The sequence below is a fragment of the Lygodium microphyllum genome, chromosome 12 (assembly GCF_053477565.2).
Source record: "Lygodium microphyllum isolate KBCC chromosome 12, Lygodium_microphyllum_v1.1.10, whole genome shotgun sequence".
Lineage (NCBI taxonomy): Eukaryota > Viridiplantae > Streptophyta > Polypodiopsida > Schizaeales > Lygodiaceae > Lygodium > Lygodium microphyllum.
The window spans coordinates 31022-103110 of NC_141146.1; positions in this window are offsets into that span (position 1 = coordinate 31022).

Sequence of the window (72089 nt, forward strand, 5' to 3'; positions counted from 1 at the left end):
TTCGTTGCATAGGTGTAGAGGTTCATTTTGTCATGTTTTGATGTATAAAAAGCAGTAAATCACAAACTTTGACAAGAAGATAGGGCAAAGCGAGGCTAAACCTCATGCTTTGCCACTACCACATATCCACAAAAAATCATTATATTTTTGCTTATTTTTTCCAAGATGTATTTCTATTTTTTTCCTTATTTTTCCAATTTTCTTGATTTATTTGGCAATAAAATATGCTATTTTCTGGGTTTTCTTATTCCAATCACTTCAGCATACAAACATTCAATTTATCTTCCATTTTTCCCCCATGGGAATACCTTTCACCCACCTGAAATGGAAAAACTACCATTTTGCCACTTAAAAACCGCATTTTGGGTTTACGGGAATTAAATAGAGCATGTAAATCATTGAAAAATCAAAAATTTATGATACATAGCAATTAATCATGATGCAAACATCACACAAACAAATTTTCATCCAATAAGAACATAGTTATCATCATAAACTATCATAAATCCTTCATTTTCTTTATAAAAATGGTCATACCGTGTTTTTACGTAACCCGAGACACCTTGAATGACTGCATAACCAACAGACGCAGCCTCCATTGCTCTCAATCCAATGCTGCACATCAATCTTCAGCATCTCCATCATCATTTCCTTCATTCTCCTTCTCGATTCCTCCTTCAAGATGGTACACATGAACAACCCATAGAGGGGAGAGAGAGGGAGGAGAGAGAAAGACTAGATTATGATCTCTTCATCCAGATAGCCATATCTTGTGCGAAGACCAGCAATATGATCAGCCAAGAGGGAGAAGTTGCCGGGTATTGTTGGTTCTATGGCTTCTTTGCAGCGTGACATCATGATCATGAGGGGGGAGGGTGCATTTTTCGCCACCCTGTTCACGTCATGTCCTCCATGTTTCTTCACGTTTTTTGCATAAAATTTGAGGGCGGAGGGGGGGGGGGGGGGGGGTGGTTTAAAATCCAAAAGGGCACCCCCCCCTTTGGTCCTCTCAATGTCCGCCTTTTCAAATCTTGGCCAAGTTTTGGCCTCTTCCTCGTCTGGGCTCCGTTTCAGCTCTAAAAAGTCCTGCGCGTCCGTCTTGACATCCCGCACTGATTGGCAGCTCCCAACATCCCGCATGGTAGTCGAAAAAATTATCAAAAATCCACAAGTGTCTGTCGAGCGTCTTTTAAAAGCCGTATTTCACTTCGTGCTTAAAATCGTCCTAGCTGTAGCCGCCGCCTTCGATGTTAAATATTTTTTCCCTAAATTCTGGATTTTTTGGCAAACTTTAGGCACTTTCCGGGCTCAAAACTCCGCTCTCACCTAAGCTTCCTATGACCTATCGATTCCTGAAAATCCATGACTCCAATCCATACTATTACTCAGTTCCCGTAGCTGAATGTAACACAATCTTATTCTCCCCAAATTAATGTATCAGCTTGCCCTACCTTCCCAAATAAATGTACTCGAAAGGGCTATGCCCATATGAATGAAATAGACTTTTTATCAATGATTGTCTTGGCTATGAGTATTGGTAAAGATGTTAAGTGATTAGGTCACTTGGCCAAAAGTTGAACTGGGCATGTTAATGTATTATGAGGAACGTCTAGCAAGTTTTTAACGTAAATAATTTTAAATGCCTAGGCACAACCTCAAGTGCAGATTCCTAGTCTGACCCCTACACCAAGTACGGCTGTAATTCAGGAGAAGAAGTTTCTTCTCAAACAAATCAAGCCACCAGAATTCAATGGTAAGGGAAGGACCATCCAAACTGATGTCGAGATCTGGATCAAATCCATGGAGGATTATTTCGAAGCAGCAGGTACTGCATCCGTTAACCAAGCGATGCTCGCCAAACTGAAGCTTACCGGCGAAGCAAGACTTTGGTGGAAGCAATGGTACAGAGACCAAGGGATCTCGGAAGGGTCAGTTACTTGGGAGAAGCTAAAAAGAGTTATGCGAGGAAGATATCTACCACCTACCTATCGCACGCAGAAGATGAATAAGTCCTATGAGCTGAAGCAACTTGGTCTATCTCTTGATGCATACTATTCAATGTTTGTCTCTCTTTTGAAGTACGCGCCACAAATGGACATGACACAACAGGTGTCAAAGTTTTGTGCTGGATTAAACCCACCTATAAACACCCGCCTCGAATCAATGCGCCCGACAGATCTTCAGGACGCACTCATTCAAGCTGCACCCATAATACAGGAGGTGTAGATTAGGCCAAGAAATAACAAGACTTGGTCTTACAAGGATCAGAACAAGGAAGTGTATAGGTCTTAGGCTAAGAGAGCGCAGGGCCAAAATCAGGCACAAAGGAAGAAAGCCAAGACCAACACTATAAATAATTTCGTTCCTACCCAAGGTAATGGCCGCAATCTCCGTTGCTTCCATTGCAACGAGCCCGGTCATATTAAAAGGCAGTGTCCCAAGCTTAACAGAGGACAACATCAAGGGCCATCCCAAGGAACCATCTGTGGCCAAGGAGCTGCCGTCAGGGCGAGAGGGAGAACCTCTAGTGTTGCCAACAAGGAGCTGTATGATGAAGAAGACCCATCCATGGAAGCAGACATTGAGAGGGCAACGGTTCATGCCACTCTTCACAAGAAAGGCCCGAATCGCCAATTCTTGGTGATTCAAACACCATTGGATTATCAAGGTAAAAGCTTCAAAACCTTGATTGATTGTGGCAGTACACATTCTTTCATTTTTCGCTAGTTTGTGTAAGAAGATTAGGAATAGCCACAAAAGATGCAACTACCTTACTTGTGGAATTAGCAAATGGTCACGAGGTCACTTGTACCAGGCAAACTACTAAGGTGAAATTCCTACTGGATGGCAAGTCGACTTCGGTCTGATTCAGGGTTATGAGCCTAGGTGTCCACGAGTGTTTGCTCGGAATGGATTGGCTTAAACCTAATGATGCCCACATTCACTATGGAAAGGGCCAAGTCTCCTTTCGAAATTCTGAAGGGGAATTGGTCACAACTCAAGGAGAGGTTGGTATGCCAAAAATTCAACTGACCAAAGCATCTCGGATAATAAAGGGAGTTATAAAGGGGATACTTGTCTATTTGATTAAGCTAAATAAGCTAGATCAGAATCAAGAGTCTAGGGAAGAACCTTCATGGCTAAAGAAATACACAAACGTATTTCCTAAAGAGCTGACAGAACTTCCTCCTCAAAGGGAAGTCAATCATGAAATCAAGCTAGCGCCAGGAGCTGCACCAATTGCAAAGAGGCCATATAGAATGTCCATCTTGGAAGCAATTGAGCTAAAGGAGCAACTCAAGCAACTGTTAGACCAAGGCTACATCCGTCCTAGTAGTTCACAATGGGAAGCTCCTGTGCTGTTCCAGAAGAAGAAGGATGGAACGCTTCGGTTATGCATTGACTACAGAGGGTTGAATCAATCAACCATTAAGAACAAATACCCCATTCCAAGAATAGATGAACTTTTTGACCGTCTTCAAGGTGCAAATATCTTCTCCAAGATTGATCTCTGGTATGGATATTATTAGATAAGGATCAAGGAAGAAGATATCCCAAAGACGGCATTCAGCACAAGATATGGACACTTTGAGTTCTTGGTCATGTCATTTGGGCTAACAAATGCACCTGCTACCTTCAACAGGTTAATGCAGGATATATTTAGGCCCTATCTTGATGACTTCGTACTCGTCTTCTTTGACGATACCCTAGTTTACTTCAAGCAGGAAGAAGATCATGAACCCCGGCTTCGCATTGTCCTTGAAACAATGAGGGCACACACGCTTTATGCCAAAAAGAAGAAGTATGCATTTTTCAAGCGACAGATTGAATATCTGGGATTCATTGTATCAGGGAAAGGAATTTCAGTAGATCTATCCAAGGTCAGAGACGTTTTGGAGCGGTCAACACCAACAACTATCAAAGAAATACGAAGTTTTCTTAGATTGACAGGATGGTACATGGTCTTTATCAAAAACTATGCTTTGATTACAGCACCGATGATTGATCTATTGAAGAAACAAGCATCAATTGAATGGTCACCTGCTGAACAGTCCAGCTTTGACAAACTAAAGCAAAGCTTGGTATCAGCACCTATCCTGAAACTTCCAGATCTTAGTAAGGAGTTTGAAGTGATAATTGATGCTAGCATACTTGCCTTAGGATGTGTGCTTATGCAAGAAGGTCATCCTGTAGCATACTATTCAAGGAAACTGAAGAGCCATCAGAAGAATTATGCTACCCACGATCTGGAGCTGTTGGCTGTCATCCATGCTCTCAAGCTTTGGAGACACTACTTGCTGGGTAACAAGTTTACCCTAGTGATAGATCATAAAAGTCTTAAATGGATTTTTACCCAGATTGAGCTCAATATGAGGCAACGTCGATAGATTGAAGTGCTGGAGGAATATGATTTTGAAATCAAATACCAGCCTAGAAAGGAGAATTTAGTTGTCGATGTACTTAGTCGCAAGGCATTTTTGAATTCTCTAATTTTGCAAAATCCATCAACAGCTAGATCTCTAGACACAAAGGTATCCATGCCAAACAACCCAATTCTCGAGCTAGCTAAAGAAGAGGCATGCCATGACCCAACCTATCAAAAATTGCTAAGGGAGATTCCCATCAAGGATCAAGACCCAAAGCTACGGGAAAACTATCAAGAATTCTCTATCAATAGTGGACTTGTCTACTATAGAACAAGATTATGTATACCAAGAAGCCAGTCACTCAAGCAAAAGATACTTTGGGAAGCTCATGACTCCCCTTTCTTAGGACATCCTGGCTATGCCAAGACACTCAATACAGTCAGAAAGGGCTATTATTGGGAGAGGCTCAAAGGTGACATTCTCAAATATGTCACTGAATGTTTGTCTTGTCAACCCATTAAGGCCGAACATGTCAAAATGCCAAGGAAATTGCAACCACTTGACATTTCCCAAATGAAATGGGAATTCATTAGTATGGATTTTGTTGTTGACCTACCCCAAGTTTAGGGAGGATACATGATGGGACCTGAAATGGGCCGACAATGGCTATGGCACTAGCCGGACCTCATGCTCATGACACACAAACACCCTCACGGCCTCGCGGACTAGGAGCGTTAATCTAATGCTAAAGGACAAACTGCCCTAAAGCTTAATTCATGCGTTTATAGTTTATAGTCCAACGTTTCCCTTAAACTCCTCAAAGGAAGAACCCAAAGTACATAGGCATAACGCCTCCTCACACACACATAGGAGGCACTCCATTGACTAATAGTCGGAGCCCCACTGCAGCTCTCCTACATCGCAGGGATTGGCCCTTTGATGCGCTGCTAGACATATAACACAAACGAGCACAAACTTCTCTCAAGGTACCAATATTTTACGTTCCAGGATGTACCATTCCTCACTATAATTTCCCCTTAGGACCCAACGACTAACCTACAGCTTAGGACATCCTCTCACGCTCATCGTTGGTCACAACCTAAGGAAGACAGGTGCCATGCATCCAGGAGGTTTTTCTGATGTCTTTTAATTATTATGCTTAATGCAAATCATGTATGGCTATGTGCTCAGATAAAAGAAAGATCAGCATCGTGCATGGTGCATAAAGCATTATTTCCATGAATTTTACTAATGCGTGCTACGTTGAAAGGAGGCATCGAGCCATATGCCCATGCTACCATCCTCTTTATTTAAACCATTTCCTATATTCCAAGTGCAATGCATAAATAAAATATTTTCTTTATCTTTCAGTGTTTTAGCCCCTTTTCATCTAACTCTTAGCATTTTCCATCATTGATCGGTTAGATATGGTTTCTATGCATGTCTCCCTTTTAAAAGAATGATAAATACGCACAAAACATAGAAACGGGGACAAACTGAGGCCAACCTCGTGCTTTGCCATCGTTATACATTGCACAAACATAGATATAATTTTCCCTAATTTTTCTCAGCCCGTTTTCTATGTTTCCATAATTTTAAACCAATTTTTTCCATTTTTGGATAACTTTCTCTATTTTTCTTTAAAAAATAATGACTAAAAATGAAGGTTGATTGTGGGCTATGGCCCTTAGGTTCATTGACAGCAAAAACTTAGATTTAGTTGGTGTGACATATCATATTTCTCATTTATATAGCAAAAAATCCAATTTTACCCTTAAAACGCGTGTTTTTCATGTATTTTGACATTAATTCCAGCCATGTAACCTTATATTTTCTGATTTTCAGGTTGCAAAAAATTGAAACTCATGGCAAACAATATCATAATGAACTTTCATCCCATATGAACAAGATTTCATAAAGCAAATAGCATAAAAGATCATTTTTCTTCATAAAAATAGCATTACCGCTTATTTTCAGGTCTCGGTTTCTTGGTCTTGATTACGGGACTAATTTCTAGCATGCATTTAATGCTCAGCATCTTCAAGAACAGCACTCTTCATGTCTTCATCCATCCGGAAGCAATCCGGTCTCATCCGGATAAGCTTTCCTCCACCATTCTTCATTGTCTTCTTCCACACAAGAACTGCCCCTTAAGGGAGAGAGAGGGAGGAGAGAGAAAGACTAAAATCAGAGATCTTCATCCAGGCCATCATTGCACGAGCAAAGGGCGGTGATAGCATCAGCATACAAGAGGGAATCAAGCTCCAATGTCAATCAGGGGGGTTACTTGCAGGCTGCCATCATGATCCTCATGGATCATGGCGCAAATTTCGGCGCCATCAAACACCATCTCCACGCTTCCCCTACTCACGTTTTTTCATTCTTGCCTCATAAAATTTTTGGGGGGGTCCAATGCTCCCAAAAGGCACCACTCATTTGGCTAAAAATAAGTTCACCTTTTTGTATCTTGACACGTTCCTTGGCCATTTCCCCGTCCGTTGTCCAAATCGAGTGCTGTAAATTTTTGCCGTCCGGCTTGACATCTCGCATTGGCCGAAAACTTCTGACAATCCACACGGTAGTCTGAAAAATTATCAAAAATCAACAAGTGTCGCTCATGCGCCTTTAAAGCACTTGACGCTTAAAATCGTCCTAACTGGAGCCATCGCCTTCGACATTGAATCTTTTTCCCTTGATATTCGTAATTTTTAGCTATTTTTAAGCACTTCTTGGCATCAAAACTCCGCTCTCATTGGCGACCACGGGATAGGGCGACTCAGCCAGTCGAATCTCACAGTAGATCGGCACAAAACAACCAAAGGAAGCATCAAGCTGATACAAAATAGATACACTAAAACATAGCACAATGCTCACCGTACCCCCTGACAAAACCAAGGCATGACATCCACAAGGAGTAGGCCTAGCATAAGCTGATAGAAGGTCCAAAGCTAGTCACTAACCGACTGCTTCAACACGGCCAAACTAAAAAGAACTATCAAAGAGGTTTCCCTAACTGGTGGTCTGAACTACCTACCTAACTAAGGACAACACAACCAGGAACTCCTACTAGGCGAGGACTCCTATAGCCTGATCACGAAGTATTTTCTTTAAGCACATTTCTTCTTTTAAGTTTTTATTGTCCATACTCGGGCATGTAAAAAGGAGGGAGCTGAGCATAGAGACCCAAGGAGAACAGGGCATCGGCCTCAGGTCCTGTCTCGGTACCCAAGAACCTACCAAGCCCTCGCAAGGCGACACTTAATCCTTTTCTAACGCTCAATTTTATTTTCGATCCAACCTTCCTGACTTTCTTCTTTTCCAGCAAGATGCCACCCCTAGGAAGACAAGGCATCGGCCCCCCCAGGGCTAACTCGTCCCTAGGAACCTACCAAGCCGTCACAAGGTGATGATCAACTACTTATAAATTTTCCTTTCTTTTCTTTTCCATTTTTATAGGGGGTTATAACCACTTTTTACACACCTCTGTATATATTGATTGCCTTTAAGATATTCAGGGTTTCTTTCCTTCTATCATCATTAGTTTTCTTCTACAGGCTTCTCTAACTGCCTCATAACTAACAAGAACTCCGAGAACGGCTGCCTAACAAGCTAGCAGAACAAGGTCACTAGGACTACCTTCTAAAACAGGTCTTTCGATGCCTGACAATGTCTTTACGGGAGGCAATGACTACTCAGACCTCCCTCAGCCATACCTAACCTAAACTTGGGACTTCATGCCTTGGACGCCGGTCCCCAATAAGAAAAGAAAATCCCCTACAAGCACACTGACACATATAGCATAAAATACGGTACTCATAAAGGAGAAATATCACCTAGATAGGGCCATAAGAAGCTTCCGTGCAACAAAAGGCTCCTTCCAAGCTCTTCGTTGAATTTGTCTAGCACAAAACTGAAACAAGAAACCATTAACCGCACTTGCACTAAACAAACAACTGGCCCTCTTGGCCTAATGAAATAAAGCACTTCACTACAAAACTTAATAGACCCTCTTGGCCTAATGAAATAAAATAGTAACACCTCGCAAAACTGGCCCTCTTGGCCTAACGAGATCAAACAGAATAGCACCTACACATCCCTCCGTGAAAGAGCACATATATACAATAATAAGCTCCTTTCCAAGGAGAAAAAACATGCTCGCGGCCCTAAACTAAATGCTTAAGGTTATGACCCATCTCTCCTGCATATATAGCAAGAGGCGTACACATAACATGTTATCTAATCAGCCTATGGGTCCAAGATAATAACGATAGATTGGTCTCGGCTACTCTTTGCATCACACATATCAACCATCGTCTGCCATATATTGCATGCTCTGATAATATTCCCCACAAGCGATGTATACATACAGAGAATGGGATTCCGCACTGTGTATGTCCCATCTAACTGATTCAGGATCAACTGGGAATCCCCTTTTACTAACAACCGACGAATACCACCTTGTTTGGCAATATGCAGTCCCATAATCAAGGCTTTATACTCCGCCATATTGTTAGTGAATCCTGCCCTGAGATAAGCAGCTAACTTCATCGTAACTCTACATCGAGGATCTCGGATTACTACTCCAACAAAATATAATGTGTACGCCCACAATGGGTTTACACAGCCTACCATCACGAACCCCTCTACTCGTAATTAAGGTAATCAAAATTTAGCATGTTGAGAGGATGAAGTGATGGCTCCATCCCACCTTCTTCATTGAACTCAACAGGGATACTTGTCAACAATCGTAAGCAGTGATGGCAGAAGACTTCTCCCACACAAAGGTCCCGTCTTCTTGCTCAATCACTTTGTATCCTTTGCTCCACCAGATGAGTTTTCCCTAATGATATTTCTGCTTCAGATATGGGTGCTCCAAATAAGGGATTAACCGCCCCATCAACCGGCTTTTAGCGCTTTTGCAGGCTCAAATCATCCCCAGCATGGACCTGTAATGCATTTTCTTTGTATTAGCATACTTAGAAATAATAAGGTCTAATCTTATTAAGATTAACCTTACCTCTTTTGCCATCACAATAAGATAACTGGCCTTTCTTAAACTCTACTCCCTGTAGATCAGCCAATAGGGCTGTAGACCTATCTTTCCCTAATCTCACAATCTTGTAGGGGCCATCCCATTTAGGTTCCAGCTTCCCTAGAAACAACTCCCTACGCGCATTGTAGTACAACACTAATTGCCCTTTTTTAAAGGTATATTTCTTCACTCTAAGGTCACGCAACTGCTTCATCCGACGCTTAACTACCTCCTGGTGTAATAAGCTCTGCAACTTTAGCTCATTCAGGTGGGCTATGGTTGTGAAACGTTCAAAGAGTGAATCCTCATCTCCCAAAGAGTGGTTAATTGCAAACCTTATGGTTGGCAGTTCAATCTCAAGGGGTAACACACACTCTTCCCCATAAACCAATTTAAATGGAGTATGGCCGGTAGCTCGCTTGAACGTTGTATTGTATGCCCATACCGCCACATACAACTTCCTGTCCCAGTCTCATTTCTTCTCAGAGACTATTTTAGACAAGATATCCACAAGCTGCTTATTAGTACTTTCGACTCGCCCATTTGCTTGCGGATTATAGGAGGTTGTTTTATTATGCTTGATTTGCCAAGCTTCAGTCAAACTTTTGATCACCTTGTTCAAAAAATGGGTTCCACAGTTTGACACTAATTCTTTCAGTGGATCAAAATGGCAGATAATCTGCTCTAAAAGGAAACTTGCAGTCTCTTTAGCATTGTCATGCCGTGTCGCCCGCGCTTCTGACCATTTTAGTCGCCCGCGCTTCTGACCATTTTGTAAAATAATTAGTGGCTACTATAATATACCTCTTCTGAGTAGTAGACGATGGGGTAATATGACACACAAAATCAATGCCCCACTTCTCAAATGGAAGGATAGCCATGAAAGACGTAAGTGGGCGTTTCCTATTCTCTCTAGTGTCATGCCTTTGACAAGTATCACGTCTCTTTACATACTCAAAGGAATCTTGAAAGATGGATGGCCACCAATATCCAGCTCGTAAAGCTTTCTACGCCGTCAACCGTCCAGTGAAGTGCCCTCCACATGCAGAGTCATGGCACTCTTCCAAGATGGAAGGAACCTTGTCAGGCATCACACATCGGCAGTAGATATCATCAACACCTTGCCGATATAGTGTCCCTGCGATCAAGGAAAACTTCAAAACCTGTTGTTTGATTTTTATCTTTTCAGACTTTGACAAACCAGCTCCCATCTCCCCTATTGATAGATAATGCGTAATAGCAACATACCAAGATGGATCGGAAGCTGTATCAATTTTAAACATTTCTTCAATATCACTTCCTTTAGCCAAAGTCTCTTTCGGATCCCCGAAATCCACAAGGCATTCCACAATACCCTGCAGCCTTGGTGGCTTACTCTTAATCTCATAATCGAACTCCTGCAAAGTGATTAACCACTTTGCCAAATGATCAGGCGGTTGTAGCTTGTTCATAAGTAATCTAAGCCCTTCCGCTTTTGTATAGAACACTACCTTTTCATAGAGGATGTAGTGCCTGAATTTCTTAGTCCCAAAGACCATTGCAAGACACAACTTCTCCATGTAGGTATAATTGATCTCTGAAATGCCCAATTTTCGACTAGCAAAAGCTATTGGATGATACCACTTTTCCTCCTAGATTTGGGCTAAACAACAGCTTATACTATGCATGGTTACTGCTGAAAATATATAGAACACCTCGCCTCTTTTAGGTGCTTTTAAAATGGGTGCTTTTGCTAGCTCCTGTTTCATATCCTCAAAAGCTACCTTACAAGGGTCGCTCCATTCAAATGAACAGCTAAAGGATAATAAATTCGTTAATGACAACCTTCTTTCTGCCAAGGCATTTATAAACCTTCGATAGTACCCTATCGACGACAGAAAGTTATGAACCTCTTTCGGAGTGCGTGGTGGTCTCATAGCAACTATAACCTTGATCTTTTCAGGGTCAATTGCTATCCCTACTGAACTGACCACATGGCCCAGCAATAACCCATAAGGTACTCCAAAGACACACTTCCGTGGGTTAAGAGCGATACAAAATTGTCTGCAGCACTCAAAGCATTTTCTTAAGATAATCAACATCCTTTCCCTTATAGTGGATGCCTCCAGGTCATCGATAAACACCTTCAACTCATTTGGGGAGATGTCACCAAAGGTCTTGTCTGCTGTTCGTTGCCATGATCCAGGTGCATTGCACAAACCAAAGGCCATCACATGGTACACAAAAGTACCAAAGACAATAATGAAAGTTGTTTTCAACTTGTCCTCTTCTGCAATTGCCATCTGGTTACATCCTGCAAAGCAATCCATGAATGAATACCCGCTAATTGATCCAAAATCTGGTCAATAAATGGCAATGGGTAGTAATCCTTAACTGTCTACTTATTCAGCTCTCTAAAATCTACACATAATCGGATCTGGTTATTTTTCTTCTTCCTGATAACAACTGGTAAACACCATTCTGTATGTTGTACATGGAAGATTAATCCAGCTTTTCTTAGCTTCTGAAACTCCTCAAACAACCCGTCCCTCAGTTCAAAAGGCATACGCCTTACTTTCTGACGCACAGGACGACTGCCTTCTTTTACAGGAATAGTATGAATAGCCAGGCTGGGAGGAATGCCTCTCAGCTCATCATAACTTCAAGAAAAGATGTCGCGGAATTCTTGAATCAAGGACACATAGTCCTCCCTTTTTGCTAAACTGAGCATGGAACCTAATTTAATTGGCCGCGCATCATTTGGCGTGCCAAGGTTCAACTCAATCACATCCGCGTCTTTTATCCTATCTTGCAGCTCTATCGGCTCATTTAGAGTTACCTGGTAAATATCCTCTGTAGTGGACCCCTCTTTAGATTCATCGCTGGATGATACCTGTAACGTGTCCACTAGAATCATCTAGGACACGTCTTAGTAGTCCATCGGGAAGAATGTCTAGAAAACTCCGCCCGGCACTCCCTTGGAATGTTACGGGTTTTGCAATCTAGGTCTTCCCGCGTCTACCACGTAGCGGAAGTATCCTGGCCGTTTCCCACTTAGGATCGACCCGAATTAGGGTTTCCCTGTTTGGTCATTAGCAACTAGCGTCAGACCCGAGCGAACTACTTTAGGCAGGAACACCAGGTCTGAAGCGGATTCACGCTGCACTTGGTTCAAGGAGAATGGGAAACGAGAGGGATGCAAGGCTCAACCTCTCTGCCATAAGGCATAGTCCCATTCCGTTCCCCTAAAACAGTGTAAATCAGGTAGGATGTACCTCTAGGTCATCGTTTTGTTATGATCATCTGGTTGTTTTTCAAGATTTTTGAGAAAAGTTCCCGGCTAACCGGGACCACCCGTCCATAGGACGGACCCATGGTCCATCCTCCACACTTTCCTCGGTTTGTTTTAATTATGTAATTACCTAACACATTAATTTAACATATAACAAACAGCTTCCTTGATTAATCCCGTTAAGCACTGGTTCCTTAAAGTAATCTTATCACGTGACATAGAAAAACAATATCAAACAACTTCTTTATTATCATATCATCATTTTATCTTTGAAATACAGAGGTTCCGCCCGTAGGCTTGTTCATAATCCGCCCGAAGGCTATCCAGTAATCCGCTAGGGATCACTATTCCAAGTTTCTGCCCGTAGACTAGTATGCGGGCCTCGAGATCCAATCCCGAGTCACGTCAGCCTCTTGTGCAGGACCCGGAAGGCGAGGGATTTACGGCCAGAGCCCCCCCTGGCACCCAAGCATCCTCCTGCTCCAAGTAGAGCTCAACGGAAAGACCTCACGCGGCGGGTTCGGTCCACGTTCCCGGCGCGGTCAACAACCCCCTTGGTTAGGGTCAGGCAGGCAGTCGGGGGTAACTGAGCTGCCACTCCCTTCAGGCCTTCAACCTGAAGCATTTATATATCTTTCATCCTTTAGTTCCTTGAACAAACAATGCAAACAATGCTTTCTAAACTATTACAAGCACAATCAATTCCAGTGGTCATTTAGTTGGCAAACTGTTAAGGAGTGAATCCTTCTCTCCGAATGCATCCAGCATTCGATCCGGAATCAGGTGCAACTTGGCAAGATTCCTATTGTCCTTGGGTTAGGGTCATACCCTGTTAACCCAACTTAACCAATGCTTTAGGTTTTGTTAATAGTAAATCCTGGCGGCCATGTCGCTTTAATTTATTGATTAATCATTTGCGTCCAAGCAAATACCTAACTTTCCTTAACTTGGCAAATTTTCCCTAATGAGGACGAAGTAACAGGATGCCTACCCATCCCCCTTGCAAGTTAAACTTGCGCAAGAACCTGCCAACCTCATTCCAAGGAATGGCAAAACTTTCTTGCGATCAAACCACAAGGCTATGCGACGTTGCAACTTGTTGCACAAGTGTCGCCTCCATTCCAAGAGATCATTTCACCTATTGAATGGCGTTTTCTGGTCACGGAATTATCTTCAGACGAGAAGCAGGGTTTAGGGTGTCTTTTTTTACCCAACCCATCCCTAATTTCACTAGATCGACAACGTTTAGTCCTAGGGTTCCAACTCAATTCGAGTTTCATCATTTTGAACGATTGGTCCTTAGGGTAGGAACCCTAGATTATTGTTTGCATGAGCACCCAATTGACTCAACATTTCGGGAATGTGGTTAGGGCCATTGGGCATGAAGGTTTCGACTTAGCGACAATTGGAAAACTTGGCCGAATCCTTAACGTGCTAATACCTAGTTAGTGTTTGGGGTATCTATCGTATTGACTGAACCATGCCCATACGAATCCCTTGCGGCCTAGGTGATTTGGGTAATCCACTATGCTTGTCTCGCGACAAGGATGAATCCTTCCCTAGAGATAATAAACCAGATCTAAAGAAGAAAAATAGTTTCGATTACCACAATACATGTAAACATGCGACTCACTCTATCTTCCATTGGTAAAGTAAAAATACATGATAAGCTGGATACCAACTTTCTTAGGACCTACTAGGACTTACTTCAAATAATCATGACTACTACCTTGTTATCTACACTTTAGAATCTCATGCTTTGTTTAAATTCTGCAACCTTTCCCAAATGCAACACTTGATGAATCAATTTTATGCACGATGAAAGTGCAACATGCAACCCTTTCATAACTACAACGTAGTTAAATGAGGTTATTGTAGAGTTAGTGTTGGTATATTCTTTCTTGCAAGCACACGCCACATGCCAATCCATAGATTCATTTTTTGATACACCACCATTACTTTTCGGATAACCTTCTACGGTGTTAACAACTTTTCCCCATGAACCATTACAATAAAGATTTTTCCTAAATTGCGACATATGCTTATTCTTTCCATGACTAGTCAAAAATACACTTAATAACTTCAACCATAGAATGATAGGCGGTAGGTGTTCTAGGCTTGCTAATTTGAAATGCATGATAAGGCAGCATAATACTAGGGTCGTAAGATGGATAGACAACTCACGTTCTTCATATTGAAAATGTTAATAACTCCATTTCATGTCATGAGCTAATTCTAGTAATCGATCAAATAGACAAATTTTCCCCAATTGCCTTTTAATTTGGCTTGGTAAATTTGAACATGCCTAGGTGCTTTCTATTCCGTGAGAGTTATTATACCTAATGCATTACTTTTGCGTAGAATCAAAAATCATAAAAAAAACCTGGGTCTGTGGGCTCGGGGAGATGTCCACTTGAATACTAGGAGATGAACCTCCCGCAGGTGCGCCTTGCGTCTTCTTGGGAGCCATTGTAGACGTGAATACGGACTCCGCAAATTCCCTCTAGCCTTTACTCTTGCTCTTCGAGACGGCTAGGAGGTCGATACCTTCTCCTCGCGTAGGAATAGGAGTTTCCCGATCCCGGTTTTAAAACTGAGAAGCCCGCATAGGATCAAGGCCTATGGCCTTATCCTTAGAAGCTTCTTAAAGAAGCTTCTAAGAAGCTTCTGGGCAACAGCAGCAACGTCGGGGGGTCCCAATGATTGGGAAGGAGGTCGTGGTCAAGAAGAGGATGGGCGGCGGCCTGGGCCTTTCAGCAAGGCGGCGGCGTTCCTGGTCGCGGCAGCAGACGGTGGTCACGGCAGCCTCCTCCTCCTTCGAACCTCCCTCACGCAGCCTTCAGACTAGCATTCCCCTCTTCAGCACGGCGACGTGTATCCCCCCTTCCCCTCTTCAGCACGTAGGGGATGATTTTATAGGCATGGGGGGGAGAAGGGCTCCACCACGTAGCCCTTGCATGGGTTCCCCCCCTCCCATGCAGGCCCACGACTCATCCTTGACCCATTCCCCCACACTCCCTTTTCTCCAGCCGTGCATTGGCTGGGGAAAAAGGGATAAAAATAAAAAAATTTGCCTTGAATATTCAAATTGCCCCTTCCAAGAGGGTGTTTATGTGAGACTTACGGTTTCGAACTTTCGGGTTTGATTTACCAATGCGGAGAACCCCATTTCTCGCGTGCGGGTCACATATTCCACCGCCAATAATTTCAATACGAGAGATAACCTTTGCACAAGGTTTACGTCGTGTGCGGGAAGTCAATATTCACGGGTGGGAATATTACATTCTCTCCCCCTTAGAAGAATCGAGATGTCCTCATCTCGAGATAAATTAGGGATATTGAAGGTTGAGAGAGCTTTCATCCATCCAGGTAGCATCCTCTTCGGGATAATCCTTCCACTGGACGAGGCATTCCTTCAAGGTTCTAGATCTCAACTGTCTCTCCCTAACATCTAAAATCTTTTCCGGTCTTAGTTCAAGGACTCCTTGACTGGGCATTACAATTTGTTGGTCATCAAGTACATGATTAGGGTTGGGTATATATTTTTTTAAGAGACTAATATGGAATACATTGTGAACTTTTAGGTTATCCGGAAGCTGCAATTTATAAGCATTGGGTCCCAGGCATTTGAGGATTTTATACGGCCCACAATACCTTGGACTTAGCTTCTTGCATTGTCCTAGAGATAGAGAACTCCTTTTTGGGCGTACATGAATGAAGACCATGTCTCCTTCTCCGAAGATCCTCTCTTGGCGCTTCAAATCCGCATATGCCTTTTGTCTATCTTTGGCTGCTTGTATGTCTTGTCTTATTGACCTTATTTGGTCATCCATGTCTTCCAACATTTGTCTTGAAGCCTCAACTCTTAGGGTTGGATCAGAAAAGTTTAGGGGACTTCGACAATCATGACCATACAATGCCTGGAAAGGGGTCATTTGAATGCTCTGCTGGTAAGAAGCATTGTAGGCAAATTCCACTAACGGCAAGTACTGAATCCACCTCTTCGGCTCCCGACAGCAGTATGCCCTAAGCATATCCTCAATGATTTGGTTTACTCGCTCTGTTTGTCCATCCGTTTGGGGATGGTAGGCGGTGCTAAAACAGAGTTGAGTTCCAATAGCTTCAAAGATAGCTCTCCAGAAGTGTGAAGTGAAGAGAGAATCTCGATCGCTAATGATCCTTCTAGGTAACCCATGTAACTTGAATATCTCCTTGATAAACACTCTTGCAATGTCGGAGGCTTTATAGTTTGTCTTTACTGGAATCAGGTGTGCAACCTTAGTAAGCATGTCAACTACAACCATAATGGAGTTGTATCCTCCTTGGACTTGGGGTAAGCCCACCACAAAATCCATACTGATGAATTCCCATTTCATTTGGGGAATGTCAAGTGGTTGCAATTTTCCTGGCATCATGACATGTTCAGCCTTGATACGTTGGCAAGACAAGCATTCAGTGACATATTTGAGAACGTCACCTTTGAGCCTCTCCCAATGGTAGCTCTTCCTAACTGCATTAAGAGTTTTTGCATAGCCAGGATGTCCTGCGAAGGGGGAATCATGAGCTTCCCATAATATCTTCTGCTTAAGTGACTGGCTTGTTGGTATACATAGCCTTGTTCTGTAGTAGACAAGTCCATTATCAATGGAAAATTCCCGATACTTAGCTTGTGACTTCAGATTTTGCTCCTTGGTAGATATTTCTTTTATCATGGTTTGATAGGCCAAATCATGGCATGCTTCCTCTCTAGCTAGTTCGAGTATAGGGTTGCTTGGCATAGATACCTTTGTAGCCAGAGATCTGGCCGTTGATGGATTCTGCAAGATTAGGGAATTTAGGAATGCCTTGCGACTGAGTGCATCGGCAACTACATTCTCTTTCCCTAGTCGATACTTGATTTCAAAATCATACTCCTCCAATACTTCAATCCATCGACGTTGCCTCATGTTGAGCTCGTTCTGGGTAAAAATCCATTTGAGGCTCTTATGATCGGTTACTAGAGTAAACCTGTTACCCAAGAGGTAATGTCTCCAAAGCTTTAGAGCATGGATGACAGCTAATAACTCCAGATCATGCGTGGCATAATTCTTTTCATGACTCTTCAATTTCCCTGAAGAATATGCTACTGGATGACCTTCCTGCATAAGTACACACCCCAAGGCAAGAATGCTGGCATCAGTTATTACCTCGAACTCCCTATTGAGGTCAGGAAGTTTCAGAATAGGTGCTGATATCAAACGTTGCTTCAATTGGTCGAAGCTATTTTGTTCGGGAGTTGACCATGTAATAGAAGACTGCTTCTTTAGTAAGTCGGTAAGAGGTGCTGCAATCAAAGCATAGTTTTTGATAAAGACCCTATACCATCCTGTCAAGCCAAGAAAACTGCGTATTTCTTTGACGGATACTGGTATTGGCCATTCAAGCACATCTCTGACTTTGGCTGGGTCTACTGATATCCCTTCTGATGATACTATGAATCCTAGATATTCAATCTGACGTTTGAAGAATGCACACTTCTTCATTTTTGCATACAGCTTATGAGACCTCATTGTTTCAAGGACAATCCGAAGTTGAGGTTCATGATCTTCTTCCTGTTTAGAATAGACCAACGTATCATCGAAGAAGACAAGCACGAAATCATCAAGATATGGTCTAAAAATATCCTGCATTAATCTATTGAAGGTGGCAGGTGCATTTGTAAGCCCGAATGACATAACCAAGAACTCAAAGTGCCCATATCTTGTATTGAAGGCCGTTTTTGGAATATCTTTATCCTTGATCCTGATTTGATAGTAACCTGACCTGAGATCAATTTTGGAGAAGATCTTTGCACCTTGAAGGCGATCAAGAAGCTCATCTATTCTAGGAATAGGATACTTGTTCTTGACTGTTGATTGATTCAACCCACGGTAATCAATACATAGTCAAAGTGTCCCATCTTTCTTTTTCTGGAATAGTACTGGAGCTCCCCATGGAGAGTTGCTAGGCCGGATGTAACCCTGATCTAACAGTTGCTTGAGTTGTTCCTTCAACTCAATAGCTTCCGGAATGGACATTCCATAAGGTCTCTTTGCAATTGGCGCAGCTCCAGGCATTAACCTTATTTCATGATCAACTTCCCTTGGAGGTGGAAGTTCAGTTAATTCCTCAGGGAATACGTTAGCGTATTCCTTTAGCCAAGAGGGTCCCTCATGAGACTTTTGGCTTTGATCTAATTTGTTGAGTTAGATCAGGTACACAGGTAATCCTTTTCTAAGCCCTTTTATGATCCGAGATACTTTGGCTAACTGGATTCTTGGCACTCCTGCCTCACCTTGAGTTGTAACAAACTCTCTTTCAGAGTTTCGGAAGGAGACTTGACCCTTTCCACAGTGGATGTGAGCGTCATTAGGCTTAAGCCAATCCATCCCGAGTAGACACTCATGGATACCTAAATTCATGACTCTGAATTTGACTGAGGTTTTCTTTCCTCCCAGATAGAACTCCTCCTTAGCAGTTTGCCTGGTACAAGTTACCTCACGACCGTTTGCCAATTCCACAAGTAGGGTAGGAGCTTCTACTGTGGCTATCCCTAATCTTTTAGCACACGCTGGTGAGATAAAGGAATGTGTACTGCCACAATCAATCAAGGTTTTGAAACCTTTACCTTGATAGTCCGACGGTGTTTGAATCATCGAGAACTGGCGATTCGGCCCCTTCTTGTGTAAAGCGGCATGGACTGTCGCTCTTTCGAATTCCGCTTCCATAGTCGGATCTTCCTCTCCTTCTGCATCACATCTTTGCCTATTGGTAATGCAGGCAGTTCTCCCTCTTCCACGGGTGGTGGCTCCTTGACCGCGGCCTGCACCTTGACGGTGTCCCTCGCTGAGCTTGGGACATTGCCTTTTGAAGTGACCGAGTTCGTTGCAGTGGAAACATCGGAGGTTTCGGCCATTACTGTGAGTAGGAACAAAGTTATTGACGTTATTTGTCCTTGCTTTCTTCCTTTGTCCCTGATTGTGGCCTTGAACTCTCTTAACTTGGGGTCTGAATGCCCCTCTGTTCGGGTCGCTATAAGACCAATTTTTGTTACCCCTCGGTCTAGCTTGCACTTCCTGAATTATAGGTGCCGCTCGAATGAGTGCATCCTGAAGATCTGATGGACGCATAGATTCGAGACGAGTATTTACAGGTGGATTTAAGCCCGCGCAAAATTTGGACACCTGCTGTGTTGTGTCCATTTGTGGCGCATACTTTAAGAGAGAGACAAATTTAGAGTAGTATGCGTCAAGGGTGAGTCCTAACTGTTTTGGCTCATAGAACTCATTCATTTTCTGTGTACGATATGCAGGTGGCAAATATCTCCCCTGCACGGCTTGCTTTAACTTCTCCCAGGTAACGGACCCCTCTGAAGTCCCTTGATCCCTGCACCATTGTTTCCACCATAATCTAGCTTCATCGGTGAGTTTTAATTTGGCGAGCATGGCCTGATTGGTAGGTGCAGTACCAGCTGCTTCGAAGTAATCCTCCATAGATTCAATCCAAATTTCAGCATCAGACTGGACGAATCTGCCTTTCCCGTCAAACTCGGGTGGCTTTATCTGCTTGAGGAGGAACTTCTTCTCTTGGATCACATCCGTACTTGATGTAGGGGGCGAATTTGAAACCTGTACCTGGGGTTGTGCCTGGGTAAAAGTTTTCTTAATGTTATTATATGATAGTTGGCTTTAGCTTATCTTTAGTTCAGCTATCTCATAAATCATGAAGCTACTTAACTTTTCGCAACAACCCTGATGCACAATCGGATATTGATAAAAGAAGTCCTTATTTATATTTACATGGGCGTAGCCTTATACAACATCTCATGTGATGATAATCCAATCATTACATTCAGTTAGGGGAGAACAACGTTGTATTGCATTTGTCTACAGGAACTGTGTAATAGTAGGGTTTTGGGTCATGGATCTTTAGGAATTGATAATTCATCGGAAGTTCAGGATATCCTTTCCGCTGGAATCCATACTTCCCATGGCGGCCCAATACCTTAATCCTGTCCGCTGGGATTACACGGGTTACTTCCTCATATACATATGAGTTCAATTCAACCCTCCGACCCTGAATATGCAAAGTCAAATTTACGTGAGCTTCCACAAAAATGAACAGCTTCACGACTTTCAAATCTTCCAACCACTTGATCCTCTTTAGGTTGGTTTGTAGATAAGCGAACCGGTGGGCAGCTATGTAGTAGATTCCTGAAGACCCAGTCCATCTTCGTTCTATATATAAAGGTGATGGATTATAAATCTGCTCCAGGATGTTCATCATTTCAATTCTCTGCCTATAATGCGGAGAATGCATTGTAGTCATAAACATGATCCGGAACACCAAAAACTTGTTCCACGCTTCATAGTTCTGCAAGACAGTATTGTAGATGAGGAAATGTTTGGACAGCAACAATTTCTTTACTTCATTTTATTGAGATCTCACGAAAACAATTCCGTTGTTGGTCGGCTCTGATACCAACTGTAACGTGTCCACTAGAATCATCTAGGACACGTCTTAGTAGTCCATCGGGAAGAATGTCTAGAAAACTCTGCCCGGCACTCCCTTGGAATGTTACGGGTTTTGCAATCTAGGTCTTCCCGCGTCTACCACGTAGCGGAAGTATCCTGGCCGTTTCCCACTTAGGATCGACCGGAATTAGGGTTTCCCTGTTTGGTCATTAGCAACTAGCGTCAGACCCGAGCGAACTACTTTACGCAGGAACACCAGGTCTGAAGCGGATTCACGCTGCACTTGGTTCAAGGAGAATGGGAAACGAGAGGGATGCAAGGCTCAACCTCTCTGCCATAAGGCATAGTCCCATTCCGTTCCCCTAAAACAGCGTAAATCAGGTAGGATGTACCTCTAGGTCATCGTTTCGTTATGATCATCTGGTTGTTTTTCAAGATTTTTGAGAAAAGTTCCCGGCTAACCGGGACCACCCGTCCATAGGACGGACCCATGGTCCATCCTCCGCACTTTCCTCGGTTTGTTTTAATTATGTAATTACCTAACAAATTAATTTAACATGCTCCACCACGTGGCCCTTGCATGGGTTCCCCCCCTCCCATGCAGGCCCACGACTCATCCTTGACCCATTCCCCCACACTCCCTTTTCTCCAGCCGTGCATTGGCTGGGGAAAAAGGGATAAAAATAAAAAAATTTGCCTTGAATATTCAAATTGCCCCTTCCAAGAGGGTGTTTATGTGAGACTTGCGGTTTCGAACTTTCGGGTTTGATTTACCAATGCGGAGAACCCCATTTCTCGCGTGCGGTTCACACATTCCACCGCCAATAATTTCAATACGAGAGATAACCTTTGCACAAGGTTTACGTCGTGTGTGGGAAGTCAATATTCACGGGTGGGAATATTACAATACCTCACTACCAGATGGATCGTATGTTGTCTCTACTTCAGTAGAAGATAAAGGAGCTCTCTCAATCTGAGGAGACTCAGGGTAAGCATCAACTATTACTCGATTAGCACCTCTACCTAGAACCACTCGACGGGCGGGTATATCAACTTGACAGTCCGTTCGTAAGATCCAAGGCCTACCTAGCAAGACTCGATAGCTAGGACGTCCTGCAAATCTTATCACCCTAAAGTCCAAGAAGCATTATACACTCGCAATTGTAACATGGACTCTAGTAACGCAACCTTTTGGTTGTCTTAGACTATCATCAGCCATTCTCAGAAGGGTGGAAATGTCTTTCTGGATGCCTAGACCCAACCTCTCCATCAATTCTCAACTCATGATATTGACGGAGGATCCAGTGTCTACAATAGCATGTTTCACCAATATTCCATCCACATAAGCTGGAACCCTAGGGCAATTATTTTCAGCATGGTCAAACCAATCTTCCCCTACTCACGCTATGCCCAAAGGTTCTACAATATACCCAATACGCAGGATCTTCTTAAATTATTTGCATACTCCTGGAGATAATTTAATCAATTGCAAGAGGTTCACATATGGTTTAACTTCACAAAGAGAACTTGTTAAATCAAAGTCATGATAAGTAGCCAAAGCTCTCTTTTCTTGCCAAACCATCCTCTCTTTTGGTCTTTGGACCGGTTTTGGTGCTTCTTTCTTAGCTCTTGCCTCCTTTCTTGGCACTTCCTCATCTTTTTTAGGGTCGCCTTTTCTGTCAACTGGCTTTAGCGGTCCCCCTTTGTTAACCCTCAAACGAACGAAGTTGGAAAATCCGGAAAACCTAAAGCAGAAGACAAAGACAAAGGCCAAGGCAAAGAGAAACAGAAGACGCACAAGGAGAAGAGTCCTAAATAAGGGAGAAAGGCGCACAAGGAAAAGCGCAAGTCAAAACTTTTGTAAAAGAGCGCAAGCGCATCATGGTTTAATTCAAGGAGCGCCGGGCTCTCACTCGTGCAATTTGTAAATGTAGATGGGCGGTGGAAAGAAAGCTAGGAAGATAGAAGGACATTGGGAAAAAGGGCCTAGGCTACGGCCGGCCATGTAAAAAGGGGAAAAGGAGATGACCGCCCAAAAGGGATTTAGGGTTTTGTATATAAAGTTGAAAAGTGAATGAGAAGCTCATTCTTGTGTGTGGCAAAAAGTGGCTCTCCTCTTCTTCTTCTTCTTCTTCTTCTTGCTTGCTTGAGCTTGTGCTTGAGAGAGGGAGTGTGAGAGCGTGAGGGAGTGAGTGTGTGAGGGTGAGGGACCGAGGAGGAGAAGCTCTCCATTTTCTCCTCTCTTCTTCTCTTCTCTTCTCTTCTCTTGTCTTGCTCACGGCAATGGAGCTTGGAGCGTGGAGCTTGAGGATGGAGCTTGCTTGAAGCTTGCACTTGGATCGTGGAGCTACCGGAGTGCGCAGGAGAGGAGGTAACTCGAACAGCACGGAGGTAAGCTCACTACACCCGTAGATATGGGTGGTGCATCAGTTATGTGAGAGGTAGCCATTAGTGCTCTGCTTGGAACGCTTGAAACAATAAGCGGTCCGTGGGTCTTGGCAGTTGAGCGAAAGCTCCCACATTTTGGTTCCATTGCCGGGACCGATAGATTCAAGCCTTGAGCGCTTGCGCACTTCGAATCGAGCATCGAAGTAAGGGCTTTTTCCGAACTGGTGCTTGAGATAGGTAGGAAGGGAGGGGGTTGAAGATGGTATTCGATCTCCTTGGCCAAGTAGGTTTTTTGCTTTTTTGAGATTTATGTTGTGAGATGGAGTAGTGTAGGTATTTAGTTTGTGATTTCTATGCATTTAGGATAGTTAAAAACAAAGAAAAAGAGACAAACAATAGGATTTTCTATTGCTGTATAATAGGCTAAAATAGGAAAATAGGGGCATAGGTCCTTGAAGTGCCGTTTTATCCAAGCACCACAGTGATTCCAAGTGTGTCTGGCATTTCCTTGTAGTATTTTGCACCTATCTGGAAGGCGCTGGACGATTTGGTGAGGTAGACGTCAGCCTAGAGGCATCGCGTGCAACTCGCGGGCCGTCAGCCGCGCAGTCGGACCAGGCCGTCCAAGTCCCAGAATCGAACCACTCCAGAATCGGACCAGTCTAGAATCAGACCAGTCCATAATCGGACCATCCTATCCGATCGGACCACTCGGACCAACCCGTCCGATTTTGGAAATCGGACCACTCGGACACTCGGACTCGGACCACTCGGACCATCCTGTCCGATCGCCAATCGAGGCAATTGGACCACCCTATCCGATCCGATTTCCAGAATCGGACCACTAGGATCGGACCACGAGGATCGGACCATCAAAATCGGACCAGTCCAGAATCGAACCACCAAAATCGAACTAATCCAGAATTAGACCACCAAAATCGGATCAGCAGAATTGGACCATCCTGTCTGATCGACCACTTGGACCATCCTGTCCGATCATACGTTCGTCCGATCGAGGCAATCGGACCACCCTGTCTGATCCGATTCCCAGAATCGGACCACCAGAATCAAACCACCATAATCAGACAACCCAAAATCGGACGTCCGATTCTGATAATCCGACATCTGAGAATCAGACAAAAAATTGTCAAAATTGGACAGGTATCTAGAACACAAATTTTGACACATCTAAACCCCGAGATTGACCCCAAAGGCTACGTAGAGCTAAAGGCACATCACAGATCCATCATCGGGCTAAAATTTAGAGCACATAGTTCAAAATTTGGCTATAAACGGTCCTCCAAATTGCGCATGGTGTTTACCGTAACGGCCCTGCGGGTCGGGGGGACTGCTCCCCCCGGACCCTCGCAGAGGGGGCTTTGCCCCCTCCGCACCTCCCCCAAGTAGGTTGGAGAGAAAACACACGCCGTGACAGGTCCTCCAAATTGGACCCTAGTGCAGTAATGGCTATACACGAGCATGGATTCTCACTTGCAAAAGAGCAGCCAAAAGCCCATACCCGAACAGAGAGAAACAGAGACCCTAAAACATCAATGGGCCAATCTAGCCATCAAGGGCAAAAAGGCCACACCATGAGAACACAAAGACATTGTGTTCATATCATGTCTAGTCAGAGCGAAATGCAACATCAGCAAGCTACAAATGCCAAGATGACGAGACATGACAGTCGTGACAATAGATGTACCTTGAGTAGCGCTGCACAAATGACCCACAGTAGCGAATCCACGTCTGACTGTGCAGTTAGGGACTCAAAGGCATCTGTCAAAAGGCTTAAATTTACAAGCCAAGACCCGGAAGATGAAGACATAGTACCACCTGCTTATCTTAGGGTCAAACTCACCGCGAAAAGAGAGCATACTATCGATGCTCTAATTGATGAAGGAGCAGATTTTAACATCTTGACCTATGAATCATGGACCCTACTAGGCCAACCAGAGCTCACACCGACTAGTGCAACTCTTAGCCCTTATGGGAGACACCCACAAACACTCATAGGGAAGTGCAAAATCCTTGCGACAATTGAAACGGAAAGCTTGCCTATCCTATTTCATGTTCCTCCAAATAGTGCTAGCTGCAGAAAAGAAACCCTCCTAGGAAGACCCTTCAAGAGGGCGACCAAGTGTGAGGCCGACTATGTAGCACAGAGGATACACCTGACACTACTGGGTGTGAGGATAGTCACAACCTTTAGCAAGGGTGACCTCTTCAAACCTCGAGGGAAAGGCAAGGAAGGTGCTGACGTAACAGTCAAGCCTACTAACGAGAGCAAGGACTTGTCAGAAAAACTGATACAAGCACAGGTTGAACAGCGAGAACCAGTGAGTGAGGTCATGCCTGAAACAAGAAGGTCAAGAGACAATGCCAAGGACGGGCTTTGGACTTACAAATATCGTAGAAGACCCCAAAAGAAGCCCAAGCCCTATAGACGCACGCATCGATGGAGGGTTAGCACAATGCCGCGATGGATATCCAAAGCGTTGCTACATGCTCAAGGGTACTACACAGGTAACCAATGGATTTGGGTACCGAAATTCCTTGCTAAACCACCTCTATCAGCTGAAGGCCAGAGTGCATCAAAAGCAACAAAGCACAGGAGGAAACCTAAGAGAAACTCTAGGTCTCAAGGCAAGAAACCAGACATGAGTGTTCGAAAGAAAGAGCCTCAACCTAGCATGCTTAATAAGCAGATATCATATGTGTCAAGATTGTGGGAGAGAAGGAAGGAGTCTCACTTGTAGCTTTCCTGCTTGCACAATGGGGGAATACACACAAAGGTGGAGGCTGAAAACTGTTTTTCTCTTCTTAGTTGTGTAAGCCAAAAAGAACTCTCATACAAAGAAATAAAAGAACCCTATATATGGGTCTCAAACCAAACTCAACTAACTAAGGTGGCATATTAACTGAGCCACGAACTAAAGTAGATAAGGATAGCTGTCATCTAGCTATTATTCATGGGCGGTGTACCAACCGCATTTGCAAACTGACAAGTCGGTGACATAAATGCACAACGGTCACCCTGACATATCACGAGTGGAGCTCGATATCTCAACACTCCCCCTCAAGCTCAATCCCAATTCCTGCACACCAAGCAGGTCTCTGAACTTGCGCAGCTTCTCTGCGCCCAATGCCTTCGTGAATATGTCAGCTACCTGATCCTCTGTGCTGACATAAACTAGATCAATAAGACCTAGTAAAACCCTCTCCCGCACATAGTGATAATGCACCTCAATGTGCTTTGTTCTAGCATGATAGACTGGGTTATTTGCCAAGTGTATACTACTCATGTTGTCACAATAAATGACAACTGGCCCATCTGTAGACTGATGCATATCATAAAGTAGCTTATGCAACCAAGCTACCTCACATGCAGCCATTGCTGCACCCCTGTACTCAGCCTTTGTGCTCGACAAGGCAACTATAGGCTGTTTCTTACTACTCCAAGTGACTGCAGTACTCCCAAAAGAGAACACATATCCACTGGTAGATTGTCTATTAGAAATACTACCAGCCCAATCAGCATCAGTGTATCCATGCAACTGTATCTGAACCCCAGTCTCATAAAATAGTCCATACTGCAATGTGGACTTCACATACTTGAGTATGCGTCTAGCTGCATCCAAATGCGGTTTCCTTGGAGCCTACATAAACTGACTTACCAATCCAACAGCATAGCTCAAATCTGGCCTAGTAATAGTCATATAAATCAAACTTTCTACTATGCGTCTGTACATAGTAGGGTCTTCGAGAGGCTCACCTGTATCTACGCTCAGCTTCACATTCTGCTCCAAAGGAACTGAAATAGGCTTACAGCCTGTCATCCCATATTTGGACAGCATGTCCAATCCATACTGCCTTTGCAAGAGCCGTATCCCACTTGGTGATCTAATCACCTCAATGCCCAAGAAATAACGTAGCTCTCCCAAATCCTTCATCTCAAACTTCTGCTTCAATAGCATTTTCACATGAAGGATATCTTCATCACTGTCACCTGTCATAATCAAATCATCAACATAAATGATAAGTAGCATAATACCTTTCTCTGTTTTTCTCACATAAAGTGAAAAATTTGCCTTGGAAATCTGAAAGCCAATAGTGACAAGATACTATCCTATCTTGTCAGACCATGCTCTAGGTGCTTGCTTCAAGCCATACAAGGCTTTCTTCAACCTGCAAACAAACTCAGGATGAACAGCATCCACATAACCTGGTGGCTGCTCCATATAGATCTCTTCTTGCAAATCACCATGCAAGAAGGCATTCTTTACATCCATCTGATGTAAAGACCATTCCTTTGATGCAGCCATAGCAATGACTGCTCTTACAGTTTCCATCCTAGTAACCGGACTGAATGTTTCTTCATAATCAATGCCATATATTTGTCCATACCCCTTGACTACTAATCTTGCCTTGTATCTTTTCACAGAAGCATCTGCATTGTGCTTCACCTTATAGACCCACTTACAGCCAATTGCATTCTTACCTTTAGGCAAAGGTACCAATTCCCATGTAGCATTTGCTTCCAAGGCATCCATTTCTTCATCCATGGCTTTCTCCCATTTTTCTTTTCCCATGGCTTGCTCAAAAGAAGTGGGTTCCGGTTCCTATATCACTTTGATCACATAGGCATAGTGAATGGCTGTAAATCCATCATATTTCAGCCTATCCATAGGATACCTAGCTCTGATAGACCTGCGTAAAGTAGGTTCACTCCCAGGTGCTCTCAAAACATCCCTGTTCTTCTTTACTCTAGGTATAACAATAGAAGGAATACCCAACTCATCATCAATGCTCTGTTTTGAGCCACTGGATTCACCATCCACATAAAACTGACCTGCATTCACATCAAACATGGGCTGATCTACCTTCTCTTTTCCTTTTCGTGATACCTGCATACCACTATTTGCATTGCTTTGAGAAGATTTTCCTGATCTCAATCTGCCTATCCATGGCGAACAATGTAAATCACTGCTAGAGGATGCTCCAGGTCCACTAATATCTTGGACTGCTGCTGTGAATTCTGTGCAACATTACCATTTTGTGCATCTACATTATCAATCACATTTACTGGTTTATACCAGCTACTCATCTCATAAAAAACAACATCTCTGCTCACTGTAAACTTACGAGTAGAAGGGTTATAGCATCTATACCCTTTTTGCTGCAGAGAGTAACCAATAAAGATGCACTTCTCAGCTTTTGGATCCAACTTGGATCTCAACTCATCTGGCACATGAACATAGGCAATGCAACCAAAAATCTTCAAATGAGAAATATCTGGTTTCCTACCAGTATACCTCTCCTCTGGAGTTATCCCATGTATTGCTGCAGTGGGAGTCCTGTTCATTATGTAGACTGCTGTAGCAACTGCTTCAGCCCAATAAAAATCTGGCAAGTCTTTTTCATTGAGCATGGCACGAGATACCTCTCCAATATGCCTATTTTTCCTTTCTGCAATTCCATTTTGTTGTGGGGTATGACTGCATGAATATTGCTGCTTTATGCCATACTCCTGTAAGAACCTTGCAAACTCATTTGAGAGGTACTCTCCCCCTCCATCTGACCTTAGACATTTTATTTGCAGGCCTGTTTCTTTTTCAACCATAGCTTTAAGAGTTTTGAAATGCCCAAAAACTTCACTTTTCTTTTTCATAAAATACACCCAAACTTTTCTGCTATAGTCATCAATAAAAGTGACAAATAATGACAGCCTCCAAGAGATACAACTTTAGTAGTCCACACATCAGAGTGGATTAATTCCAATGGCTTCTTACTCTCTTGAACATGTCTAGGAAATGGTTTCCTTGCCTGTTTTCCAAATTGGCACGCTTCACATACCTTATGCATTTCTACAACCTTGAATTTAGACAATCCTGCAACAATATTTTGGGCCTGCATTGATTTAAGTCACTGTACATTAACATGACCAATGCGTTTATGCTAGATATCAATATCTGCAACTACACCGATCCCATGTGCAAACATTGCTGCACTCAATTCAGACATGTCTGCATCTAACGTAAACATTCTGTCCTTCTTCTTTCCTTTTGCTATCAAGCGACCTTTATTTTTCATATCCTCAACAAAACATCCATGAGGATTAAATCTGACCTACAAGCCCTGCTCAATCATTTGACAAACAAAAACCAGATTCTTGGTGATATTCAGGACATGAAATACATCGGACAGGTATTTCTTTTTCCCATCCTGCATAGACAAAGGAATTTTTCCAATCTGCACAATAGGATGTATAGTATCATCACCAGTCTCCACAAATCCTGGTTTTTCCATTTTCCTTGCATCCTCCATCCATTCTGCATGACCTGTCATGTGGTTTGATGCGCCTGAGTCAACATACCATACATCGTTGCTTTCTTCTGCACTTGTCACAGAATTGTTCATGTGCTGCACCATAAACAAATGCTCATTTCTGTCATCACCCTGCCTACTAGAAGATACACAATTCCCTTGTTACAATTTTCCATTCATGATGTCATTCTGCTTTTTATAGCAGTCTTTAGCCATATGACCCATTTTACCACAGTAGTAGCATTCAACATTACTGTTTGCATTTTGGCCTCGTTGCCATCCATCACGACCTCTTTGGCTCCCCCTGCCTCTAGAGTTACTACGTCCTCCTCCATAGGACTGGTTTTCTTGAGTTTGCTGCATATTCTGATTTCTACCACGGCCTCCAGATCGGCCTCCTCTACCTCTACCTCTACCTCTTCCAGCATTTGAGTAGAAGACAGCTTCTTTTGAAGTTCCTCCTGAAGAAGATGCACCACCATTTCTCAGCTCCTCAGAAATTAGAAGAGCAATCAACTCCTCAAAATCAGGAAATCTTTCACAGACAGAAATGGATGTTCGAAACTGTGCATAATCCTTTCCTAGACCATTCAAGGTCACAGAAACTAAATCATCATCTTCCACTAGCGACCCAATGGAAGCAAATGCATCTGCAATCTTTTTCACCTTCATGTGGTAGTCATTGATGCTCATATTTTCTCTTTGCACATTGTGCAACTCTTGCTTGAGCTACATTTTCCTGGCTTGCGTATTTGTGCTATATATTTTTGACAAAGTATCCCATGCCTCCTTTGGCGTACTTGCATCTTGAATATGCATATCTTCTGGATGCATGCGAATCTGATTGTAGCCAGAGAAACCATCCAAAAAACTATAAATCTCATGGCCTGCCACATCCTCCAGTAAAGAATCCATGAATGGAAGAGGGAATGGGTTAGTAATAGTTGCTGCATTCAACTTTCTATAATCTACACAAACCCATATTTTTCCATTCTTTTTAGGCACTACCACAATTGGTGCAACCAAGTCACTTCATTAACAGGGTGGATAAAACCCACTCGAAGAAGTTTGTCAATCTCTTCCTTCACTTGTTTAGCATAATTAGGATTCATACGATACCGTTTCTGCATAACCGGCTTTGCATCTACCTTTAAATCAATTCTATGCTGACACACCTTTGGATCAAAGCCCTTCATATCCGTATATTCCCAAGCAACAATATCCTGAAAGTCCTTACACAACTTAATTAATTGCTGTTTGAAGTCTTCCTCAACAAAAATACTCACCTTTATCAGCTTAGAGCCTATTTCAGCTTCCAAATACGCTTCTTGGACATCATCCTCAAAGATTCTAGCTGACTTGTGCATGGTATGCTCATATTTTAGCTCTGCATCTATAATAGCTTGCTGACTCGCTTTGTCTAAATCCTCCTCTGCATCCAAAGAAGGCTTCTTTTGGTCTTTAAGTGTTCCCAAATCAGTGTTTTTACTTCCCTCAGAAGTAACATTACTTTCCACCACCAAATTACTATTCTACTGCATGAAATCACTACTCTGCTCCATGAAGTCACTGTCTTGCTTCATGGGGCAAACAGTTTGCTGCATCAAATTACTCTGCTGATGCATGGGGTAACTGTTCTGGTTTGAAGATAAAACCACTTCTAATGATAATACCTCTGGAAATACCCTATACTGAGCCAAAATTTTCTGAACATCCACTTCAAAAACTGGCACAACTATGGGGTTAGCTTGCATAAAATCATCCTCAATCTCAGGTGAAAAATTAATTGTCTAAGCAACTAACGGACGGTACTTAGGTTCCAAAATTACCTGATTACTTGTGGACAACTTGACCTCCTTACTTCCATGAGGAATAGTCGCTGTATCTGAGCCCCAATCCTGCTTCAACTTGGCTAGTCTAATCCAGGTCTTCCCAATAGCATATTATATGAATCCTCTAAACCTTCCATACGAAGAACAACAAAACTAACCTTGAACTTCAGCCCAGCTATCCGAATAAGCTGATTCTTTAATATTTCCAATGGCTGAATTCTTCTTTGATCTGCCATTTTAACCTGAAATGGTGCTGCCACAAGTCCTTGCAACTTATGTGCCAAATACATCTCTTCAGGCAAAATATTAACTCCAGAACCTCCATCTAGAAGAACATCATCAAACTTGCTACCCAAATAGTCAACTTGAATAGTCGGAACCTTATAGTCTACCACCTCCATCTGTGTGGGAATCACTGCTTGACAATCTGAGGTCTGTTCTCGATCCATAGCATAATGCTTAAACACTTCATCCTGATTCGACATAATCTTAGCCAAAAGCTTTTCTTTAAACCCTGGAATTAAATCAACGATTTGTTCCAAAGTCAATTGTAATGAAGATTTGGTGCAGCAAACAACTCATGAGAACCATGCAATGCCTCATAAGGCTTCAAACTTTGTGACTGTTCACTGAACTGCATTGCTGACACAAGCATATCCTTCTGATTTTCCTCATGAAGCAGCTAACTGTCTTGAACTTCATAAGGCAATTCTGTAACTTTAAGCTGTTTTGAAGACTGTTTTTTCTGCAACTTCATAACTTCATTGGAAGCCACTTCCCTAGCCTTTTCTTGATCTTTCCAATTAATCTTTTGCTTAGCTTTTGCTCTGGTAATGGCCAAAACTGCTGTCTCATCCGGACAATCTTCCACAACTATGCAATTTGAACAATCACAGCCCACCTGTGGCTCTAAACCATGCTTAGTAACATTTAACACACCCTTACATAGCACTTCTTTCTGTAAAGCTTTAGGAACTTGTTGGTTCTTTTGATGACTTACTGCCTCGCTCTCCATGACTTCTGCAGGTAACTCTACTAGGACTACTACTGTGGGTGCCAGTGGTTGCTGTCCATGGGGTAGTCTTGCCGGTTGCATTTCTTGCTGCTCCCCAGTCTGCATTCCCCTTTCAGTCCTATGGCATACCCATAACTCACAGTTAGGTCTAGACATGTGTCCCTGCCTACCACAGTAATAGCAAGGTCCTCGCTGCCTCTGTTGAACATTATTACGTTGCCTTGGCTGGTCATTACCCCATTGCTTAGGTGGCTGACCCTTCCTACCAAAGCCTCTAAATCCTCTTTGATGTGCCAATTCATGTGCAATTTGGTTAACTGGTGCCACTGGAGATGCTGTTTGTTGCCTTGCATTCCGTACAACTGGATTATACCAGCATTCTCTAGCTCATGGCCCACTTTCTGACAAATGGTACATGACTTTACACTTCTGGAAGTTGTCAATACTCCCATCTCCAACAGTTGCTTCTTAATTTTCTTTTCCAATCTTTTTTCCAAGGCCGTTTTTTCCTCTTTCTCTTTCCCCTTCTTGCTATCCTTAGAAGAGGTTTTATCTTTCTTGGATTTCTTTTTGTATCTCTTCTATCTCCGCTTACTTCGACCATCATCTGAGTCACTTGATTTGGTTTCCAACTCAGAGCTTGATGAAGTATCTTCCTCCTCACTACTATCCTCTGAATTAGAACCATCAGAGTTAGAGTCTGAAGAGTCATGTTTACTCTTATTCTTGGATCTACTCTTACCAAGTCTCTTTTCCACCCGTTGGGTTGCTTCAACCAGCCGATCTATACTATTATTGTTTCCAATTTCTGCATTAGCAATTGCTGCTGCAATAGCTTTGTCCAAACCCTTAACAAAATAAGAGTATTGTAACTCCATAGAAGGTCTATCTTCCTGATTCAACCTATTTAATAGATTTTTAAATTTATGTGCATAATCCTGCACTAACATTGTCTTTTGCTTGATCTGCTTCAACCTTTTCAACACATTAGTAGCTGTCTTATGCTTTTTAAACCTACTTAAGAAAGAGGTTTTAAGGTCACCATATGTGGTAAAGTATCCAACATCATAAGTACTATACTAATCCATAGCCTTACCCTTGAAAGTTGCCGCAAACTATTGTAATTTGACTTGATCCCCAAACATATTGTTGAAGCCACTGGCCACCCACCTTGTCTCAAACTGAGCGACATGACAATCCGGGTCTTCTTTCTTCTTCCCTCAAAATTTAGATGCCCTAACCTTAGGGTTAAGTGGTGGATTGGGATTCATAGTTCGGAACTTCTTTTTCTTTAATGGGGGCAAGGGATCAAAAGTTAAAGACTTCCTAGTAGTACACACTAGTCTCCTCAACAGGACTGCACTTCCTAACACCAAATGTTGTAATCGCTGTGCTGCACAATCCGGAGGAGTTGAAAGATCTTGCAAGTTAGGTACTCCTTTTGCTTCATTAGGAGAGCTTGAGGGAGATTCGGTGGATGACGCAGGGGAATGATACACAGTAGCGGTACCAGCAAAGGTACCAACATCTTGGAACTCCTCTCCAAAAGATGGAAACTCCTCCTCATCCAGGGTGTCAATTCCTCCTGCTTCCCAGCTATCATTATGCAATAACTCCCTCTGTTGTCCTGCCAATAACTCTCGTAATTCTCTGGATTTTCTTCGGGTTAGAATAACATTTGATTGGTATGGGTAATTCACTGACATATATGTAGAAATGCAAAGTTAAACCTTTTAATCTGCATCATGCTGCTTGAAGCAATATACCACTGCCCCAAGAAGCAACTAGATTTTTAGATATATATCATCAAAGAAAAGTATTTCGACTATGGTTCAATATCCAGAAATAGAAAACCGCATAAAAAGAGTTGAATTGTCTTGATTCTAGTTCTTCTTCTTCATGCAAAAAACTTATGCTTCACGCAGAAAACTGTTGCTTCATGCAGCAACTTCGAACATCTGGGCTTAACCTTCATCATTTTGAATAATGTTTTGACACAAAGGTTCCAAGAAGGCAATGGCAAGATCGCCAAAGTGTTGCTGCCTTTTTTATGCAGAATACATAAAAGAACAAAGAATACTTCATGAAGCAAATACCTAATCTCACACCCAAAAATCATAGAAACTCAGAACTAACCATATGAAAGCATAGATACACTATATTCAGCACTACTAATCAGAAAACAGAGAATGAATCATACAAGACATGCTACAAACGAGATCAAGACTCCAGCCATGATGGCGCCAAACTGCCAGATCCTCTTCATAATTAGGTAGAAACATCATACATCAGGCGTAATCATCATAAGTGATCAGACAAACAAGAAGAACACACAAAATGCCTCATCAGGTCATGTTTTTGCAACTGCCCCAAAACTGCACTTCATGAGGCAGTGAACTTCATAAGACATATAAAGGTTTCTTCACATAGGAAATAGTAATAACTAAGGTAATACACCATTCTAAGGGTAAATGTAGTGTCAAGCCAATGGCTAACAGTGACATTCCTGGACGCATCCTCGAAAGATGAATCCCTAAGTCCAGAAGAAATTACCACTCAACATAGAAGCAAACAAAGCTCTGATACCCTTCCAACAACCTAAACAGACAAAGGAGTCATCTGTACAGAAGGAGGACATTCTAGTGGAACATCAGACGAGGATACTACTCTCTTGAAAGAGTCAGACCTCTATCCAGAAGCAATCCGTGGGACATTTATCCGTGAAGTGGAAGGTGAAAGACAAGCAACGTTCTTGGATACTGATGGTACTGAACGTCACCTAAAAGTGGGTCTCAATCTTCCAGAAGAAGAACTAGTAGTCCTACGAGAACTACTAAAGGAGAACTTAGACGTGTTTGCTTGGTCATACAAAGACCTAAAGGGGATTGATCCCATAGTATGCCAACATCACATTGATCTAGAAGCTGATGCCAAACCTGTAAGGCAAAGACAATCCAAACTTAAATATTCCACTTATGATAAAGAATTATTAGCTGTTGTACAAGCTTTACGACAATGGAAACATTATTTAATGGGTTTTGAGTTTATGATTAAGACTAACCAACAAAGTATTAGACATCTCCTTAGTCAACCCCAAATATCTGACTGACATATCAAATGGGCAGCTTTCATTCAGAGTTTTCATCCTCTTATACAATATCAACCAGGAAAAGAGAATGTAGTAGCTGATGCTTTAAGTAGAAGACCAACCATTCATAATATTTCTGTCATATCATTTGATTCCCTTATCCCTATGAAAGATACTTATCATCAAGATATTACTTTTCAAGCTGATTGGAATAAATTAGTTGGAAATAACTAGATTCCTATTGATTCACTGTCTTACTATTCATGTTTTATGAAAAGAGATTATGTGTTACAGTTCCATTTAGATCTTTTGTTTTGAATGAGATTCATTGTCCTCCATATCAAGGTCATAGAGGTATTATATCTATTTTGCATACATTGACTGAAGATTTTTATTGGCCACATATGGAGACTGATGTATCTAACTTTGTTTCTGAATGTTTAGTTTGTCAAAGAGTTAAGAGACATCATGGTAAACAATGTGGTTTACTAATGCCTTTATCTATTCCATCAAGACCATGGGAACAGATTTCTATGGATTTTATTACTGGTTTACCTAACACTAAAGCTAACCATGATATGATTTGGACTATTGTAGACAGATTTAGCAAACAAGCATATTTCATTCCATGCAAGAAAACTTTGACAACATCTCAAGCAGCACAATTGTTTTTGAAAACTGTTTTCACTAATCATGGTTTACCAAAAGTTATTATTTTTGATCGTGATTCTAGATTTTGTAATAATTTTTGGATTACTTTGTTTGCTAACTTGGGAACAAAGATTGATTTTTCATCTGCATTTCATCCTGAAACAAATGGTCAAACAGAAGCTACTAACAGTACTATTTTAGATCTTTTACGTGCTTACACTATTTCAAAACCACATACATGGGATACACATCTACATTTGCTTCAGTTTACATATAACAATACACCATACACAGCTACAAAGAAAGCACCGTTTGAAGTGATTTATGATTATAGATTGCCTACACCTGTTGCATCTTTATCAAATAAAATTCAGAGTGCTGATGATATTGCTAACATGCACACTACTATTTTTGATGAAGTTAAAGACATGATTGCCAAAGCCCATCAATCATATACAAAGCAAGTAAATAAGAAAAGATAGGCCATGAATTTCAAAGTTGATGACTATGTTTGGTTAAGAATAGAGAAACGTAGATTACAAAGTGTAGATAAACACCCAGTTGTGAAATTAGCACCTAGATTCTATGGACCATTTAAGATCATTCACAAAATCAATGAAAATGCATTTAAGTTTGAACTACCACCACATTGGAAAATTCACAACACCTTTCATATTAGTTTATTACGACCCTTTAGAGGCCAATTACCTGTACACCCTGTTTATGAAAACCCACCTTTGTTAGAAGAAGAGACTGAAATCCTTAAGCCTGAAGCTATTATAGATACTGACTTTATGACCACTAGAACTGGCCGTAGATATTCTAGATATTTGGTCAAGTTTAAAAACCATCCTGTTGAAGAGGCCCAATGGATGCACGCTAGAGACTTAAATGCTTTCCCCACTCTGTTAGCTCCACATTGAGCTAATAGCAATTGAGGACAATTGCTATCCCACCCCGGGGGTATGATGCCAGGAGGCATATTACACGGTGGATTCCGTGCCATAGTGGATTCCGTGAGATTTTACGGTGGATTTCGTAAACTTTGTTTACCGGGGCACATACACAAAGTGGATTCTTTGTTTACCAGGGCTCATACACAAAGTGGATTCTTTGTGCGAGAAGTTGATGGGGACGCCTATCCTTTTCGGGCGTTTCGTTAATTTAGTGTGTACATGGGTGATTCCGCAAAATACATATTAAATTAATAAATGTTTATGAGTTTAGAGTGCGCATTCATGATAAATTAAGGTTAGGATTGATTTCTAACCAATTGATTTATTTATGTAGCTGAAGACTGCTAGGTATTCACTTTTTTCGGTTTAATTGTGTTATTTTACTAACGATTATGAATGCTTCAGTTGATGTGTAGAGATAGCAGCAATGGTGAAGAAAAGCATTGGAGGATAGCGTGTATTCGAGTTATCACCTATATTTTGATGGGCACATACCTTAGGCATGGCGTCTATATTTTGTTGCACCTATTTATCAAGGCGTTGGATATTTATTTATTATTTTTGTATACGCATGGGCGCACGATTATGATATTTGTATTTGGACATTGAATTGGGTATGCCTAACTCTTTGGGCACCCACCCATTAGCTTTATTTCTATTTGGCAATAAAGTAAACTCAAAAGCCAAAAGCATGCTATTTTGTAATTTGGGCTATTATTTGAGCTTGAAGATGATAAATACATAAAATACATGCTTTGTGGAGCGCTCACACAAGGCATGGGGGGAGATTGCACCCAATTGGTCTCTTGTTCATGTCGTGCATACTTTCTACCTTGAGTTTTGTGCAAAAAGTAGAGTTCTTTTGTTCTTGGGGACCTTCCGACGCTCACTACGCACGCTTACGGCATCCGATCTGTGCACCATTCTTCTTTTCTCCTCTCCCTTGGCGCCTTTCCTTTCCACCAGGCCACCTACCCTTGCCTCGGTGCCCTGTGCCTTCCCACGCCTCCCTTGGACGATGCCCCGTCGCCGACGAGTGGAAGCCTTCTCTACGCCTGTTGCCGCCGACGAATGCCGCTGTCACCGCCACCGCGCGCTCCCTCGCTGCCACCTCTTCCACCTCCACCAGTGACCTCTCCCTCTTCCTCCTCCTCCTCCACATCCACCACCCTCCCCCTCCTCCCCTCCTCCTCCACACCCACCACCCATCCCCTCAACCGCCACCTCCACCTCCTCCCTCTTCTCCTCCCACCACCACCTGCTGCTACTAAACTCATCTAGGTTAGCCTTAACCTAACCTTAGTTAGTCTTAACTTAACCCCACTTAAGTTAACCTAACCCCCTAAAGTTAACCTAACCTAACTAAAGTTAGTCACTAACTTAACTAGAGTTAGTACCCTCACTAACTCAAGTTAGTACCCTCTCACCTAACTGTAGTTAGTCTCACTAACCTAACTCAGGTTAATTTCACCCCCCCACACTAACTTAACCCCTAGTTAGTTTCCACCCTTACTAACTGAATCATGGTTAGTTATCAACCCCACTAACTAACCCTAGGTTAGTTAGTCTAACCCTGGTTAATTAGGACTTGACTAACTACCTTAACTTGACTAACCCCATTAGACTAACTTTATTAACTTAAGACTAACTCAGACTAACCTAATCAACCATGACTAACCTAACTAGATCAGACTTGACTTACCCTGACTTAACTGACTTACCTAGACTAACCTAACTTAGTTGACCTGACTTGACCTCACTTACCCAACTAATCCGATTTACATCATTTAATTAATTTAGTTAATTTCAAAATCAGTTGGTTAGTGAATATGAAGGGTTTGATCAGCAAATTCCTAGGAGAAGAGGATGGAACTCGACTGATTCTCTTACAGGACCTCAGATAAACTGGCCTTTAATTCCAGGAGATTGGACAACTGCCAGTCAAGCATACTAGAACTACCTTCATTTTGCTCACCAATATTCACAATCTCTAGATCCTTCGGTGAGATTGACAGCTCATTTTGCTTGGTATCTAGCATACATGCATAGGCATTCCCATAATGATCAAAAGGCCATTCCAAAACTTTTTATGAATGTCAATGTGAACATTGACTCCTACCAGTTGGATGTCCTGTATTTTCATGCCCTATGTCTCCCTAACAGATACCTTGTTTTGCTAGAAAGGATGTGCTTCCTGCAGTTCTTTCAAAATCCTCCAAAGACATTTGTAGATGAATCCTTCTCCATGGATCACTTTCGAAACCACCAAGCCTTCAAAAGGGATCATCTTCATTGATGCCTTTGCAATGTATCTTGGATGATTCTTAATGATATATATCTCTCTTTTTGGAGTTGTCATTCAGATGGTTGTGTTAGTTTGTGTGTGTGTGTTGTAATAATTGTGTGTGATGAGTTCGTGCTGATTGAGAATAATCTGTTCGAGAGCTCTTTTCAACCGATTGATGGTGGATGGAAAGCCTATGGGGGAAAGATGAAAAGAACCTCTTATATCCTTTACAAATTCTTTATGGTTTTTAAATGATTAATCAAATGAGTTATTGAATAATGGAAGTTTTTCTTTAGTAGTGTTTTCTATCAGATACATGTCATAAGTTGGGGTCGTGGTTTGGAGAGATTATTGAAGATCCGACGAAAGATAAAATTGCGCTCTTTAGTGAACTTATATTCTTCTTTTCCTTAGGTTGCGAGGACGCTTCCTTTCTAAGTATGGGGATATGTTGAGAGTAGAAAAAGACTGAAATTTTGACTGATTTTTGTTGATTTTGAGGTCTGAATGATTGATTTTTAATGGATTTAGAGTGATGTATGGTTGTTAAAGGAAGTATTTGAGAGTGTTTTGGATGATATTGATTATGTTTTGGAAGTTCATGATGATTCTCAGTGGATATATGAAGCTCTATGATGTTCTGTAGGTTTTGTTGAGCTTCTGATTGGTTATGTATACCTTTTGTATAGCTTCTGTTTTGTTCTGATTTTCTTATGTATGAAGCATGGATTGGTGATTGATGAAGATTGAGATCTTTTGAAATCTTATTGAATAGTTTTTGATAGTTTGGAATGGTTTGAGTATGAGTTATGACCTTCTGTAACCCTTTGTAGACCTTCTGTAGAGTCTCTGTCTCTGCTCTGTCTTTGTACTGTAACTATACTGTAGCTGCTCTAGTATTGTACTGTAACTGTTCTGTAGACCTTTTGTAAGTGTTCTGTAGAAAGTATATGTGACTTTGGGAAAGTTTTCTAACCTTTGGAAATGATGAATCTAATTTCAAAAGAGCTAAAACAAGTGGAAGAAGCAGCTGCTGAAGACTGAAGAGAAGACTAAGTGAAAGTGACAGTAGTGAGTTGTGAAAAGACACTGTAGTGGCTCTGGTGACTCTTCATATCAGACATACCTCTTGGAAGATGCATCCACGATCTAAGAATTATTATTGAGAGTTATTATGAGAGCATTGTAGTGAGGAGATAATGTACTATTGATGGAGAGAGAGAGAGAGAGCCAAAGATAGTCAATTTTATCAAAACAGATATGAGAGATTGAGAGAGAGAACTATAAAGACATTGAAGAAGAATAAAATGTGATTGATTTCCATTCAAAAGATGGTATATTCTTTTGTGTTCATTGTTCTATTGAAGAATTTTATGAAGATGTTGAAGATTATAATTGGTTCTATCAAATCCGTGGGAGATATCTACTATGATGCTATGTGAAGAATTGATGTTTTCTTTGTTTTGATGATCAAAAGAATGAAATAAAAGCTTGTTGATGTTACAAGATAGATTTTCTTGCAAGAGAATTCCCTTTTCCTTGGTGTTCCTCTTGGAACTCCTCTCTCTCTCTCTCTCTCTCTCTCTCTCTTTCTCTCTCTTAGTTTTCCTCTCTTCTCCCTCACAAGCTCCTCTCCCTCTTGCATAGCGTCATAGTCTGCTCTTCCATGACTAGGTTGTGCCCTTACCTCATTCACTTTGTGGTAGGAGGGAGTTTGGCATAGTATAGAGGCTGCCATATCGAATTTCCTTCATCATAAATTGGTGCCCCCACTGAGGACATTCTCATCCACAATTCTCTACCTCCTTATGCGGGACGATACAACACATGGTGGTGCATCCTCTACAACAAGTACTCCAAGTGGCTCTTCTCCAATGCATTCACCAACTCTTTTTGAAGCTAGTCGAAGTCCATGACTCCCACAATGGTCTCCTAAGGAAGCCCAAGAAAGGAAGTATGCCTATCGAATTACGGCACGTATGCGGGTAAAAGGTGCTCACCTTAGAAATTCCATTCTCTCACAACGGAAAAAATCATGTTACCATCAATTGCTAGGTTCTCATAATTGTGGCGAGTGTTCTGCAAACAAAGTGAAGGCCCTTCCGGGAGGTCCTCGTCTCCAAATCATCAAATCCCTCTCTCTCTCTCGCCTAATCCACATCAAAGGAGGACAACTATGCATGAACGGCGTGGAGTTTTGTAGAGGTGAAAAGTATGGAGACTACCTTCAACTGTTGCTAGCCCAAAGGTTGGGTGTGGTTGAAAAGGTGGCCATCACACCTTATGAAATATATGTCGCCGAGGATGGACACGCTAAGGCAAGAACAATCAATGGTGAGCAAATTCTCTATATAGCAAAGTTGGTGGGCTCCAAAAAGAAACACTCTCAAGAAAATCCTTTATAATTCAAGAAAGTGCATTCCCTCTACTCCCTTAAGTAGTCTCCACTGATGAATAATAATAATGGCCCGAATTTCTACACCTTCCACTCTATACAAAACATTCGAGTTAATGTATGCATCAGTAGGAAGCTTTTCTTCCAGCAACATCTTGTCATGTACTTTAGGGCTGAAAGATTAAGGGAGATTCTTGTATCACTAGAACCTATAATCTTCCCAATGCTAGAATACAATGCATGCTTCAATGTACATGTCTTTATTTTATTATAATATTTTCTCATGAATCACCACGAGTTGTATGGACCAATCCAACCTCTTGCTATGCAAACTGTGCATATTGTAGCCAGCACAAAGCTTAGATTCCAAGGCACTATTAGAAGCATACTGGGGCTTAGACGTCTTGCTGAAATCAATGCATTTTTGAACCCATTTATCCTTCCCCTCATAAAATACAACGTAAGTCTAGACGTGTTCATCTTTGTACTCTACTAAGGCAACATGGCATTTCCAAGCTTCTTTGGCCACAATGGGAAAAATGTAGTGGATTTTTTGAACAACCTTGAGATTGTTAGAAGACGGGCATAGAAACCCATTGTAAGCAAGGGAGTATAAGGGCAGATGAGTGTGAATAGCCCTAGGGGCAGGGGAAACCCTAACCCTAGCTGGCAAAGGGCTATATAAACAGCCTATGGGTCACTATCATTTGTGAGAGAGTGTACCCAAGTTGTACTCTAAGCAACTTAGTAAGCAAGATTTCATTCTTGTACTTTGAGCTCTCTTCTCCCTCTTGTACACACATTCTACTGCTACAAACTCTGATTCTCAACAAGGTATCAGAGCCATCTCTGATCTCCTCAGCTTCCCTCAGCATCAGTTATCACTAAGTGCACATGAGCTATCATTTTCTTCATCCTATCCTTCTTTCCTCCATAGCTGCCTGCAACCTACCTCCATTGGAGGAATTGGGGAGGACAAAGGAGGCCATATCTCCCTCTGCTTTCTTCTAGAGCTTTCTTACCTATCTCAGTGAAAATCAGCTTGGAATGATAGACGTCAAGATTGGTCGACGGCGTGGGCAGCATTACGTGAATTGCAGAAACGACGCAGTTTTCTGACAGCGCAGAAGTCAGGCTACTATACACCCAGCAGGCGGTGCAATCCATACTGCTATCTTGGGGCTTTGATAGCCCCCCAAGTGGGCTATCCTCAGCTAAAAGGGTTCCTGGAAATTCCTCTCACAGAGAGAGATCTCAGCCAAACCCTAACTATGTTTTTTTGGGTAGCCATAGCCAACAAGCTCCAAGCTTGACATTTTGTCATTTTTACACTCTGAGCTTCATTAACAGTGATTCTAATCATTGAAGCATAGTTTTTGAATCCTATTCTAGATTCTAAAGCTCTTGGGCATGCTCAATGGACATCACCAAGCATCGGGAAGCCGACTTCCAACCGGGTTCCATTCAAGCACTTCACTAAGCTTGACAATAGTGTTTTTTTAACACTAATCATAAATCATCAGGTTAATTGCTTGCTGGGCATTCATTAAAACCCAGAGAGTTTTTTATTCTTCTTCATATATTGTTGTAAAGTTATGTGTAAAATTAACACTTAGACCATCATGCACAAGAAGTGTAGTGCATACCGTGAGTGACTTTGTCTCAAGTACATTGGTCAGTGAAATCAATAGCATGAGTGTCATCGTACTCTCCTCGGAATCATCAGCAATAAGCATTGAGATCATAGACAAACCGTGTCCAACACAAGCTTCATCCACTAAGCCATACCACAAGGAGGAGCCTGAAGTCCAGTCTAGGTTTACTTCATTAAAACCTAAAAAGACTATTAAACCTCGAAAGAAGTTTGCACATAAGAAAGGACCACCAAAGTCATACTTTGAAATATTACACTTATATGATTTTCAGCCTTTCTCTTCATTGCAACTTTGACTTCACTTTGTCTAATTTTCTTCCACATTCAGTGAAAAGTTTGTAAGAGACTAGACATTGCCCTTGTCCTAACAAGTGGTAAGACCTTCCCAATGACCACAACATATGCTGATGTCCGTCCTCAAATTTGAAAGTTTGATGGTAAGGATTTCCACCCATGGCAGGTACTTATAAAATACAAAATGATGGAGAGAGGGTATTGGCCTCTTATTCAAGGCAGTAGAGCTGTAAACTCTACAAATATGATTGATATAGAGGATGATCAACGTGCTCAAGCAATCATAATGCTACACTTAGATGAATCCCTGATTCATCATGTTGATCAACTAAACACTGCTAAAGAAAAATGGGATGAGCATGAAAAGCTCTATGGAGCCACTGGCAAAAATACTAAAATCTTCCTTAAAATTTAATTCTTTAGCTTGGAATATCATTTAAGAGAAGATTTGGAAAAATTCATTTCTCATATGAAGGGACTTATGGCACAGCTTGCTTCTATACAAGCTCCAATACTTGAAGAAGATGCTATTGCTATTCTCCTAAAAGCTAAAACAGGTGTTTCCTACTCTTGTAACCACTCTCACCAACATTCCAGATCCTACTTTGGCAAGTACCATTCAATCCTGTTTGGATGAAGAAAAGAGGAACCACAAAGAAAGCAGCAACAGTCAGGCAACTTCAAATTCCCGTGAACAAGTATTGGTTCATACAGTTCTCACTAAATGTTCTTTCTATAAGAAAAAAGGACATCTTGTAAACAACTGCTGGAAGAAGTATCCCGAGAAGATGAAATGTAACAATTGCAAGAAGACAGGGCATATCACTAGTAAATGCCCCAACACTCCTGAAATACCCAAAGAATTTGTGGCCAACTATGTCTCCAATTCATCTGAAGATCGACTGTGTTGACTATTTAAATCATCTACCTAAAACAACCTTGTAAGCCTGATTTATAAAGGCATCCCAAAAAGGGGGGGAATCTCTTACATGCCTTATAATCCAATGCCACCCCCGCATTGAGGGGGGGTGTTAAAAGACGGGCATAGAAACCCACTGTAAGCAAGGGAGTATAAGGGCAGATGAGTGTGAATAGCCCTAGGGGCAGGGGAAACCCTAACCCTAGCTAGCAAAGGGCTATATAAACAGCCTATGGATCACTATCATTTGTGAGAGAGTGTACCCAAGTTGTATTCTAAGCAACTTAGTAAGCAAGATTTCATTCTTGTACTTTGAGCTCTCTTCTCCCTCTTGTGCACACATTCTACTACTGCAAACTCTGATTCTCAACAGAAATGGCCTTCCTTGTCTCTAGGAGGGATGATGAAGCATTAAAGTTGAGGTCTTTTCCTTTGGTGCTCAAGGAAGAAGCTAGAATGTGGTTCCAAACTCTAAATCCGGCCCAAAGAGCTGAATGGGAGGGATTGAAGGCAGCTTTCTTGCAGAGATTTCAACAAACTAACTCAGCTGAAGAGCTATGGCAATGACTTTTGGCCCTCCATCAAAGTGATCCTTATGGTTATGCAACTTATGAGGAAGGGTTTTTGAAGCTTTGGGGGCAGTGGTCAGACTCACTGAACCCTAGAGAGAGAGCTCCAAACTGCCTTCAAAAGGATCGATTTATTTCAGGTTTGTACCCCTTGCTTAGGGAGAAGGTAAAGGTAAAATTTCCAAACACTTTTGAAGATGCTTTGAGAATCACTAGGGAAAAGAATCAAAAGATTCTCTACCAAGCCCAAGCTAGCCAAGTAGTGGAAAACAACATCACAACTATGGAGGCCTCTCAAGTTCCCCCAAATGTATCTAATGCACCAGGCCTTGTTAGAGGTCAAGAAGACATGATCCAACAAATAAACAATCTTACTAATCAACTAGAGGGTTTGAGAGTGAATCTTGTGCAAGGTGCAAGGAGACCTATCGAGGGGAATGGTGGGAACCGACCACAAATGCGGCAACAAGCAAGGGAGATGCTGTGTTACAACTATGGAGAAAATGAACATGGCATGTACAATTGTCCTCACCCTAGAAGATATGATCACCCTACCAGAGGTCCTTGACAATAAGTAAGCCCTCCTCGTGCTAGGACTCAAGAGCAAGAGCAGTCACGACCTACAATTTTACAACCACCTTATGTTCAAGCTAAAACCCCTACTGTTCGACCAAATGTTAATGTCATAAAAATAGAGGAGGTGGTCAGGGATAGAAGGCTCCAAGAAGAAATAGCAAGAGGTAAGATGAAGGTAGATGTAGTACAGACCATGCCTATCAAGCGAGTACGTGTCCAAACTGAGGCAAGTAAGGAAGTAATCAATGAGGCAAGTACATCACAGGCACCTAGAGATGAAGGGAAGAAGAGAAAGACTCGAGCTAGGTCTAAAATTGATATCTTCGACTTCCCGTTGGATTCTCAGACACAACCTTATGATCTGGTAGCAGATGTGAGCTCTCAAGGGCCAAAAATTACTTGGTCACAACTACTTCATGCCTCTCCAAAGGTACGACGACAATGGTAAAAAATGGTAAGCACAAGGGCAAGGCAAGGTAAAATGGTTAGTGCAATCAAGGCATATGGCCTCAAAGATATAGTGCCTTTAGTGGAGGCTCAAATCAAAGGTCAACGGATTCAAAAAACATACATTGATAGTGGAGCAGAGGTTTGTGTCATGATAGAAAAGCTTATGCATCAATTAGGCTTAAAATTAATGGAATCCTCAACCTTTAGGGCAAAGATGACCAACAATGATGCGGTCAAATGTGTGGGTGTAGTGAAAGCTTTGAGAGTTTTTGTTTTTGGAATCATTGCAGCAGTGGATGTTTATGTGATGCCAGTAAAGGGAGAAGGATATCCCCTCATCCTAGGGAGATCTTGGCTTATGGGCATCAGAGCTAGGCAAGATTGGGCAACAGGAGATCTGTAGTTGAGGCCACGTAAGGTGGGTGGCCATGATCAAAAGGTGGTTTACAACTTGAAGAGTGGGCATCAAGAGAACCTTGAGCTAGAAACATCTGTCGATGAGCAGAGCTCAAGTGGATGTTCCTCATCAGTAGAAGAGGAAGAGAGTTCAAGTGGAGAGAGTGATAGCACTCTCGAAGTTATGGGCGTCATCTTAAAGGAACCTACCTCATCAGAAGACAACCCAAGAATCCAAGAAGAAGATGTGTGGGATGCTAGCCTAGAGAAGATGATATCCAAGGATATAAAGGATGAAGAAAGGGAGGGTTATGTGAATGTTCTCAAGAAGCATGCATCATTGTTTATTTTTTATTATACTCACATTACAAGTGTCACTGTAGTGAAGTATCACATCCAACTCAAAGAAGGAAGCAAATCTATAGTGCAAAGATTGAGAAGACTGGGAGTTGTGCAACAGGATGCACTGTTGACGGAGGTGAAGAGACTCTTGAATGCAGGATTCATATACCCAGTGGAAGATTCAGAATGGGTCTCCCCAGTAGTAGTGAGGCCAAAGAAAAATGGTAAGTGGCAAGTATGCATAGATTACAAGCCATTAAATACTGCAACAAAGAGGGACCACTTCCCTCTCCCATTTCAGGATGAAATCTTGAATGAAGTAGCGAGACATGACTGGTATACGGTGTATGATGGCTACTCTGGCTACTTTCAGATTCGCATTGCAGAGGAGGATCAAAAGAAGACCACTTTCATCACACCATGGGGTTGTTTTGCCTTTCGGGTCATGCCCTTTGGTCTCACAAATGCCCCAGCAACCTTTCGACGATTCATGAATATGGTATTCCAACCTTACTTTGGTAAGTGCATAAGGGTTTTCATAGATGACTTTTGTATTTACAGCTCAATGAACATACATCTACGCAAGGTTGATGAAGGATTTACTCGCTTAGATAGGTTGGGTGGACAACTAAATAAGGATAAATGTCACATTGGGGAAAGCAAGGTTACACTACTAGGGCATGTAGTGTCAATTGAAGGAATTGAGGTAGATCCAAAAAATGTAGAAACATTGCTAGCTCTATCTTCCCCAACCTCCATCAAACAATTAGTCCCCTTCTTACAAAAGCTAAGATATTTGGGTAGATTTATACACTTACTCTCTCAGGCTATATATCCCCTCTTACAGCACAACTGACACACCAAGAAACACTTGTATGGAGTGAACAAAGTGAAGGACATTTTAAGGAGATAAAGAAAATGTTGGGGTCACTTCCTATAATCCTCCAGCCTTGTTGGGAAGAAACATTCTTTGTAAACCCTAGCGTGGGAGAAGAGGCCATTGGTGCTGCTCTTCTACAAAAAGATCCAAAAACATCCTTCATGAGGCTAGTGTATTTTGCCAGCCGCCTCATGAAAGCCTCAAAGAAGGCTTACACCTCCATGGAACAACTAGTGTTGGCCTCATTTTTGCAGTAACCAAATTTCAACCATATTTGTTTATGATCATCACTGTGGAGGATATGTTTCCCTATGAACTACAACATATGGAAATCTCTAACAAAATAGCAAAGTGGGTGGTCTGACTTCAAAAGTTTGATTATATAGTGCATGTTGAAAAAACAACTCGGGGATGCTTGGCTAATATTTTGACAAACAGGTGCTATGAGAAAAATCTTAAGGTGAAAAGAAAGAACCTTCCACCACCCCCATCCATAAAAACTCTTGTAGATGCTTATAGCCTCTACTTTGATGGTGCATACAAGAGAACTAAGGATAAGGCAGCCACAAGTATCATTGTTTTCTCTCCTTTAGGAGAGAAAATCTATGGTAAAGGAATCATCTTGGAAGGTAACAATGAGGCAGAATATCAAGCTTTAATTCATGGTCTTTGTTAGTGTCTTAGCAATTCAATCGAGAGGTTGAATGCTTTTGGAGACTCCATGCTATTGGTAAGGCAGATGCAAGGTACATAAAAATACAAACCTCTCTAGTAAAATGAGAGAGGCCAAATATCTTATGAGAAGATTTAGGGAGGCACAAGTACATCATGTGCCAAGAGACCAGAACAAAGATGATGACCATCTAGCATCATCAAAGCTGAATGAGTCAATGGTGGGAGCAGTGGCTATCAAACGCCCACCTCGGCAAGGCAAGGAAGACTTAGAAGATATTCTACATCTCTTAGAGCAAGGAGAAGCTCCCAAACACCTGACTAAGGGAGAAAGATAGTGCCCAGCTCGGAAGGCTACAAGATATCGCATGGTAAATGATAGTTTGTATTGTCTTGGTAAGGATGGTGTGCTTAGGAAAGTTCCTTCAAAATGAAAAATTGAAGAAATCTTAAAATCTTGCCATGATGATGTGTGTGGAGGCCACTTTGCACACGACATCACAAGTAGAAAGGTTCTACAAGCTGGCTTTACTTGGCCCAGTCTACACCGAGATGTCAAATATTGGTGTCAAACATGTGAAGAATGTCAGAAATCAGGACAACAACGGCTCATAGTAGAACCCCAAACCCCAATCAAGGTCTATGGACCCTTTGAGAAGTGGAGAATTGATGCCATAGGGCCTCTACTACGCACTCCATCAGGAAAATAATATATTATCATGGGGGTAGATTACATGACTAGATGAGCCGAGGCTATGCCAACTAGAAGAATCACTGCTAAGAAAGTGAGTAAATTCATCTTTGACCACATTTGTTGTAGGTTTGGTACCCCTCTTAGAATACTATCAGATAGAGGACCAGGGTTTAGAGCTAATGTGGTGGGTGAACTCATGCAAAAGCTAAATATTCAACGACGACACTCTACCCCTTACTACCCTCAATGCAATGGATTGGTGGAAAAGGTAAATGGAATGATTTGTAAAATCATCACCAAACAGGTACATTCAAGGCCCCGGGATTGGGACAAGCACCTTAGTGGAGCTCTATGGGCTTATAGAACCTCCTTCAAAACCATGTTAGGGTCCACACCTTTTCATCTAGTTTATGGACAAGAGGCTCTTTTGCCTATTGAGGTGAAATTAGCTAGCCTTCGGGTATTAGGTGGCATAGTAGGCTCTCAAAAGGAGAAGTTACATCAAAGATTATTGGACTTAGAGAGGCTACAATTGGATTGTGAAGAAGCCATCAACCACTACTCCCAGGAAGTTGAGAAGCGTAGGGAAAAGTTCAACAAGAAGCTAACAGATAAAAACATCAAGGAGGGATCTTTAGTGCTTCGATATGACAATCGATTTGATAAAAGAAAGGATGGCAAGTTTCTCTACCGGTGGGAAGGACCGTTTTGGGTCACCAAAAAATTCAACAATGGCTCCTACAAACTTCAAGACATTGAGGGAAAAGTGCACAAGACCAGGATAAATGGATGGCACTTAAAACCCTATCACATCAGGGTGGGGTCAGCTCAAGATATCAAAGAGTGTCTAGAGGCATAAATACCTCCAGCCAGGTTGGGGGGGGCTATATGATCCGAGAAAATAAAAAAATATATATTTTTCTAACACTTTGTTAATTTTTTGTACATTTTGAGCTTTGAAATAAAGAAGAGGGCGGGACAACCTCTTGGGAAATCCAAGAAATCACTCGATGGAAATATTTCATGGACCGGTTTACCAAGGGAGGGTGAAGAGTAAAGATCAATGGAGGAAGGTGAAGGGAAAATATATAATGTGAAAAGAAAAGACATGAAATGGATTTGGAGCCATCCAAAGGGCATGTGAGGCTCATAATGTCATGACTTTGGAGCCTTATGATAATTCAAGCAAATGGGACCCTTCTTGGAAACATTAGTAGAAGAAAAATTAGGCATATGATTTTGCAAGATTCTTTAAAAATACTTCCACTCTGATCCAAAAAAACATTTTCAACATGAAAGTTGTAGCGCGTGAGCTGAAGTTTTGGCTGGTATATTTTAATAATTTTTTGGACCTACAAGTCGGGAGATATAGCGAAAATGGTGGATGCCAAATTTTTCCAACTGCGGTGGAGACCACCTCCCAATTTTATACACACCCACACTTTCTTTCCCACACTTAACACTTCCATAAATCATCATTCATTAGACTCCCAACCCTTTTCCCTCTCTTCTCCTCTCTCTCAAGCTAATAAACCATTAGAACTCCCCTCCTAAATCACCCTCAAATCATCCTTAATTGTAGTAGTGATGTATGAATTCTCACTACTCTCTCTATTATTGCTAGATATGATCTTATTTTATGAAGATTCTCTATATTTTTTTATACGAGACCTCTTGGAATCAAGCTATGGGGGGGAGAATGGAGACAACTCACCTATGATGGAGCTTGATTAAGTACAAATTGGTCAACAAAACATCTAGATGAAGCTTCCACATCGGTGGAACCACCTTAATGCAGCTTTGGTGGTGTTAATTCCTATTCTAGCTTAACCTCCTCCCTAAACACCCTCGAGGCCTATATAAAGAGGACTTCCCCTTTGTAATTTGCAAGAAGAGAAAGAGCCAAGAGGCCTTTTTCAGCCCTATTGAGCCTTCCCCATTCTCTCTCATGAGCTTATGCAGTTCATTCCCTTACTATAGCTTATGCATGCTCTACAGTGTAATAAGCCCATGCTATTGGTGTCCATATTGTGTATATTGGTTATGTCTCGAGGGTTCTCCATCTCTTAAGTTTATTGATTCATCTATTTTTTTGTAGTTCTCTATCTCTATCTCTATCTCTCTCTCTCTCTCTTTCTCTCTCTCTCTCTCTCGTTTTTCCTCTCTTCTCCCTTACAAGCTCCTCTCCCTCTTACATAGCATCCTAGTCCGCTCTTCCATGACTAGGTGGTGCTCTTACCTCATTCACTTTGTAGCAGAAGGGAGTTTGGCATAGTATAGAGGCTGCCATACCAAATTTCCTTCATCAATCCCTTTGCTCCTATAAAAGTCTTCAAACTCCTTTGAGTTGAACTCATCACCACCATTTGTTCTAAATTCTTTACACTTTTTCCTGTTTTGTTCTCAATAGTTTTATCCATTCTTTAAACTTACCAAAATCTTGAGTCTTAGCATGAAGGAAGTACATCCACATCTTCCTACTATAGTCTTCAATGATCAACATGAAATAAGAAGATCCCCCCAAAGCTTGTGTAGGCATCTTACCACACAAGTTAGCATGTACCAACTCTAGAGGAGAATTTTCTTTACTCTTGCTTTTTTAATGAAAGTACTTTTCTCTATTTCTTGCCTATCATACAAGCTTCACATGGATTCTTCAATGCAGTTATTTCGGGTAGGTGAGTAACCATACCTTGCTTAAGCATCTCCTTTAAAACTACAAATCTAATGTTTCCAAACCTTTCATGCCAAAGCTTACTTGTGCCTACTTTGGCAGTGTGGCTATAAGAGCACTTAGCTCATATAGGTTGTTCCTCCTTTTTTCTTTGCCAACAATTTTTCCAGGATTGTCAAAAAGTTTTGCACGTGTCTTGTTGAATCTCACTTCATGGCCAAGATTAGTTATGGAAGCAGTTGATAACATATTTCTCCTAATCTCTGGAACATACAACACATTTGAAAGCTTTTTGACTTTACCATTTATAGCAACAAAGGAAATAGTACCTATACCCATAACATGGAATGAATAACTCCAGCTATGCTTGAGTCATGTTGGTTGTCTCCTTCCCCTTACTTTTAAGGATACCATTCTTTTTATCTGCCTTTTTAACACAACAATCTGCAATTGCATGTCCTTTCTTATTTCAGTGAAACACTTTCCTTGCAATTTCTTCTTACCACCCTTCTTCTTTTTGTCACTATCATTTTTGGTGGAGGAGCCATCGTTGCCTTTTGCATTGGCAGAGAATGTAGCATCTCCACACTACTACTTCATTCTTGAGCTTTCAACCTTAACTCCTCCTCCATTAATAGTGTACAAAGCTCCTCAAAAGTCAAAGCTTGAGGTCTCATATGAGTATTAAGGACAATTACCAATCCATCAAAATTTGGTGAACAGATCTGAAGACACCTTTGAGCGAGCTCCTTACTAGTATTTTGTATCCTTGTGCTAGCCATTTGGTCACGCAGATTCTTAATCCGAGTGATGAATGCTTCAACCCCACTCTTTCTCCTTCAAAAAACTTATTTGCTACTAGTTGATTCTCTAGGTTTTGAATCCTTGTCTGATTTCTATTTCATATTGACTTCTTAGTACAATTCATGCTTCTGATGCCTTGGTTGTATCACTACAAGATATAGGCCTTATACTGACGTTAAAAGCGACGAGAATGAAAATAACAAAATTTGCCCCCGTCATCGCAAAAAGTGTCGTTATTGGCGATGCCATAGAACAGTCGGTATCACCGTCGCTATCAGCGTCAGTATTGCTGATACCGATGCCAACAACGTTGGTATTGGTATTGTTGGTATTGGCATCGGTATCAGCGTCGCAAATGTGACGATGATATCGACACTGATAGCGACGGTTTGCGATGTAAATAACGATGCCAATAACGACACGAGCAGTAAAATTTGCGACGCTAATAGCAACAGTAACATGGAAAAAAAAAATTTGTGGCAGGGCATGTGAGCTCCAGGGATCCAAGGGCGAGCTACATATCCTCGCCCTCCAAAAGCTCGTCCCGCCGCAAAGGAGCATCGAATGGACTCTACAGAAAAAGAAACAACACATCAGTCCACCATACAATAATGCATTCTAATTAAACATGGTAACTACGAATAAGAAAGATTGGTGACTTACAGGGCCGCCGCGTCTATACAATCGGTCGATCAATGAAGTGAGACTGTGCCTCTCTGCATATCAAGTCTCAAGGCCAGTCGGATCGCGATTCGTAATGGAGTGCTGCAAAGAAAACAAAATGCTAACTGTTAGAAATATGATTGTCAGTACAAAGAATATTGCAAAAAAATAAATGAGCAAAACAAAAGAAAAACTTACAAAGTCCTCCAAATATGTCCTGTGGCTGCCACTCCCAAGAAGATGGACCACTTCGGACTCGAGTCATGCCCTTGCCACCTTGCGCTGCTGACTCCAATATCCTGGAGAATCTGTAGCCTCCTCCCTTAATCGGCGCCAGTCGTCTGCATCTTACCACTCGAGCTTTGCAGCCCCACTCTTGATTGCCTTGCATGCGTGGGATCGTCTGTGTGACATATATGCACGCATGCAATCCATCATCCAGCCTGTAGAGAATCTATCTACTGAGGCTGGAACCGAAAACTCCTCGTCCTCTCATTTTCCTTTCTTTCTTTCTCTCCCTCTCTCATTTCCTCTCCCTCCCTCACCCTGACCCTCTCTTTCTCTCTTTTCCCATTAGGTTTAATGACCTTTCTCTCTCCTCTCTCCCTCATTTCTTTTTCTCTCTCCTCTCCCTCTCTCATTTCCTTTTCTCTCTTCCTCTCCCTCTCTCATTTCCTCTCCCTCCCTCACCCTGACCCTCTCTTTCTCTCTTTTTCCATTAGGTTTAATGATCTTTCTCTCTTTTTCTCTCTCCTCTCTCTCTCATTTCTTTTTCTCTCTCGTCTCCCTCTCTCATTTCCTTTTCTCTCTTCCTCTCCCTCTCTCATTTCCTCTCCCTCCCTCGCCCTCACCCTCACCCACACCCTCTCTTTCTCTCTTTTCCTATTATGTTTAACATCTTATCTCTTTTTCTTTCTCCTCTCATTCTCTCTTTTTTCTCTCTCTCTCCTCTCCCTCTCTCTTTTCTTTTTGCTCTCTTCCTCTCCTTCTCTCATTTCTTCTCCCTCCCTCTCCCTCTCTCATTTCCCTATTATGTTTTCATCTCCCCCCCTCTCCCTCTCCCTCTCTCATTTTCCTATTATGCTTAATGTCTCCCTCCCTCTCTCCCTCCCTCTCCCTCTCTCATTTCCCTATTAAGTTTAATGTCTCCCTCTCCCTCTCTCATTTCCTCCCCCTCTCTTTCTCTCTCTCTCTCCCTCTCCCTCTCTTTCTCTCTCTTCCTCCCTCCCCCTCCCTCTCCCATTTCCTCCCTCTCCCTCTCCCTCTCTTTCTCTCTCATTTCCTCTCCCTCTCTCAATATATATACACAAATCATATAAGCAAAAGTAAAAGAGAGAGAGAATACACTCTCCCTCCCTCTCCCTCTCTCATTTCCTCCCCATCCCTCTCCCTCTCTCTCTCCCACTCTTTCTCTTTCTCTCCCTCCCTCTCCCTCTCTCATTTCCTCCCCCTCCCTCTCCCTCTATTTCTCTTTCTCTCCCCCTCTCTTCCCCGCACCAAGGGGTGGCTCTTTGATACTCTAGTCACTCCAGCACTGATGTATGGAGCAGCTATATGGGGGCCAGGCCTTGCCGATTATATATGGACATTGATGGAGAGACCTCAGATGATCATGATATCTAGATTGATTCGCAGCAAGGCCTCAATCCCACATGACATTGTGCGAGCAGAGCTTGTCACACTGCCCATGCTAGTCGAGGCATTATTTGAGACAGTCTGCTTTCTACACAGATTTCAGGATATGGACAGAGATCGCATTGCATATAGAGCATATATGGCATCTCAGGAGATGGCTCGAGCGGGGGATACCATATCATGGTATGCACAGACTAGAGCTTGGTTTGACAGACATGGGCTGGACATTGATAGACTCCCACCTCTTCTATATGATACTCAGGCTCCCACTTACACCCTCTCTCTCTCTGAGAGGAACAGAGTCATCAGACAGGAGATATGGCATATTTATATACAGAGGACATGGGTCAGCCCTGCACAGCCACTGCCATCGAAGATGGCACATTATTATACACAGTTCTTGAGGATATCAGAGCAGGGATTTATAGAGATTCTGAGATATATGCAGATCTATATGCCACATCGATTGAGAGTTCTTATTGGACAGCTCAGGGTATCATCACATCAGCTTATGATTGAGAGTGGCAGAGCCAGTGGCATCCCGCGGGAGGAGAGGATATGCCCCCTTTGCAGATCAGAGGTGGAGAGTGAGGAGCATTTTGTTCTCAGATGCCCGGCATACTCAGAGTTGAGATCTAGATACACATTGAGCAGCTCACTTCAGGGATGTATGACTTGTCAAGATTGTGGGAGAGAAGGAAGGAGTCTCACTTGTAGCTTTCTTGCTTGCACAATGGGGGAATACACACACAGGTGGAGGCTGAAAACAGTTTTCCTCTTCTTAGTTGTGTAAGCCAAAAAGAACTCTCATACAAAGAAATAGAAGAACCCTATATATGGGTCTCAAACCAAACTCAACTAACTAAGGTGGCATACTAACTGAGCCACGAACTAGAGTAGATAAGGATAGCTATCATGTAGCTATTATTCATGGGCAGTGTACCAACCGCATCTGCAACTAGAGTAGATAAGGATAGCCATCATGTAGCTATTATTCATGGGCGGTGTACCAACCGCATTTGCAACTGACACATCAGTGACATAAATGCACAACGGTCACCCTGGCATATCACGAGTGGAGCTCGATATCTCAACATGACTGATATGGATCAGAGATCATTTGGCCGTTTTTTGGGAGAGGCATGGCACATCAGAGAGCAGAGCACACAGCGGGTCCCAATCAGAGAGGGTCCCACCCAGACGACTATTACATAGTTCTTTCAGACAAACAGAGTGAGAGCTACTGTACCAGCCTCCAGCCAGACCTCCGGGCTCACACTACAGCAGGCTGAGGACCAGCATACCCGATGCCGCACGAGGATCCGTGGGTTTCGGACCCCACAGCCACACTGACAGGAGATTCGGAGGATCTTGATCTACATCAACAGCAGACTGAGATCCGACGACACTCGACACATTGGATCTCAGATCTCCAGTTTGCTCTTTCTCCACCGCCGATGTACCACATCCTGCATCCAGGAGGGATCACCTGCTATTAGCGACTTCGATGACTGCTACTACATCCCAGGATAGTATATCTCCCTGCATCTGTTACATATACACATCGCACCACTTTATCACAGCCGACAGTTGTTCCCCTATCACAGCTGACATTTGTTCCCCTTTTGTAGCCATTATTTGGAGTACCAGAGCTACATATGCACATACACATACACGACACTTATCACACTCACAGCACCGTATTTTCAGTTTCCAGTTTTTAGCTTTTCATTCAGCACTTTTATTTTGGATAGCTGGACCTCATCAGTTGTATCACAGTTTGTCTCATAGGCCAGTTTTGGTCTTTAGAAGACGTTAATATAACTTTCTTTCTTTCTTTCTTTCTTTCTTTCTCTCTCCCTCTCCCTCTCCCTCTCTTTCTCTCTCATTTCCTCTCCCTCCAATATACACAAATTAAACCCTAAACAAGCAAAAGAGAGAGAGAATGGACTCACCATAAAGATTTGGTGAGGGTTTGGCGGCTCCTCTTCATGATGGCGGCTCCTCCTCTCCTTCGTGAACGACGGCGGCAGTGACGGCAGTGGCAAGTCTTCTTCCTCTCCCTCTCTCACCCTCTATGCAAAACGGTCGCTCTCTCTCTCGCTCTTCCTCTCGAAATGTCTCACGAAAATGCGCGAAATGAAACACGCTCGAGTTTCGGCCCTCTTTTTTTCCCTGTGGGGCGTCGCTATTTGCATCGCAAATGTGACGCAAATAGCAATGCAAATAGCGACGCCGCTATTCCTGGGTCGCTACCCGCCGTCGCTATACTTGTGTTTCCTTGTAGTGTATGCTGAAAACACTATTAAAAAAACTTGTAACTAAGGCATATAATGTATTTATGATCCTTTATTTCCAAGCTCATAGAAGATCTTCATTTAGAGAAATCATCATACTCAGATTTGATGGGTCAAGGATCAATTATGGTTCTGGGTTAGCCCCTAGAACCGTCTTTAGGAGCTCATAAGAATCAAGGATTGTAGTGATTTTAAACTTCCACAAAGTATAGTTTGTACGATCTAAGGTTGGTGGATGAGTCCTTTGTGTTTGAATAGCTAATATAGTAGCACCACCTCTAGAACTGCTTTTGATGTGCCATAACTACTTGTGGAATTTGAATCACTCCTCCTTGCTATCGAAGCCTTTGTCTCTCGCATACCCTTCAATCCCTGAGCCCCCTAGGCTCTAATACCATTAAAACATTACATGGCACATCGATAGAATTTGAGAAATGATAGAGAAAGAGAGTACACAACACATAAGAGGAGAACAAAAATTTTCTTTAACTCCAAACAAGCTGATACAAAGATAACTCAGTCCACCCGTGCACTTTCAATGTGATGCTTAGATGGCGATCTAGAAAAAATATAGGTGAAGAGCTTAAGGCTAGCTATAATAACTTGTTGGGGTGAAAGGATGGGTTGTAAAAGCTATGAAGGGGTCTACCTTTTATAGCCTATGAAGGGGGTCATGATGGATAACCTTCCATATGCATTTGTGTATATTGACCTTCCATGTGTACATGTGTCTATTGACCTTCCATGTGCACATTTCTGTTGACCTTCCATGTGTACATGCGTTTGTTGACCTTCCACATGCACATGTGTCTATTGATCTATTGGAGCTATACAAAGGCTCTCAAGGGAAAAACACCTCATGAGGCTTACACTAGTAATAAACCCTTTGTCTCACATTTTAGAACTTTTGGATGTGGATGCTATACACATGTTTTTGCTAAGAAAGGAAATAAGTTAAAACCAAAAAGTAAAAAATGTATCTTATTGGACTATAATGATGAGCAAAAGGCTTACAAGTTGTATGATCAAGAGGCAAAGAAAATCATAGCAAGCTATGATGTGGTGTTCAAGGAGTAGCCTCATACAATGGAGGAGGAGAAGGCAAGTTCTTCCACTTTATCTCATCAAGAAAAGAAGTAGACCACTAGGAACTTGTCCCAAGAGCTATCCATATCCTTGAGGAGGAGGAATAATCTTCAAATGATGAAGAGAAAGTTCACCAACTTAACATCACACCATCGAAAAAGCCATTGTTGCCATGGGTAAAGTAGCTGTATGACCAAAATAATCCTACACCCACATCTGTTGGGGAGAAGGCAAATGGACTAAGGAGGTCTCAGAGAATAGATCAAAGAGGGGATTCTACTCACATAGTCGATATGGCCTTAATGGGGTTGAGACAATGATAGAAATAAATGAGCCAACTAACTTGGAAGAAGCACTTACATATCCAACATGGAAGGCATATACAAGCTAAGTATGATAGCATAATGAAGAATGACATTTGGGAGCCAGTGGATCAATCACCAAAGAGAAATATTATTGGCACCAAGTGGGTGTGGAAGGTCAATTTTAAGGTTAATGGAACCTTAGAAAAATACAAAGCATGATTAGTTGCACATGGATTTTCACACGTTGAAGGGTTTTATTTTCAAGATTCATTTGCTCCAATTGCCAAAATGACCACTATTCGCATAATACTTGTAGTGGCCGCCCACAATAAGTGGCCAATTTACCAAATGGATGGTAAATCATCATTAAATGGTGACCTCAAGGAGAAGGTATACATGGTTCGACCACTAGGATTTGAGACCCCCCATTTTGAGAACAAAGTGTGGAAACTGAGGAAGGCATTATATTGGCTAAAACAAGCCCCCTAGAGCATGGTACCAGTAGATATGTAGCTCTTTTTAAGTTTAAACTTCAAAACATGTGCCTCATATGCTAACTTGTATGTCTTCAAGGATGGTGAAAAGTCTATAGTTATTGCTCTATGTGAGGACAACCTTCTTATTACAAGTACTATGAAGATATGATCAACCAAACTCAAAAGGCTTTGAGCAGCGAGTTTGAAATGATAGACTTGGGCTTGTTACTCTACTAACTGGAGATTGAAGTCTGGCAAGAGCAAGGAAAGATCTTCATCTCTCAGAAGAAGTATGCATAGGAGATCTTGAAAGCATTTGGCATGACTAAGTGCAAGGAGATAGCTACATTTATGGATATCAATGCAAGCTATCCATTGAGGATATATCAACACTAGCAGACATTGGGAGATACAGGAGGTTGGTTTGATCTACTTATGCAACACTAGGCTAGATATTAGTTTTTTTGTTGGCATTTTGAGAAAGTTTTCAAACAAACCCCATGAGATTCATTGGAAGGCTAGGATAAGGAAGTTATCATGGACCCCTATTTTGGATATGAAGACCACAGAAGTAGCCCTGCACTAGGGGTAGGAAATATTGCTTGGAATATTCATTTGGCCAACTAGTGGAGGTGCACATGGAAGGTCAACAAACACATGCACACATGAAAGGTCAACCAATACATATGCATATGGAAGGTTAACAAACACATGTGCACATGGAAGGTCAAAATACACATATGCACATGGAAGGTCAATAGACACAAGTGCGTATGGAAGGTGTTCCATCATGACCCCCTTCATAGGCTATAAAAGGTAGACCCCTTCATAGCTTTCACAATCCATCCTTTCACCCAATCAAAGTTATTCCCACTAGCCTTAACCTCTTCATCTCTATCTTCTGTCTAGATCGCCATCTAAGCTTCACATTGGAAGCACATGGGTGGACAAAGCCATCTTTGTATCATCTTGTTTGGAGTTAAAGAATTTTTTTATTCTCCTCTTGTCTACTGTGTACCCTCTTTCTCTATCTCTTGCTCAAATTATATTCGTTGCGTCATGTAATTTTTACATGATATAGAGTGTGAAAGTAATGTCACACGTTTTTCACATAAGCTCAATATACCCTAAATAAGACAAAAACTTCTCTTGGGTGAAGCAAAGTTAGCACAAATTACCATGCAGGTTGGACATAAGGAATTCATTTTTCAAAGATTTAATAGGTTGATAATTATGAAAAGTTGCATTTACATGACTTGAAAGATTTAGCGGCCACAAATTTGATATCATAATGTGGTGGACTCTACTCAGATGGCAAGGGAACTTGATTTTCACGTACATTTTGAAGAGTTGTTCTAAATTAAGACATGTTTGGATATTTTATAAATGTTTGCGCATGAGAATCTACTCAAGGCTTTATCATTTTTATAGATTGAAAAAAGAAAAAACACACACTACTCAATAGTGTGAAGAAAAAGCTATTGATGTGGTTCAAAAGGAAAAGATTTTGCGAAAGCAAGCCTTACAAAATGTGGGCTGCATTTTATTGAAGAGAGACTATAATATGATCAAGCTGAATATATTGTCGTGAAATGGGGAATGATTGGGAAAACATGTCAATATGAAAAAGGAGAATCAATGATCATATGGCTAGTCATGATCACTTGAGGAGGATGACAAAGACCATGGTGTAAGTTCTTGTTTGATGGTGTGTTGTGCAAACCTATCATTGTGGAAGGCTAAAGAGTTGGAAAAGTAGAAATACAACATAATTTTTAGAAGTATAGCTTATGAAGAGAAATAATTGATATCCCAAGCTCTAATATTTTGCTATAGTAGCATCACAAATATCAACATGATGAATTATACTCAACCTGCAATGCCAATTTGGCCAGCATATTTTGATATTGGTTCTTTTTTGGGGATGTGCTAGGAGAGAGTGTAACAAATGGTATGATAGCCATAAAGACTAAGGGGACAAGAAGCATAACTTATCCAACGATGCAATTATACCCTTCCATAATCATCATCCAATATTGCAATTTGTTTCATGTCTAAAAGTTCTATTCCTAGATTGATACTTTGTTCTTGCATGTTTTGATCTAGAGCAAACTATAGAAGTTGATCGAATTAGAGGGGTTTTTGATGATTATATGTAGTTCTTTCAAATGTTCTGCCTTACTTCCCATGTTGATAGTAGCTACCTTGATAGAGAGACTTGTTGTCTTGTACAATAGTATTGATGTTTTAGCTAGTGATTGAATATTTCGCATGCTTGTCATAGGATGATTACAATAGAAACTCGCTTGAGTGCTCAAAAGGGTTGGCTGTGATTCTGAAGATTGATATCAAGAGGAGGTGGAGCATAGTAGTCATCAACAAGTCTACACTTTTCTAGTTCATGTGGTATTGAGACTTAAGGTGACGAAAACTATGATTCTTGTGTTGGCTAGAAGAAATTCTAGCATTGATTTGAAGGTCAAGAATTTGTGTTTCCATCATTTTTTGGAAAATGAAAATTTGGTAGAGATGAAGGAGAATACATAGCAGAAGGTGGGGGCTTGAGCTTTAGTAGAATCATATTTTAGAAAAAACTTTATTGAATCTTGTAAGTAAAGATAGTGTCTTTCTATCTAGGTGGTTGGTTGGTGGTACTGGGATTATTAGAGTCTATCTATCTTGTTTTTGTAGCTTCTTGGCATATATCAAGATTGATGTGGACATAACTTGGGTTATCAAAGGCTAACACTAAGCCACAAATTCATACTAATGCTCCTTTTGTCTTATGTCTTTGGGTTGTGAGAAAGGTTTATCTTCTATCACTACTCATATGACATTCTTTTTTAAGTGCCCCCGCTAAGCAGCACCGACAGTGGTTTGGTGTTATTACTAGGCAGTTATTGATTGGTGTTATTACTTGGTAGATCACACTATGGCTACTTTCCATGGGAGATTTGATGAATATGTAAAGGCTTGGGTTGAGTATGCAAAGCATCGAATGCAAGGAACTTGTAGTGTGGATGATGAAGGTAAGGTGGATTTTTGAATAGCACCTTGCCACGGCACAAATCAAACCATGAACCAGCTAGGTAGAGGCTACAAATACATTGTTGGCCATGAAAACCTGCAAGAAAACTCTCCTTCTTCTCACCATGAAACCATGCTCTCAAAACACACAAGAGAGAGGCACACAAGAAATTGAGAGAAATTCTTCCATCCTCACCCTCTTCCTCTTCCTCACTCTCCATAAAAATGAGCATGAAGCACAAGAGAGGAAAGCAAGAAGAAGAAGGCAAGTGTTGTGCCAAAATGGGAGAGGAAGAAATGAAGCGTGAGAGAAGAATATAAAAGAAGAGAGAGATCACATTTTTGTGCCTTTATTTGCACAAATTTACTAGTTATCATTCCTCTCACACAAGTGTGAAGCGTCCTCGCGAACAAATTTGAAGAAGAACCACAATTAGCTTGGACGATCTTCATCTTCATCATCAGTCTTTGATCTTTGTTTTCTTGATTGTCTTTTGTTTTCCTTGAAGGGGAAAGAAATGAGACGCACATCACGTAGACAGAAATTGCACAACTAGGTTGTATAGCCTAGGTTACAAGCACACCAAATCAAAATCACAAACAGATAACAAAGGATAGGGCTTTTCATCGATTTGGACACAAGGATCTCATCACACTCAACATAGGTTGAAAGAAAAACCACACCATGAAGCACAAATAGAAACCCACAAAAGATATGGAATCAAAGTACACCCTTACTAACGATTTTACAATAGAGTTCTCCCACCCGAAAAAATAAATGAAAGGAAAAGTGAGGGACATTTTTATTGAGGATAAATAAAAAAAAGTGAAACAAAACAAAGTAATGGCTTGTGTGGATTGATGAGCATGGGAACTCTTTGGTGAGAGAAGGCACAAGAAAGAAGAAAATCAACCATATGAATAAAGCATTGTAGGAAAGTGGTTTAACTTTTTTTCTTCTGTTTTTTCAAAATTGATTTTGGAGGATAAGGAAAGAAATGAAAGCCAATGAATTTTTGCAACATGGAGAAAGATGAGGCCATTGATTTCACTGCTGTAAGAAGAAGTCCACGCCTGTAAATCTGACGCTGCACAGAGGATTGAACACTGTTGAGCAATCGAAAGTCATTGTGGAGCTTTTGGGTTCTGCACCATCACTAGTGTCTTCATCTAAGCCAAACCTGTCACACCATCGTCGTGTGAGGTAGAGGTCTCAGCAAGCTGATCACTGACTTCATCGTTATCATTATCCTAGTCACTTTCATCGTCGTTGCTCCTCAGGGCAGAAACTTGAACCCTGTGTCCATCATGTAAAACCAACTGTGGCCCTTGAGAGTTGCTGCGTAGTGGGGATTGTGAACGAAGGTGGATGGAGGAGGCATGTTTAGAGCAAGGTGGTGATAGAAGTGGACCTGGAGAGGCAAGGAAACTCAAAGATTGTAGCAATTCAAGCCTTTGCCTCTCCAACTCTCTCTTCTTCTTTTTCATATGGTAGAATGGATTCTTTGAAATTTGAATTACCTATAGAAACCATTTCTTTCCAACAAATTAGTGTCCATTTCTTCTTCTGCAGCATGCGGCCAAGAGTGAAGATCCTTAAGTCAACAAGACTGGAAACTCCTCTTGCAAATCTCATAGCCACCTATTTCCCGGCCAGTGCACCAAATGAACAGCACCCTGCCACAAAACATGGAGCCTCAAGAGGAACACCAAGGAAAAGGTGTTTCTACTACAAGAAAATCTATCTTATAATATCAACAAGATTTTATTTCATTCTTTAGAGAACCACAACAAGGAAAAGAATAAATCTTCACACAGCATCATAGTAGATATCTCCCACGGATTTAATAGAATCAACCATCATCTTCACAGAATCTATCAATAGAACAAGGACACAAAAGAATACACCATTTTTGAATGGAAATAATCACATAGTATTCATTTTCATTGTCTTCATAGTTCTCTCTCTATCTCTCATAGTAGATACATTTTTTTAAGGCATAGAACTGAGTTTCTCTCACTTTTCTCTCTCACATACTCTTTCTCTCTCAATAATACATCATAGCCTCACTACAATACTCAAGAATAGCACTCAATTCTCCTCTCTTGGTCATGGATACACCTCCTAAAAGGTATGTCTGATATGAAAGGGCACCAGAGACATCATAGTGTCCTGTGAGATCTGGCTTCTGTCATTGTTCTTCTGTAACCTTCTGTGAATCTTCATCAGCTACTTCTTCATTGTCTTCATAGTTCTCTCTCTATCTCTCATAGTAGATACATTATTGTTAGGCATAGAACTGAGTTTCTCTCACTTCTCTCTCTCTCATACTCTTTCTCTCTCAATAATACATCATAGCCTCACTATAATACTCAAGAATAGCACTCAATTATCCTCTCTTGCACGTGGATACACCTCCCAAAAGGTATGTCTGATATGAAAGGGCACCAGAGACATCATAGTGTCCTATGAGATTTGGCTTTTGTCATTGTCCTTCTGTAACCTTCTATGAATCTTCATTAGCTACTTCTTCACTTCAATTAGCTTGAATAGAGCTTCCATTCATCATCCATACATCCAACATAACACTCAACAGAAACGAATAGAATAGACCACAGAGCAACAGAAATACAAAATAACAATATCACAAAACCTTACAGAAACCATAAAAACCATAAAAACCATAAAAACCAAACCAAAACCAATTCAATATTTCATAAGACTTTTAACACAACCTCAACCATCTCTCAAAACATTCACTCAACCATCTTAACTACCAAAATAGAAACAAAACAGAAAAAAGCAGAAGAAAATAAGACCTTACAGAACCAAACAGAAAAAATTATAGAACCCTTACAGAACAAAATATCCTCATCAAAAACCATCATAAACCCTTCAAGCATACTCAAACCATTTCAAACACTTCAAAACATCTTCAAATTCAAACAATCTATCACCCAAAACAACCATTTAGCAACAAAAATAACAAAAAATCAGCCCAAAAAACATATAATTTCAGCACTCAACATATCCCCATACTTAGAAAAGAAGCATCCTCGCGACCTCAGAAAAAAAATGAATAAAAGCTCTAATATTTGCTAAAAAGAATCTTCAATGCAGCTCAAATCACCAGCTACTATCACAACCCCAACATATCAGCTTCATAGAACCTATATCTCAAACACATATGAAAGGAAAACCAATAACACAAAAAACCATTCCAATACCATAAAACCAAAATAACTCAAACTATTAAAGGATATAAGAGTTCAGCATACAAATTCTCACTGCAACCATGTTATAGCCATCATCAACAATCTTTAGAGCTTCATCTTCATCAGCTCCTCACAATATAAAAAATAAACAAAACCCAACACAAAAAATACCCATATACAAATATAGTTTGAATGGCACAAATCCCTAAAAATTTGGAGAGAAAGAATAAGTTTCCATTAAGAAAGAGAGGATACAATCATGAAAACCCTCTTACTAAGTAGGATGAAGGTATTTCTTATTAAATTGCATACTAAATTTAAGACGGTCTAAGGCTTTGTTCTCATCTACAAAGTACTGATGCACATTTTGGAGGAATTGTAGACAACACATCCTTTCCAGTAAAATTATGAACTTGGTAGGGAAGGTCTATGCAAAGTAATACTGAACATCCATGTGAGCAACAGATACATCCTCATTTGTATTAATTAGCAATTATGGGATACTCTTTCGAGTATTCAGGGTGGACTGTTGATGCATGAAAACAAGACACCAGCAAAAATGAGCTACAATACGAATAGTGGTATCCCCAGAAGTAACATATACTCTAGAAAAATGGAGGTAAGAGTTCGAACATGCTGTAGAGGTATCCTAGGACCTTGGAATAAAAGGCCAGTTAAACACCAGTCCTGTCACAGAATCATGTAGTGTCCATTGTCATCAATGAAGTATGTCACTATCATACCCTGGTGTATCCAGCACTGTTTGAGGAGGAAGGTTAATGTAATTGGATGGAGAGGGCAATGGAATAAAAGGGAAACATTGTAATGGAGGATAGGATAGATCATAAAAGGAAGGCAAATGAAGGGATAAAGAAGGTGGAAAAGACAGAGAATACATCAAAAATGTATGAAGGGATTCTGCTGGAAAACGGAAGGAATAAGAGGAACGGTAGGTGGAGGTTCAGAAGGAGCAGGAGATAATGTAGGATCAATGAAAGGACATGTAGTAAAAGCAGGAATATGAGGAAATCTTGAAGGGGTAAAGGATAAGAGAGGAATGGTGTCAGGACTAGATGAAAGAACAAAAACATAAATAAAGAAATGATTAGACATGAGGGAATAAGAAAGAAGATCTGCATGATCTAAGGGATAAATAGAACAACAAAAATTAAGGTCTTGAAAAAAGGACTTAGTAAATAATGGGTGATCAGCAATAAAGCTCAATAACTGAGATTGTAGAGGCTAGATATTAGATTTATGAAAAACATTTCTGAGTTGACGAGGCTCCAAAGTAACATTCTCCAAAGGTGGATGCCAAGCATGTCCTTACACCAAAACGCATGCTCATGATAGGTTCGCAAATTCTCTGCTAGCAGAAGCTCAACTGAGTGCACATACATCACTGCGTGTAAGATGACATCTCCCACATAAACATTCAAATCTTCTTCATCAGAGATCTGCAAATAGCATGTAAGATACATGAAAGATAGTAACTAGACCTCATGGGAAATTAGCTCATCCATAAAGCCATCAACAACAGCTCTCAAGAGATCCGCAAGCCAGAGATTTGACCATCTATCCTTTGGAGGCTCCAAATCCACATTGCTTAAGGATATATATAAAGTAAATCTCTGTTGGTTATACTTCACCCAAAAGGAAGGAGGAGGTGACACCAATTCTCAGTATAACGGACAAAATCATTATACATGCAATCCATACGTTGCTGAAGGCATTCAACCTTAACAGAGAACCCATCACATAGTTTAGCTTTTTGTTGCAACAGATCAAGCTCCTCTTTGGAAGACAAAGTAGAGGATACAGGAGTGGGAGGAAAAATAGAAAGAACAAACAATCTTTGGTTAAGTTCTTCAATAAGTTCCTTTTGTGACTCTACATTTTCCTGAGAGTGCTGCAACTATTCCTCACTAGTAGCAAGTTTACTAGCCAGAGTAACCATTTCCTCAAGGGCATAAATTTTCTCAATCATCAGAGATGCGTTCTCCTCCTCCAATTTAGCAATCTTAGATTCCAGCTCTTGAATAGTTACCTTCTGTGAATCCATTAAGGCTGTGGCAGTAGTCGTTTGGTTATGGATATCATTGAGTGTAGCCCTTTCAGAAGACAGATCCTCTAGTGCCTTACTCAACTAACTGGTTAAGGAATCCACCTTGTCTTGCATGGAAGTATAAACACTTGTGTACGGTGTCTGAAAACAAGAAGTGAGGGAGGTTTCCAAAGTAGATTGGACATTTAAAACCATTTGTGGAAGTATAGGTCCAGATAATATGGTTTGTAAAGATGAAGGAATCTGCAAATCTAACTGTCCTTCCTTTGGGCTACAAATAGATTGGTACAGGAGAGGAATGAAGGAAGGGCACTGCCAGAAGCAGCAGGAGTGGATGTTTGTACCAAGGAATCTAGTGTAGGAGGATTGGAAGAAGGACCCTTCGTGTGAAGGCATTTCTTGCAAGAAAACATAACAGAGGACTCTTCATCTTCTGAATTAGTTTGCATAGACCGAGGAGAAGGAACTAAAGATGTAGGCTGCATTGGTAAAAGAGCAGGATCGGGCACTAGAACACTACCAGGAGGAGGTGCAAAAGTGAGGATTCTCTGTAATAAGGTACCATAGGAGACATTATTGTTTTGACCCTTCCGTACTCATTGGAAATGTTGATCCATCTTGGATAATATGAAGCCTGCCCAATTGAACTTAGCACCCTCTAGAATCTTCACAAAAGTTGTGAATAGTTCTTTGGACAGATACTTGGATACAGACTTGCTCAACATAAACCGGTCCTGGAGAAACTGACATAGCTGCTTCCATATGGGAGAAGAGATATGGGCAACAGATACCCCTGAACTATTAATGAGTTGGTTAAGGAGCAAGGGGGTAGAAGTTTCCTTCTTCATCAGTGTAACAATCTCTTCAGTAGTGAGTAACTGGTTATGGCTGGGCACAAATGAAGTAGAAATGGGCAAGCATAGTGCTTCACTGATATTAGCTACAGATAAACTGAAGGTGCGGTTATAAACCAGACTAGACTGGTTTTTGTAAGAAGCCAAGGAGTAACAAAGTTTCTCATCCATAGACGGGAATGTGAGGGAAACAAATGGGCTGAGGCTTGCACATCAGATGCAATCCGCCTCTAAAAGGAGGGAATAATCATGGACTGTGAGGGGAACATGATGTACCACAATCGGAGGGGTAGAAGTAGGTGCCATTCAGACTATAGCAAAAAAACCCACACACACAAAACCAAGAAGGCAAAGAGAAAACCTGCAAAACCCACAAACAAAACCTCCACTGAGACTATCGATAGGAAATAGATTGAGGACCAGACTGATTGGACCAAACCACCCCAAACAAACCACATCCTACAAAAAATTCAACATGACCTACACACATATGCGACCGAAAGCTTCATGCTATGCAAACAATCAAGCACCCTGTATCCCCGGATCAAGCACACAAAATTTAAAAAAAATGGCACACATACCGTAGCCCAGACAGAGACTCAAAAAATCATGAGTGAACCAAATATTTTGACTAAAAATAGAATAAACACCATATGGACCAAGGTCAGATTAATAATCCCAAATCCCACGTAATATTCAGTGTCCTATAGTGCGGTGAAGTGGGTGGGTGAAACTAACGACTCATTTTTTATTAGATAATCCATTAAACACAAGTCATTGTTAAGTTAATCCGTTAATGCATGGTGAGTCGAAAACGTAGCCCAGGCCCTCTCAGACTTGACACGACTTCACTTGACTTGGTCTCTACTAATGCAGTTCATTGTTACAATTACATGATGTGTAACACTTGAGTGCACGCATGTGTGACTTCGGGGGGTTTATTTTAATTACAATTTAATGTGTCTGTAACGTGTATGCACGTGCACTTGTGAATGGAGCTTAATTTACAAATTACATGAGTTAGGTTGCAAAGGTGCACGTGCAATGACGGGGTTCCTTTTATCATTAACATTCAGATCGTTTTAATTATAAGTTTATGAGGTGCATTTTGTTAATTGGGTGTGTGCAACGGTCAATGGATTTTATTTACAATTAAGGTGTGTTATGGTGCAAGTGAGAGAGGGAGAAAAAAAAAAGAAACCTAGTAATGTGTGAGTGGACACTCGCAAGGTCTGAAACCACATCCTCCAAAATGGAATGTGCAATCCACGCAAATCCACAAAAATGGACAAAAGGCGACTGACAATAGTCATCCTGTTGGATAGAAAAAAAACGAAAACTAGCACACACCTTGACTAAACAAAAACAATGATACACATGACCAAAATAAAGGAGAAGATGTGGATTTTAGTGGGATATTTTGATTTGTGTGGTTTTCTTGTTTTATTTTGTATTGTTATTTTTTAAAAAAAAATATTTTTATTTATTGTTTTTTTAAATAATTAGTAAATGAAAATGAGGATTTGTTTCTATTTGTTTCAGTGGTTTGGTTTGTGTTGTTTTTGTGTATTTTGTTTTTTTAAAATAATAATAACCAAGAAACCAATTTGTCCCACTATGAGGGCTGAAAACCATTCTGTTTCAATGTGATGGAAATGTTCTTATCATGTTTTGGAGTTTTAAAGGATGTGCTTATGATAATTACATTGTCATAAGATTTTTCCAAAAAAGAAGTATTTTTCAAAAATATTTTAATAAATTTTCATTCCAAAAAAATATCTAAAATGGAAAAGAAAGTGACTGTTTTTTTGGTTTTTTTTAATTTTTAGGTTTTTTTGGGGAATTTTTATCAATTTCTATCATTTTGTGAATAATTATAGGCAATTTGGAGTTTTAAGTAATTAATTAATGGCATTTCTCATGAAGAAAAGTTTTAAACCGTGGAAAAAAGTTTCAATAAATTTTTGTACTTTTTCAAAAATTTTAAATGTTTTTAATATTTTTTGGAATTAAAAAAACTATTATTATTTTAAGTGGATGTTATGATTTAACAATTATTTTCGAGATTTCAAAAATGAATACCCAGACGCGCGTGTCAACAGTCGCATGTGAACAACAGCAACTACGTACGCCCACGAACAAGTCCGACACACGTCCTCGCGTGTGAACGCCTACAAAGACTACGAACTCAACAACCACGAACAACTTCGTGGGAATAGCCGCTATGAAGACGCAAAAATTTCTGCAACACGGAAACAGTCGCTAAACAGACCTGTGCAACAGCACCACGGCGTGGAACAACCGCTAGTCATCCCGCAACCAAAAAAAGGCCCTGTTGCGCGCGAAGGGGGGGGGGGACTTAAGAGGGGTTGGGGGAAGGGGGCTTAACAAGGGGTGGGGAAAGGGGGCTTAGTTAGGGGTGGGGGAAGGGGGGCTTAATAGGGGGTGGGGGAAGGGGGGCTAAACAGGGGGGTGGTGGGGGAGGAGGAGATGGTGGGGAAGAGGAGGTGGTGGTGGGGGAAGAGGAGGAGGTGGTGGGCGGCTCTGTAGGAGGCAGCAACAGTGGACGACCAAGCGGGGCAGTGTTGAATAGGCACGGCGGCGGCGTCAACAGGCGGGGCGGCATCAAGCAGGTGCAGCGGTAGCGTACCAGGGGCGCGGGCGGCAAGGAGGAAGGGGAGGAGGAGGGGAGGGGAGGTGGAGGAGGAGATGGGGGGAGGAGAGGAGAAGGAGAAGAGGGAGGAAGAAGGAGGAGGAGGAGGAGGAGGAGGAGGAGGAGGAGGAGGAGGAGGAGGAGAGAGAGAGAGAGAGAGAGAGAGAGAGAGAGAGAGAGAGAGAGAGAGAGAGAAGAAATAACGGTTGGCCGCGGGGGGGTCAAGTTGTTGTTGTCGTTTTTTTAAAAAAATGATAATTAATTTTTTTAAAAAAATTGTTTTTTGTTTTTTGTTTTTTGTTTTTGATTGTTGTTTTTCTTGTTTTTAAGGATAATTAATTGAAAAAAAAACCCATTTGTTTGTTTGTTTTTTTCTTGTTGTTGTCATTTTGCCATTTTCATTTTTCTCATTTTGGGGGTTTTTTTGTTATTTTTAAAATTAAAACAATGATTAGGAGGGATAGTTAATGTAAAAATGGGGGGAATCAAAGTAAATTAATAAAATAAAAGCCCTAAAAAAGAGAAGTGCACCCCCATCCCGTGCATATGCATGGGGTGGGGGTAAAAAAATTTGCATTGACGGAATTGAACATGGTCGGGACGTCGATACGAAAGGGCGTGAAGGCGATGGGGCATCTCGAGGCGCGTAAATTCAAAAATGTGCACATTCACGCGTGAGGCGAGGCACACAGAAACACTGCAAAACAAAGAAAAATTAAGAACTTGCAGACCATTCGTCGGAACGCAATTCCATAAAAAGAAAAAATGTACCGAGTGATGAAGAGAA